General features: G+C 41.5%; 2 protein-coding genes across 4 annotated transcripts; both read left to right on the top strand.

The window, feature by feature from the left end:
* Positions 1 to 25,142: 25,142 nt before the first annotated feature.
* Positions 25,143 to 51,093, top strand: jak2b (Janus kinase 2b). The gene is made up of 24 exons (XM_053870434.1): positions 25,143 to 25,587; positions 30,402 to 30,629; positions 30,750 to 30,873; positions 30,956 to 31,073; positions 32,860 to 33,005; positions 35,970 to 36,261; positions 37,770 to 37,889; positions 37,967 to 38,124; positions 39,558 to 39,669; positions 40,890 to 41,076; positions 41,221 to 41,345; positions 41,430 to 41,564; positions 42,319 to 42,406; positions 43,263 to 43,390; positions 43,511 to 43,649; positions 44,399 to 44,550; positions 44,935 to 45,085; positions 45,262 to 45,398; positions 45,540 to 45,729; positions 46,242 to 46,366; positions 46,430 to 46,602; positions 46,677 to 46,794; positions 49,555 to 49,668; positions 49,863 to 51,093. Exons 2-24 carry the CDS (start codon positions 30,425 to 30,427, stop codon positions 49,968 to 49,970), a joined length of 3,345 nt encoding a protein of 1,114 aa, XP_053726409.1. The 5' UTR covers positions 25,143 to 25,587; positions 30,402 to 30,424; the 3' UTR covers positions 49,971 to 51,093.
* A 448-nt stretch (positions 51,094 to 51,541) lies between these two features.
* zgc:114041 (uncharacterized protein LOC574425 homolog) lies at positions 51,542 to 58,527 on the top strand. Of its 3 annotated transcripts, XM_053871202.1 has the most exons (6): positions 51,542 to 52,830; positions 53,007 to 53,071; positions 53,437 to 53,685; positions 53,744 to 53,887; positions 55,602 to 56,375; positions 57,248 to 58,527. In XM_053871202.1, exons 3-6 carry the CDS (start codon positions 53,481 to 53,483, stop codon positions 57,412 to 57,414), a joined length of 1,290 nt encoding a protein of 429 aa, XP_053727177.1. In that variant the 5' UTR covers positions 51,542 to 52,830; positions 53,007 to 53,071; positions 53,437 to 53,480; the 3' UTR covers positions 57,415 to 58,527. The 3 variants fall into 3 exon arrangements, with proteins under 3 accessions (XP_053727177.1, XP_053727178.1, XP_053727179.1); XM_053871203.1 differs by lacking the exon at positions 53,007 to 53,071; XM_053871204.1 differs by lacking the exons at positions 51,542 to 52,830; positions 53,007 to 53,071 and having other exon boundaries at positions 53,628 to 53,685; positions 53,772 to 53,887.
* Positions 58,528 to 72,089: the final 13,562 nt, after the last annotated feature.

The following is a 72,089-nucleotide window of genomic DNA, read 5'->3' as shown; positions in this document are numbered from 1 at the left end:
AACATCCAGGGATTTCAGATACTCCGGACGGATCTCATCCACTCCCGGGGCCCTACCACCGAGGAGCTTACGAACAACCTCGGTGACTTCGGCCCGGGTGATGAGAGAGCCATCCGAGTCCTCAGTCCCCGCTTCCTGAGTGGAAGACGTGACGACGGGATTGAGGAGACCCTCGAAGTATTCTTTCCACCGCCCGACAACATCACCAGTCGAGGTCAGCAGTCTCCCACCCTCGCTGTAAACAGCACTGGTGAGGCACTGCTTCCCCCTTCTGAGTCGACGGACGGTTTGCCAGAACTTCTTCGAGGCCGACCAATAGTCCTCCTCCATGGCCTCTCCGAACTCCTCCCAGACCCGAGTTTTTGCCTCCAAGACTGCACGGGAAGCGGCACGCCTGGCCTGCCGGTACACGTCAGCTGCCTCAGGAGTCCCACAGGCCATCAAGACCCGATAGGACTCCTTCTTCAGCCTGACGGCATCCCTTACTTTCGGTGTCCACCACCGGGTTCGGGGATTGCCGCCGCGACAGGCACCGGAGACCTTGCGACCACAACTGCGTGCAGCCGCACTGACAATGGAGGAGGAGAACATGGACCACTCAGACTCCATGTCACCTACCTCCCTCGGGATCTGGGAGAAACTCTCCCGAAGGTGGGAGTTAAAGACCCCACTGACAGTGGGTTCCGCCAGGCGTTCCCAGCAGACCCTCACAATACGTTTGGGCCTGCCCGGTCTGACCGGCTTCCTCCCCTGCCAGCGGATCGCACTCACCACCAGGTGGTGATCGGTTGACAGCTCTGCCCCTCTCTTCACCCGAGTGTCCGAGACACGTGGCCGAAGGTCAGATGACACGATCACAAAGTCTATCATAGACCTCCGGCCAAGGGTGTCCTGGTGCCATGAGCACTTATGGACACCCTTGTGCTCAAACATGGTGTTCGTTATGGACAAACTGTGGGTGGCACAGAAGTCCAGTAATAGAACACCGCTCGGGTTCAGATCGGGTAGGCCGTTCTTCCCAATCACGCCCCTCCAGGTCTTGCTGTCATTGCCCACGTGGGCGTTGAAGTCTCCCAGTAGAACAATGGAGTCCCCGGTTGGGGCACTGTCGAGTACCCCTCCCAGTGACTCCAAGAAAGCCGGGTAGTCTACACTGCTGTTCGGCCCGTAAGCCGCAACCGCTGTGAGACACCTGTCCCCAACCCGTAGGCGTAGGGACGCGACCCTCTCGTTCACCGGGGTAAACCCCAACACGAAGCTGCAGAGCTGCGGGGCTATGAGCAAGCCTACGCCAGCCCGCCGCCTCTCCCCGCGGACAACTCCAGAAAAGTAGAGGGTCCAGCCTTTCTCAAGGAGTTGGGTTCCAGAGCCCAGGCTGTGCGTGGAGGAGAGCCCGACTATATCTAGCCGGTACCTCTCAACCTCCTGCACAAGCTCAGGCTCTTTCCCCCCCAGCGAAGTGACATTCCATGTCCCAAGAGCCAGAGAATGTCCACACGAACCAGGTCGTCGGGCCCCCCGGCCTCGACTGCTACCTAGTTCTCTATGCACCCGACCCCTATGACTCCCTCTGTGGGTGGTGGGTCCGCAGGAGGGACGGCCCATGTCATTCGTTCGGGCTTGGCCCGGCCGGGCCCCATGGGCAGAGGCCCGGCCACCAGGCGCTCGCATTCGAGCCCCAACCCCAGGCCTGGCTCCAGGGTGGGGCCCCGGCTGCGCCATGCCGGGCGACGTCACGGTCCTTGATGTTGGCCCTTGTGTAGATAATCTCTGAGTACATTTTCCTTATCCTCATTTTAGGCTTTGTTTGACCCTCGCCTGTTTTCTGTTCCAAATTATTCCACTTCCCTGTGTGTTGTCTCCTGGCTTCGTTTTTGACGGTGTATTAAAAACTTTTAACTTAATCTTGTAAGTCCGAGTCTTCAGTAGCTCAGTGGCAGTTTGCATTTGGATCCAGCACTTTGTGCCGCACTCGTGACAAATTAGGAACAGTGGCAAACAATAAATCAAATGCGCCAAAATTGAAGCCACATTTTGTCCACCATCCTCACAAACAGCTGCAAAAACCTTTCTGGCTTTGCCTCACTCCCTTCATGCCGCTTCTCTTGTTTGGATTTCTCTTTGAGGTAATCTAAGATGGCATTCAATTTCCTTTTCTGTTTGGCTGGGTCATGGGCACTGTGGCAAGCTGGCTTGTGTGGCTCTTGCTGTGGCAGTTTTTAGGCACAGGTGGTATTATGGAGTGGGTGGCATGGGCAAAAAAAAAAATCCAGTAGTCACACGAAGCTGTTTATATGCATTTTAAAAGACCGATTGTGGTCGGACTAATGCAATAATTCAGTTTTCAGCTCATGGTGTTCAGAGGTCCTGACACACAGAGACACATACAGGCCTGGTCTCTGTTTTATTCCGGTAATTTTTTGTGAGCAACATGGGACTCTGTCTGTCTGTTTCACTATTACAGTTGCGGATCAGAGGTTGTCCATTGACACTGCAAAGACAAGGTCACCATGATAGATTTTCTTGCTGTGCTTTTATGCTCTCTTCAGGCTGTTTCAAATATTGTTACTGTCACTTATGACACATTTCCATCCGTTTCTTACGTTGGTATTGCTGTTGACCAATATATCCACCAGGGCAAGCAGCGCACAGTCAAAAGTTAATGACAATGACAAACTCCAAAACAAACATGGCGGCTGTGGAAGAGGTACTGATAGTGTACCTCTTGCTCAAAAGAGGCAGCGTTTCGGAGGTGGTGGTCGGTGTGGCAGTTGAATTAATTGCGACTGGTGACTCTTTGTGTCTGCATTAGCACTACCTATAAGGTAGTAACAGCAACACTGCCGACATGGTTTCCGGCAGTACTGCTCCGTTTGGTCCATATCTGCAGGTTTTGTGGAAATGTGCAGGAATACGGACAAAATAAACATGGAGCACGGAGACAAGGCTCCATCTGGGTCCGGATCCATTCATAACGTTGACCATAAATGGGCATTTAGAAAAAAAATTGCTTCTTTGCATGTAGGTGAAGCAGTGGAACTCTCACTAAAAACGAGAAAATGACAAACATCAGGAAGAAAGAATATCCAAATGAATGTTTGGCCTGATGCATAGAAAAAAATATCTGCTCAATTCAGTGAGCATTGATCATGCCCGGACTGTAAACTATTATTGAAGCTTTTATTTGACATTTTATTATCATTATTTCAAGACAATGGACATTTGTCTTACTAGTTTGACATTGAGCTTGTCAGTGTGTTGGCTCAAGAGAAAAAGCACCTGGATCAATTTCATTTTTTTTTTCTTCTACAAAATACAAAATACAGGGGGACCACTGAAACAGAAAACCGAAAATGAGTTAACCAAGGATGAAGACTGAAACACAAATAGAGCCATTATGTCAACTACAAGTACCAGTGTATTTATAACTGATATAGTGACTGAGTGCTTAACTCACAAACGTCAATGTCAACGTTTTATGCAATTGCATAAAAGCATTTTCCCGCATTAGTACGAAAAAATAGTAGTGAACTGTGGGCATAACAGACAACTAAGGGTGCAGAGAGAGAAGCCATTTTTTTTCTCCAGCCCAGTCCAGTACTGATCTTTACAAATCGGATCAGGTACAGTTGTGATGACGTTCAGAGGATCCAAATAAATATCATGGAAACGTGTGTTGACCAAGTAGTGATCCGATACTGAGTAATATTCAGGCTGGTATCGGCGATACTGACACCGATATGTAAGGGACGACACCTAATCATAGCTTCCTTAAGAATACAAGGATTAGTAACTTGTTTATTGTGTTTATTTATTTACTCTGAAAAAAAAATAAAACATTACAATAAATTAGTCTTTAATTATTAACCACTATAAATGTAACTCAACATGAACATGTTAACATGAAAACACTGAATATAGACCCACAGCATCCAACAATGTCACTTCTGTTCCCTGGCTCAGAGTTTTGTTCAGGAACAACACCATGTTGACTGTCTCCCTCCTTAGTCTGCTCCCCTTTAGAACTCCTGCCTTTGAAAAAAAAACTTTCTCAGTCGGTACAGATATTGCAGTAATCCCCAGGTATCTAACTGAGAGTTTGCTCAGGGTTGGATGGCTTGATTTGTGTTCCTGCCACCAAACCAGTGCCTCTTTATCTTGGGGTATGACTTTTTCTTGTGTATAACGGCGTAGCTCAATGAGCACATCACTGACAGCTGACCGGTGATGTTGTCCTGACAAAACGTGCCTGTCAAAATGAATCCATATCCCTGCTTTTGATATTTCTGAACCTGGGAAGGCAGGACTGTGGTTTGGCCCTGAAGTAAAAAGCTCTGAAGTAGAAGAGCCTGAAGCAGCAGGCTCTGAAGCAGGGCTGTTGAGCTCAGGGGGCAGAGTAGGAGCTGCCAGCCTGACTGATAGACTTCCTGCATTTCGGAGAGGAGACGTTTTTTCATTACTTCCACATTATCTTTGTCTCGGAAACCAACAGGTTTAAACCTAACATCCAGAAATGTACTGGCAGCTAGACATTGAATACTCTCAATACCCCTGAATCTGCGCTGACATCGCCGTGTCAGTTGTGTGGCAAGGGGGCTGCCTTGACGTTCACAGTCTTCTACAGCCCTGTGAATGACTGACACGAGCGAAATGACTTGGAGACTGAAACATGCTTTTCAGAAGAACCTTCCTGTGTCACTTCTTCAAATGGTTGTACTGCATCAATTGTTTGCTTGATGAGAGATAATTTTCCCTCCCTCACTCTCCCCCATATCTAAAATCACAGGGAAAAACAAATCATGGTACTACTCAGCACTGAATACTTAATCTTATTAGGTTCAACTGTGTGCCAACAAAAAGCAATTATACTGGCAACTCAAAACTGAAATTGCGAATAAAATATTCAAACAAATTATGCCACTTCAACAACTGCACTGTTAAATTATTAATTCAAATTATATATATTAATTTAACAGTTTAAGTTTGATTGAAAATAATAATTCGTTAGCTAAACTTATGTTTTATTCATCTTTTGTAGTACATTTTTCACCAAGGCTGTTCTATTGTGATTGCACTGTCTAGTTTAAAAGACCTACTTCAAATGCTAAACTACCTAGGAAACCTTACATGAATTAATCTAAGAAAAAGTTGGGATGGGTGAGATTATTTCAGCGATACACATAGTATCACTTTATTATTATATTATTATTTAACACTACTTTACCTGGATATTGCTGCATGCAGAATCAGTTTGCCAGAGACGTCTGTCTCGCACTGGCAGTCGCACCTGAAGTGGATGCTGAAGTGCCGTCCTCCCTCGACCTCATCGATGAGTATGCGTCATACTGAACTGGGTGGTTCAATCTCAGGTGTTTGACCATGTTTGTTGTGTTGCCACAACATCTTATTGTCTACCGACAGACGTCACACACAACTTCTTGACTGTTTGTGGCACTGAATAAGCTCAACACATGACTCCATTTACGGTCTGCCATTCTGATACTGCAGCACCAAGTCCTGATGATTGTGACTGACGCAGCACTGCATGCTGAAGAAAAGTAGTTCCCACAAACCGCGTGTCCAAATATGATCACAATAGTTAAGTTATTTTTAATCATGTTCCTGTTGAGGATTTACATTACTTCAAATCGATTTTAGAGAATCAAGATCCGATCAATCCACACATCACTACGACAAACTGCTTTTTATTGTTTTCACTCTGTGGTACGCTGCAATTAAAGGAATTACAGAATTATAATGCAAATGGCTCAACATCAGGGTTATGTGCAGCCAAGAACCGCATTTGTGCACAGAGAAATAAGTGCTGCCTAGAGAAAGATAAAGTGGAGGTCAGAACACACTCAGCTAGCAGTTATCCCATGGCAACCACCATACAACCTTGGGTTCATCAGTGCTCAATAGATCCAGGTACAAGTGCAAACCAATATCTGGCAATGTGAGCCAGGTGGTTCTTGTAGAAAGCAGAGCAACCTTCTTCAACACATTCTAGGAAGACAAATGAGATGTTTTTACACTGCAATAATCAGCACTTTATTGCCATCATGGACCACAGCTACAATAATGGATAACTGACTAGCTACAATGAGGAAACGCTGGTGAGTGATAGTCAGCAGCTATGCTCAAATGGTCAGGTTTTGGCTTTTGGGTTGGAAAAAAATAAAAATATTCAAGTCAATATGGAAAAAAGTGATTGCCAGCTTGAGGTAACTTGCCCGAAGACCGAAGTTGTCCATTTGTTTACTCAAAACCTCACCTAAGATCTAATGAACATCAAGGATTGATTGTGGGTGACAAAAGATCATCATTGGTCTTCTCATAATGTTGATGTAATCAACAGACATAACTTCATATAAGAACAGCAAGAAAATTAAATGAACATAACCAGCGGTCACAATTCTCCTCTCACTCAGAGTCAACTGCTCACAAATTATTTACTCGTCTGTGAGAAGCCTGAAGGCGACACATTTTAGGCATCACACCTGGATCTCAGTGTGCTTTTGCCCGATTGCTTCTTCTTCCCGATTACTCTTTCATGTTATTGTGGGAAGCATGAAATCCATAGAATGTGGAGGGGTGGAAAAGAGAAGACAGATCCTATATATATATATATATATAGTGGCAAGAGGATGCTAAGAGCTGATGAGCTGCTTGTATCAAGTGTGCGGTGCTGAGAAGGAGCAGCATTGTTCCTTGGATCCTCCGGCTTAGGAGTGAAGGCTTTCAGCTGTCTCAGGTGTGATATAGCATATAGATATTCATACACCTCGAGGGTTGTTTGCTCATGAGTGTTCAGGGCAAACATCTGTGGAACAATCAAGCATGATAAGTATATCATCCCAAGACAATTTAACTTTGAAAAAATAGCCAAAATAGTTACTTTGGAAAATGTTTGTTTGTGCCTGAGAAGATTTTAACTGCATCTATTTGTCTGAAATAAAAATTAGATAGACAGAAAGTATCATCAGTCTTGTTCAATATCACAGGCTCCTGGCTGGCTTATGTAAATTATTATTTTAGGTGAATTGACATGTCAAGACGAGAATAAGACAGCCTTACTGTCAGGAACCAAAGTATTGCACTTCAACAATGACAACAAAACAGATATTCAACCAAGTGCATTAGAAAACAACATATTTGAAAAGTGTGCACTTTAAAGGAATGGCAAAGGGAAAAAACGTCCATGTAGTTTTGGGTTTTTTCTGGTGCTACCTCATTTTTTCTGAAAGTTAGGGGTTTACTTGCATTTGTTGTCACCAAGTGTAAAATGGTGCTGCTCACTTTGACATGACAATTACAACAATTAAAATAATAGACATCCGGCATAGGTGATTGCTATTGGCTTGGTTGGCAGCAAACTGGTCAGCTCACAGCCTTATGTTTTCATTGGTTGGCTCACATGTCAATGTGAAGGGACGGTCACACCGCCAGCCCCTTCCGGTTTACATACAAAGTCAATGAAGTTGTGCCGTATGATGACAATTTGCGGTTACTAACATGACCATGACACTACTGCCGTACTGAGATGTGATTTGAGCTTACATACGGTGATTCCAGCAATTCACGACACAACTGGCCTACTGCAATTGTGGCAATAGTTCACTTTTTTTAAAAATTTGCAGCCAATCCGAGACCCGATCTCCGGCTGATGTGTACCTGAGGATAAGAATGTAATCGTTGAGAAGCTAATGTGCTTTCCCCGTCATTATATTACATAAATGTCTGTTTTGTAATTTTTATCAGGACTTAAATCGGAAGAATCTTGCCCGGAGATGTCATGGAAAAGTGTAAGGGTGAGGGGAGGAAGTTGACCAAGGAGCGGAGGGATCAGCGTTGTGATGTGAAGTAACCTCTCTGCTCTCGAGCACATCATCTCCAAGTGAGATGTTGGGGAACATGAAGTGAGATGCAGTAGCAGCAACAGATGAGTCAGGAGATAGGTTTGTACGTTAGTTCATTGGTGTCAATCTGAATGCTAGCTAAATATATACAAAAAAAAAAAACATTATGTAGCGACTGAGAGGTGGACTGCTGTATTCAGAAGTGATGTGGACTACCCATGATGCATTTGGTAGTTTTCAGATGTTGGGGCACCATAATTCAAGTGGCTGTTGCGTTTTATGCCTTCGCTGTGTTCAGTGTTTGCTGCAGTTCGGTTGCTTTCAATAAAGAGCATCTGAGAGTTCCTTTGGATGCAGAAAGACAACCCATTGTGTCATCTCTGACCACTGCTTGCTACATTGGTGTCAGAAGTGGGATCTCCGTCTTCAAAACAATGGAAGAGGAAATCCTCAAACTCGAGCAAGCAATTGAGCAGAGCTTCATTGAGCTTCGCCCTTATCTGAAGAAGAGGACTGCAGAAGCTCACCATCTATGCGAAGGAGGAGCCAGTAAACATCGCCGTCTACAGGAAGGAGGAGCCAGTGGACATCGCCATCTACAGGAAGGAGGAGCCAGTGGACATCGCCATCTACGGGAAGGAGGTGCCAGTGGACAGATGGCTACAGCTTGCCACCCAGTGGAGAAGAAGAGACGGTCCGCGGAAGGTGATGGCCACCTGCTGGAAGGAAGGACCAGTGCACGAAGGATGACTGCTGCTCGCCACCTAGTGGAAAGGAGGACCGTTGAACCGCGGATGTCAGCAGGTCGCCTGCTGTTGGGGGAGACCAGTGGAGTACACAGGCTGACCGAAGATCACCATCAGCTGGATGGGAGGACCAGAGATGGGCAGAGGTGTCGGCCCTTGGAGCTGAGGTGAAAGCATATCACTCCCAATGGGGCAACTTTGAGGTCCACAATGGTGTGCTGTATCGGAGATGGCAGGCGTCAGGGAGAGGGAAGGACCTCCTTCAGTTGTTGGTGCCCCGAGCTTTACGTCCCAACGTTCTTCAAGGTGTCCATGGCTTGGTGGGGGCAGGACACTATGGGAATGCGAAGACTCTCCAGCGACTGCGGGACCGGTTTTACTGGCCAGGCTGTAGACAGGATGTTGAACTGTATGTACACTGCTGTGACGCCTGCACTGCCCAGAAGGGGCCAACACAGCGCTCTCATGCCCCACTGCAGCAGTACTTGGTGGGGGCACCGATGGAGAGGATAGGAGTGGACATCCTCGGACCCTTCCCAATCACTGACTCTGGCAACCGCTACATTTTGGTCGCTATGGATTATTTTACCAAATGGCCAGAAGCGTATGCAATTCCAGATCAGAGTGCTGGCACCACAGCAGAAAAGTTGGTGGAGGAGATGTTTTCTCGGTTTGGAGTTCCTGAGGAGCTTCACAGCGACCAGGGACGGAACTTCGAGTCACAGGTCTTTGGAGAGGTCTGCCGGCGGCTTGGGGTGAGGAAGACGAGAACAACCCCACTTCACCCCCAGAGTGACGGCCTAGTAGAGCGCTTCAACCGTACCCTGGCTACACAGCTTGCTATTCTGACCAGTCAGCATCAGAGGGACTGGGATCATCACCTGCCGTTCGTCCTGTGGTCCTACAGATCTGCTGTGCAGGAGTCCAGTCGGTGTACACCTGCTGCTCTTATGTTTGGGAGGGAGCTTCGGACGCCAGTCGACTTAATTTTTGGTGCCCCCCCTGAACCTGAAATAGCTGGGGGGAGAGAGATGGACTATCTCCGCAGATTGAAGGAGCGCCTGCAGGTAGTACATGACTACACCCGTCAAGCCCAAGACAACTCAGGCGCTCGACAGAAAAGGGCTTATGACACCCGCTGCAGAGAACGAGCCTTCCAACCGGGAGAAAAGGTGTGGGTGTATTGCCCTGTTCGAAAGAAGGGAATGTCCCCCAAACTGCACAGCCACTGGCAGGGTCCTGGTGAAGTCATAGGGCGCTTATCTGAAGTGGTGTACCGGGTGCGGATGCCAGGAAAAGGGCGAATGGTGGTGTTACACCAGGACAGACTGTCGCCATACCGGCCCCTTTGCACTCCTGCTGGTGAGCAAAGCAGTGACACCAGTACCCCTGGGCCCTGTCAACGTGACGCACCATCTGCTACGGTCAATGTCGGTCTGAGGCGACCGAACCGCCAACGACGACGGCCTGGACATCTAAAAGATTTTGTGTTGGATGATGGGGTCGCCGAGGACGTCTGACCCCTCAGGTGGGGGCTATGTAGCGACTGAGAGGTGGACTGCTGTATTCAGAAGTGATGTGGACTACCCATGATGCATTTGGTAGTTTTCAGATGTTGGGGCACCATAATTCAAGTGGCTGTTGCGTTTTATGCCTTCGCTGTGTTCACTGTTTGCTGCAGTTCGGTTGCTTTCAATAAAGAGCATCTGAGAGTTCCTTTGGATGCAGAAAGACAACCCATTGTGTCATCTCTGACCACTGCTTGCTACAATATATTGTGTTTTGTTTAGGTCCAGAGGAATAATAATAATATAATCACACTATGCCATCCTTCTGCCTCTCCTGATGTTGCTGATGCATCTCCTCCACCTGATCATCCACTGCTGATCCCAAAATAGGAAATAAAAATATGAAATATGAAAATATGAAAGCAGAGCTGAAGTCCACAAACAGGATCCTGGCATAGATTCCTGGGGAGTCCAGATGCTCCAGAACGAAATGGGCCTGCATCATCTAAAGATCTGTTGGTTCTGTCGGCAAACTGCATTGAGTCCAGTAGGGGAGTAGTGATGGATTTCAGGTGGGATAGAACCAGGCGCTCAAAGGACTTTATGATCACAGACGTCAGTGACACCGGCCTGTAGTCATTCAGTCCTGTAATCCTTGGTTTCTTTGGAACAGGAACAACAGTGGAGGATTTAAAGCAGGCTGGAACATGACAGGACACCAAAGATGCATTGAAGATGTCCGTGAACACTGGAGCCAGCTCAGTGGCACAATGCTTCCTGAACTGAGTGAGCACAGCCTTGTCTAATTATTGGTAGCAGCCCTGAACACCTCCCAGTCTGTGGTCTCCATACAAGCCTGCAGCTCCTCTCTAGCTTCACTTGTCCAGATCCTCATGTTCCCCACAACAGACTTTGCATTCTTCAATCTCTGTTTGTATGTGGGAACAAGATGAACCATCAAGTGGTCAGAGAGTCCCAGTGCTGCTCTTGGGAGAGCGCTATAAGCATTGTGCAGCGATGTGTAGCAGTGGTCCAACACGCTTTGCTCTCTCGTGGAGCATTTTTCCATCTGCTTGTACCTGGCTCAGATTCGCCTTGTTGAAGTCACCAAGCACAATAACAGGAGAGTCCGGAAAAGTTTGCTCCAAATGCAGGGCCCGGTCCGCTAAGACAAGCTGAGCTGAGTTTTGCCACTAAGTGGATTTTCTGTTCTTTGTGTGTTGTGTTTGATTGGATATTATTTCTACGAGTGTGTTTTATTCTCCTTTATTCAGTTTGTTGCCACCCTCCATTTTGTGTATTTTTAGGTATGTGAATTATAAAAGTTCATTGAACTTCATTGAAAAAAAAAGTATAAAATGTAAAACTAGTTCAATGATACCCAGAAAACATGTGTCTTCAGAATTATGACCAGGCCAGATTTTGGTATGGGCAATGTGGACGATCACCAAGGGCCCAATCTAAGTCTGGGTGCACAAGGACCTCAAAATAAAGGCAGTTTTCCAGACTACTTGTCATTTCAGGGTTTCCGCTTCATGTAAAAAATTGTGGCGCACCGACGCAGCTTAAATATGATCCTCCATGCCTTCTTGGCAGCTCTCAATATTGATCTCTTTTCTGAAAATGAAATGCCATGCAATCAAACATATAAACGAAGTGGAAACAGCAAAGCATGCAGAAAGCACTAGGCATCATGGAGGTGGACGTGAACATAGTGGTGTTTGCCGTCGCATCCAAAAGAGAGATTTGTACCCCGTTTTTGGAAACTAGTGTTTTTATTGTTGGCAATGGACACAAATCTAGCCAGCCCCCCTCTGCTTATGACTGTGAATATGCTGTGTACAGCCATTTAACTCCTGTACTTTAGTTAATTGTTGATTCTGCAACCATCGCAGAGTCAGCAAGACACGTTGGTGAAATAATCTCACTAATGTGAGACTTCTTTATCAACCACTGTGCCAGTGGGCCTGAATTTCTGCATACATTTCCACATTACCATCTTGGAATGCAACCCTCAGCTTTGAAAGACAATGCATGTAATCGTCTTCATTTCCCAGAACTTCTTTCTCATTGCCACTTGCTTGCTTTTTTTTTTTTAGGCTTGCTTACCATCCTGCTTTGCCTCCGCTCAGCTTCAATTTGGCCACGGTTCTAATTGACATGCTCTCTGGGGGCAAAATTTTCATTGAAGGGCCACAAACATTTGGTTAATTTAAAGTTCTCTTGGATCTTGGAGCTACTTTATTGCAAAATACATTTAACTTACCTTGTTTAGAAACATTTTGTTCAGTTCCTGTTTCATTTTAATCGATTAAAATTTCTCACTGTCAAGAGACAACTGTGAGAGGGAATGTTTCTTCCTCACATTTTTCTCTATTCTCCTTTTTGTTTGCTCTGCACTTTTTCTTTCTGTTAATGTCATGCTGACAATCAGCATGCTACTGGACTGCCATCCAAATGTAATCACAGACAATTATACTCCTCGCTGAGTGTCTGTGAGCAGATCCTTGTGTGCGCTGGAGAAATGTTTCCTATTAGGAAGTGGTGCTCTGATTAGGAGCCGACTTCAGCGCTGCATTCTGCCAATGAGCAACAAATAAAAACGCACAGCGAACACACCTATTTTTTGTTACCACTGCTCTCCTCAATCAGTAGTAATTGCAGAAATAGGAGATCCCACAGTGACATGAAGAATATATCACAATTTGCTTGACAAGTGCAGAAAGAAAGTTTTATCACAGTGTCAACTTTTTACTACACTTATTAGTCAGCAATTAAATCAGTGTGCCAAGAATGTGAAACTAAACGTCCACTGTATGCTATGTGCAGTTTTACTGTTAATTTTGTAGACACTCTCAGTGTTTACAAGCAGAGAGTAAGAAATATATTCGAAACCAGTGCTATGTAGCGAGCTGATTATTGTTCACTTGGAGAATAAGAATGTACACTGTGACAGGTGGACACCCATCACTTAAGGAATGACCACTCAACACAATGGATTCTCGAAATCATTATATTTTCAAATTTTCCTTTCGAAGTAGTTTCACAAATGACAATGTTGTAAACAATTGCACATTGCAATAACTTGACCTGACATAAAATTTGGTTTAAATGGGTGCAAAATTGTGCAAAACAAAAAGTGTACACTTTTTGGAACATGTTTCATATGAACACACGTGCTGGCTACATGTACACTTTTGCTCATCCAAAACCGCTGAAGTCTGACGTATAAGAAGGTGTTAAAAAATTGCTTTTCGTTTCATTAATAAAAAGGTATTCTGGTATTTTTGTGGTTTTACTGGTGTAAATCCTGAAGATTTGGAAGATATTCATATTATCCTGACTTATTCTATCCAGTATATACTTACTGTATATGTAGACAGTTGTATTAAGTTACACAATTGGATGTTGGACAATTTAAAATACCTTGATCTTCACTGTTCCTTTCTTTCCACTTGGTGGTGGTGGCAGGAAGAAGACCAGTAGTAGAAGTGAGGCTATGTCATTATCCCAACCTGAGAAGGCAGGGCACTGGTTATGAGCTTTTGAAATATATGTGACAAAAGGCCATGACACAATTTTAAGATTGTTAACGCAGCCATTGATTCTACTCCATAAAATTAACAGGCAGCCAAACAGAAACAAGTTCATATTTTATTGTTTAAATACAATTTACCTGGACCGCTTCATCCTCATCAGGGTTCTCCTCTGCACACTGAATGACATGAAATAGTCAAGCAGAGGTGTCTTACTGAGGTTTTTGGCATGCTCTATCACTTTAGCCTTTATGTATCTATATCAAATATCAATAATATGTAAAAAATAAATAAATAAATAAATAAAACATAATTACAACATATGGTGAAATGCTTTACAAAAAAACACCACCTCTTAGGCCCACCAATAACTGTCATCAATATTCTGACTTTTGGAGGGCTTTGGATTGTATCATCAGTCTTTTAGGGGACATCAGAAATGAATCACTCTGTGAAGAGCGTGAAGGCATCTGTGCAGGAGGATGGGATGGAATAGACAGGTGGGGAAAAGGTGTTTTCATTTTTTTTTTTCATTGATGATTTAATACATGGAACCACAGGTTCAGTTGTGCGTAGAAACTGTGCTTCATTTTATTTTTGACACTAGTTGGCAAGCAAGTATTTAGGCTGGTACGCTTAATAGTTGAAACAGGATATTGGTCAGAACCTATCTCTCTGTCTCAGTGGGGGATGTTGAACGTCGCTTTAGCTTACAATATAGGAAAAGATGATTATGAAAGTAAAAAACAATACAGAATCCATTTTATACCAGATTAAAATAGCTGTAGTTTCCAAAAGTGCAGTAGGAATGTAAAATGTCTCCATGGTTCCTTGAAAAATTTGGAAAAATTGTTTGTCACGGGGTTCATGTCCACATTCAAAAAAATGATGGCGTAGCCAAAAAAAATCAGAAAAAAGGTGCAATTTATTGTGGTCGTCTCCCAAAAAGTGCAGTGACCTTTCGATATTTACAAGAAATGGAAAAATGCAGCAAAGAGGGTACTTACAAAATGTACAGGGAAAACTGGACGGAGTTCCACAAAAATATCAGACTCAGCTTCCAAAAAACAGAAAAAGAAATAGCTCACAATTTAGTTCTCCAACTCACGGGTTTCCGTTGTCCGCCACCATCACACACATTCCCCAAACAATACAAAATGGCTTCCTTAAATACCCCTTTTCACCTCCCCTGAACGAATCACACGTCATCACAGTCCATTTTAAAATTAAACACAGTTTCAGTCTTTTCATTTAGTTTGTTAGTTTATTTTTATGAGGCCATTCCTCCGAGAATATGTCTAAATTACAGTAAATATCATTTCCAGATGTCTGACACAGACCGGGGGCGAAAGTGCGCACATAAACAGCAGAACTGCTCCTGTTTGGAACAGGCGTGTTTTGCTTGACATGTCTCGCTGGCTCCGGTGAGTATCATGTGTTTGGGTGTGATTCTAGTATGAGCGGGCGAAAGTCGGACAACGGAGTGTGAATTAAGTTTTGTGAGCGCTAACCGGACTAGGCGTAAAAGCAGGTGTGTGCGTGCCTTCCTGCGTGCGTCTGCGTGCAGCCACTGAGCGGGAGGGGAAAATCGAGAGTGTGCAGGAGCTCTCGGTGACGGACTGTCGGAGCTGCTCCGTCACATTGTTCTTGGCAGTTGGTTGTTGGTTACACTTTACACAGTACACATTATTTCACACACTAGATGGCAGGAGATGCCATGCCAAAACCGAAGCCACAGGGCTAAGACCTCAGGAACCATGGCCACTTTCGCCAATGAGCCATACAAAATGTGTTAAATAAAGTAGACTTTCCTGCACTCAGAAATCCTGAATATGAAGCATAATTACGGAGCCCCAATTTCGAAAATGAAATTGAAGCTTAGATGCTGACGGTAAAGTCTCAAACAGCAGATGTACTCTCGGGGAGTTCATCATCCCTCAATACACACTTCAATAATTCTACACCGGCATTATACACATGAGAACACCCAGGAGGGCTGGTGCACCCCGACTGGTGTAATTAGGGCCAATTCAAATCCGCAGTGTATAAATTTTACTCCGGTCATCAAAATTGTGAGATTGTAACATTTTAGCATTTGCTGTGTGGAATGAAGCTGCCGCAGACTGAGACAGGCTCTAACACCCACCCAAAGTGAAGCATCTGAATGTGTGCACACGAAACAACCAAAGACAAAAGATTGTGAATATACATGTCTAATGATGGATTAACAGCAAATCAGTGGGGGATGTATTAGACAGCACCCTGTCTAAGTCTTCTTTTGTTCAAAATACATTCTAATCACATAACACTCGTGTTAAGAAGATGTTTCTCAGTCTATCTGTCATGGATTTAAGACGACCTTGGACTGTCCTCTGTAGCCTCACTCCGTCTGCCTTGCATCTATCATACAAGATGAAAAAGCAGTACTTCAGCAGGATCTCAATGGATGAGCAGCATAGGATCAGCAGCAGCTTCCTCTGCTCACCGTGCAGTGGTGAGGGTCACGTACCACAATTGTTGATCAAGGAACATTTGAGAGGAGGGACGGCCAGGATGTCTGTGTTCATGATCAGAATGTTCATGTTAATTGTATTAAATGATTAGTAGTAATCCATAAAAAACATCCTGGCATAGTTTTGCTGTTGTTCCAGGTGGCTAAGCACTGCGCAATGGCCTGTCCCCCGGATCTGTTTGAGTGGCATGCAAACTGGTGAGTTTCAATTGTGTGCGTGAGGTAGTCTCAGATTTGATGGAGAACCAGTCTCTTGACGCACATCTTAATTGCGACAATAAGGGCAACAAGGTGATATGAGCCATGGTTGAGCCTAGTTCTGTGTGATTTCTTGCAGCGATTATTGGAGCAGAACAGGCAAGTGCCAGTGACGGCTTGGGCCAAGGAGAGAAAAAATCCTGCAGAAAATGTGGGACTGTGGGAGGTCTTTGTTTATTGCCATGAGTACACAGCTCAACATTATGCTCTTCCACAGTGAATGTTGGTGTGCTGGTAGATGCACGGCTGGGGTAGGTGAATGTTGCTGCAGTGTTTTGACAACTCACTCTATTCTACAGGTGTCATATGTCAGCCTCTGAAGTTGTGATGTACTCTTCACCCTGCCATACATTGCTATACATTCATCGGGGCAGTCAACAAGAACATGTGTATTTGTAGCTTTCATAAAATTATATTTTCTTCTAACTTATCTTATCTTTTATTTAAATGTGTTTATACATGCTGCACATTAACATGTGTGTTTCCTCAAAAATGAAATGAGTGAACTTTTTATGATTGTTTTGGATTAGATTGGATCTCTTTTATTTGTCCCTCAGACAACAGAGATGTACATAATGCAACAGTACACTGTAAACACAAAGCTACACAACATTGCATATTTGAACAAATTAAATAAATAAATAAATAAATGTTGACAATGAACTATGTGTCCCATCAGAATTCGCTATTGTCGAACCAAACTGGGCAGGGAAGAATAACAAATTTTCGCCTTTGTGCAGCAAGGCTGGATCAGTCTGCCACTGAATGTCCTGCAAGAGTGTCCTGGAGAGGATGAGACAGATATCCATCATGAATGACAGCTTCCCCAGGATCTCCTGGCCACCATCACAAAGCAGGCAGACAATTACAGAATCATCAGCGTGCACAACCTTGAGGCGAACCAGGTGATCAAACATGGCCACCAAATAGATTAATAAATGTCAAAATTCTGACGATTGAAATGTTTAATAGACAGGACTATAATGCGGAACTCATTAGCACAGCACACAGTCACTGGGACGCTATATAAGGAAGACGTAGACAAACATGGCTGACAGCAAGCTTCATCTCTGTCTATGTTATTTCTGACACTCTACATTCCAACCCTGTATAACAAGTTATATTGTCAGTTACTGTTTCAATTGGCTGTATTAATGAACTGCTGAACAACTTCAGTCACCCACACACAAACATTCTCCACATTTAACACTCAGACTCAAACAAACAAAATAACGAGCACTTACTACTCGCTGTCATACTAAAAAGGATTATAAAATAAAGACTGATTTTGTAATTCTTTTTTTCCTCTAATTCAGCATGTACATGTATTTAATAATTGTGTGTGTGCTTTTTTTGGCACCTCAAATACTCAAATAAAGCTTCTTTTTTTATCTTTGCTGCCTTAACCTTTTATAATTTTATTTTAATGCACAGTAGCTTTATTCCAGTTAATTTACAAAGGTCTTTATTTCCTGTTATGTTGTTCCACATCCATAAATGATTGCAACTTGTAAATCTACACAACATGTCTTTCAGTGAAATCACAATAGTTTTTATGCAATCCCAGACAGAACCAACTAGGTTGTTTTTAATCTGAGTTTCAATTTCCTTCTCTTTTGCATGCCCTGATCTTCTATTACAATGATCTTCTTTGAAGGTCCTTTTTTAAACCTGGAAACCTGTGGCTTACTTTGATATCTGGTAGGGCATGTATGTGACATACCAGTGGAAGTCTTTCAGCATGGTTTTGGAGCACAGCTGTTCACGTCACCAAGAATTATATGAAGAGCCTATGATCAAGTGGTGCAGTTGAATGACCTGATGGATAAGACGTCTTTTTTTTAAACTAGCCCTCCTTGATGTAAGGACCCGATAACACAGACCGCACTATGCCTAAGTGCGGTATATAGTCTGCTGATTTCAGAACTGTAATGAAGGCTGTTCAGTTAGATACACCGCATAAAACATGCTTGGTGTTTAGTAAAAGTTAGAGGACGTTAACATCTCTATTTACTAAATTTCCTTCTCAGGCTTCTGATTGAGGCTGTTTTTCGTGGCAGTTTCAAAATGAGCGCTTTTACACACACCAACGATCCTTGAGTCTGTGCTTGAATAAGTGATGGCAGATCAGCTCCTCTAGTGTATCATCACGCCTGAATTACTGCAATTCATTACGAATAAGCATTTGCATTTGTCGCCTCCATGAAACATTTTCTCTGCTGTATCACACCCTGCATCACATGAAAAGACTGAAGATGTCTCGTTCATTCTATTCACACGGATATGAGATCAGCTAAATGAATGGTTGGAGATGGCGGGGAAAGGAAGTTGGAGGAAAATGGGGGCAGGCGGCATGAAGATGATTGTGAGGATTGGAGGCAGGAGAAGATAGAAAGAGCAGAGAGGAACTGACTGCTCTAATGTGTCAGCATGAATGTCAGCTGTATGTATGAATTGCGCATGACTGATTAAGGACAAGATGATGGGTTGTTGGACACGCCCGCAAAATAACGCAGACAGGCAGGATGGAATTGTGAGGTGAAAAAGTCAGGAGGTGGAAAAGATGAGAAGGAAAGTGAATTAAAGGAACACTTGTGCTCTGAAGCACCTTTAACATACAGTGTGAAAAGAGAGTGACAGATCTGGATCTCAAACTTACGGTTTAGATGTGAGAAACTCTGAATCAATCTTCCCTGAAGTTTTATTTGCTGAAGTGAAGATATGATTTAGTAGTAATAGAAGTAAAACATCAATAAACACCTGGTGGATGAATAAACCAGTGAACTTCATGTTATCTATGACAAGAATGAGCACAAGCTTGAACAGAGGGAGGGAGACAACATTTCGACACATAAACTACGACTAATCAGAGTGTCATTTGGGATTATTTTTTAGTAACTAACAGGTTCATTTAAGCTGCTTTATGGTATGTGATTCGGTGATTGATATTTTTGAGCATTTGAAACTGCGGGACTCACAGATACGGCACAGTCCCTGTGTCTGTCATTCTTTGACTGTCATTCAATGTAAATAAATTGAGCAAGGTGGCCATTTTGTTAACTTGTGATAACTTTGACATTACAAATATTTAAAATGTATTTTGACGTGAAGCAACTGTATTAGTATGTGAGATGTGATTACTGAATAAGAAAGGTTGCACAATTATTCCCATTGAAGTTGGTTTATCATCACTAGGAAGTTATCCTCATGACTCCGCTGAGTCCCAACTTAGATATCCTTGTTCATCTTGAAAATGATTATGTTGGTGGCAGTCAAGTTTACAATTTTCATGCCAGTTGCTTCTGTGTGTTCAGCTAGCATGAGCAATGCTCAATTCAGTTTTTATTTATTTATTTATTAAACGTATATATGTATTAAAAGTACAGTGGTACCTCGGTTTTCGAACGTCTCAAAAATTTTGAGATTTTTTTGCTTCTGATTTCGAATGAAAATCCAGAACTTGAACGCCCCTGAAAAAAGACGGAAAAAACATAACAGCTGACCCACGACACGCTTTGTTATTGTGTATAACGCAGCCTGTGTATGCAGACATGTCCCATTAGCTAAATTTACTGACTGTTTTTTCTTCATATTGAGGTGTAAAACCTTTCCTGTCTCCGCACTGGACCGTGGTAGAGTGTCACAGGGGAGGTGCTCACTCTCGACACCTCAGAGGCTGGAGCGCGCACTCCAGGGTTTTATGTCCTGTTGTCGGTCTCGGACACAGCGTTACTTGTTTTATTACTTTGTCACAGCCAAACTGCACAGAAGCGCACATTCAGAGTTGGACACGAACCGGGCACCTCTTCACTTCTTGAGAGACGTCACTCACTCGGCAATCCCTCCAACATGCAGCGGCCACACAATACACGAACAGCGCACCTGCAGCAGACACTCTATATTCACTCCTACAAAAGCCAATTTTAAAGCTTGGAACACATTCTTTCTTTTTCCATTAATTGTCATGGGAAAAATTGATTCAGATTTCGAACAAATCGCTTCTCGAACGGATTGTGGTTGAGAACCGAGGTTCCACTGTACATTAAGCAGAGATGAGGTTTTTATTTTGCATATAAAACTTGTTTTGGAAAGGTATTTTTTCTCTCTCCACCAGTTTCTGGTGGCACAGAAACTGTGATTGGGTGGTGAGGGAGTTTGCTAATCGAAAGTGGCTGAATGCCCATTTTGGCACCGTGTCATTTATCGACAGAGCAGAGGACACTTTCTCAACTCCAAATTCCTGCTGCAGGACATTTTTGGCAGAAGAAATTAGCTGTAGGAGCCAGACAAGCACACTAATTGACACACAGTTGCAGCCGAAACACATTTGCGGAGACAAAAGTGAAAGCAAATGTGTTGTGAGAAGACAAATGGCACGACGTCATAGCGGGTTCTACGGTTTTAGTGCGAACATGCAAATGACAGGCGTATGAACAGGAATAACCCGCCGACAATGCCTTGAACCACTATAGCACTTTCAGTGGTTGTAAGTGCGCCCTTTTATCTGCACTCACCTTGTATCAAGATCACACTCCCATTACTGCCCTCATCAGAAGTCCGAACTGACTTTGGTGACCTCATTGTTGTCATAGATGTTAACAAAATGTGGAATTGGTCACTTTAAACACTATTTGATTTTGCACATACCTGGTTTTAATGCATCTAATCCAAGTTGCAGTGGAGAGGGTGAGCAGAACCGACCTCACCTGGACCAGAAACACCTCATCACTGGTTAAGAAAGCACACCAGCACCTCTACTGTCTCTGCATGCTGAGAAGAACCAGTGCACTGACTCTATCATATGCTCGTTATACAGAGGGGCTATAGAGAGCATCCTGACCAGCTACATCACTGTGTGGACATCCCCAGCACCCAGGAAGCACATCAGGAAGCCCTCGGTAAAATACACCTGGAAGCTGTCAGGATAATGCAAGACGCTACACGCCCCTTGCACAGCCTCTTCAATCTATTACCATCGGGAAGAAGGCTGCAAATCTGGGGGCCCAAAGCAGCCAACTGAAAGACAGCTTCATCCACCAGGCCATCAGGCAGTTGAACTCTCTACCCATGGTGTCTCCTCTACCTACCTGTGCCACAGTATGGACAGTGAGACGTTAGAATCTCAGGGACCTATGTGTTCATTCATTCACACTTCTAGTTGCACTTTAATTGTTTGTACTTTTATTGTTAATTCGACACTTATGTTTTTGTTGTTGTTTATATTGTTTTTGTTCTGAATGTTGTACTATATACATAGTTCAATGTATTATAGATAGATAGATAGGTAGATAAGATAAATAACAGGGACGTTATGGTCTTACAGATGCTGGTGCCAGCAAAACCACTTCCTGGTTGAGGACTTTAGTTACATCTCAACCAAAAGCCGGATGGCATGGTCTGTTGAGGGAGCAGCATCACAGGAGCTGACAGGAAGAAGGTGACAAACAACAAACTTGAAAAAATGGCCACTTCTGTCTTGTTATACTGTGTGGAGAAAAGGACGGCCTTCGTGATGACCAACACCTCACCCACTCCAACAGACACTCACTCAACTGAAGAACTTTAGTGAACTTGAGGACTTGGGTGAAAGGCCAATCCAAGTGTATTGACAGGTATCCTGCTGCTGTTAGAGTCACAAAAGAATTTGTACAAATGTAATCTATGGAGACCAAACAAACACCAAGTAACTGCAAATATAACTTGTAGCTTGCACATAAGTTATCTATTTGTTACAAAATGTTTGTATTTTTAAATGTGTCATTTGTTATGCTATTTGTTCAGTATGTACTGTCGTCCTCCAATTGTGTTCTGTCTTCTTCTTCTGTGGTAATCTTGAAATTTCCCCTTGGTATCTTTTTTTTTTTCCAGGACATGTACACTGCTCATTCTTCATATTTTGCGTCAGCATACAAAGTTCTTTTTGGTCACTTGTTAACTTGTTATAACAGGAATCATAATTATTTGGATTGTGCCACTGAATATATCCTCCCAGGGATATAATGTACAGTCGTGCGTGTTTGGCTGCAAGGGGAGACGCAGATGGCAAGTTTTGGGCACAAAAAGACTTTGGAGATGACTCAAACCACCAGAGACGGGAAGAACATTTTTACCTTACTCGTCTTTATTTCCATCCTTATCACTCCATTTGCCACTTCCCACCTTCCTCAAATTTTATACCTACTTGCACAGCAATTACTCTGTGACGTGAATAGACAACGCCATCTAATGGTGAAGTCTTAAAACTGAATTTGTGTTTCGTTGTATGATTTTGATTTGGCAAATATATATATATATATATATATATATATATATATATATATATATATATATATATATATATATATATATATATATATATATATATATATATTCACACACACACACTATGGAGTAATTTACCATAAGATATGCTAATATTTAAACTTTGCAATTTTGTCAATGATTTAAAATATCAATATAAAGACACTACGATTCAGGGGTATAGAAGATTGTCTGTTTCTGGATAAAAATGTGACTTTAAACATGGCAAACATAATAAAGCAAATCAGAGGATTTTATTGCAAACGTCTCTTCTTTCTTACCATTGCTGTCAGAGACAGGGTGCACAAGTGGCTCAAGTCAAAGTGGTAACCAGCCGCAAGGAGACTCGATGAAGAGGATGAAATTACACAATTTATTAATTCACAAACATAAGAGGGAAAGTCCATCGCCGTTGTCCCGACAATTCCTGGCATGGGTCATGTTGGAGTGATGGGTAGAACAGGTTTCATAAGGTTGTCATGACACAGTGTCCCGAGTTTCAAAGGCAAGTGCGCCATCTAGTGGCCTCTGAAAATGAGGACGCTGTTCAAATCAAACCTGCAATGCCGTGTCGTCGTACAAAAGACAAGTTTGTCTTGATCCCATTAGAGTTTTGAAAGGGGCAGAAGCGTATTCCAGATCCTTCGAACAAGAGGCAATGCAGTCTCGTAAAAAAATGGACCTGTATTTTTTTGTGTGCTGAGACTGGAAATTTCTATTGACTAACTCCAGACAAAAACAGACAAATCACTTTCCTTCGGTGTGAATGATTTTCTGTGCACCAATTCCAGAAGCATCACATCACATGATGTAATGTCATAAGCAAAACATTCATGATGAAGAAGTCTCAATCAAATTGAAGGCAAGATGGAAAATGTAAGCTTAAAATTTCAGGATAGAAGCACAAGAAATGTTGTTCTGTCCACTTATCACAGCAACAATTTTGCACATCTCTGAAGCTCTTCCACCCTGAAAAGTTAAAACTTTTGTGACCAGAGTAAACTTATATTTGATCATTCTGGTGTCAAATATCAAAATGTGGGTAATCATGATTCATTAATTATACAATGGCTACAAACTGACTGTTAACAAAATAACTTGAAACTCAGAAAATGTTGATAACACAGGTGCAGGTGTTATGGATTATATCTGCATCCTTTAGTTGCCGTACTAACGTGCCAGCCCGACTGACTTCAAAGATCAGTGTCTTCCTCATTGTGTAAGCAAGTTTCCTGCACCTCGTGTTAGGATATTTTCAATTTCACCATTAATAAAATCAATTATCATTTATATATTAAAATGGCAGAGGTCCTTTTCAAGATAGAACCTCTGGTCTTCTAATCAGGTGGGATGGGTTATTGAGGAGAATAAACAGTTCACAGAAGTGATATGTGAAATATAAAAATATTTACCCTTACTATTTACTATTAAAATTAATCTCTACTATTTAATTAAACTTAGGATAGGAAAATTGCAATTTCCATAATAATATATCTCCCATACGTTATTGGTCCAACTGACAAGAAATTGATGACACAAATCTGAAAAAGGCTATTACAATAATGTACAAGGCAGATTACAGACCACAGCAATGAACTGCTTGCTAAAGCAAGAGTTGTGAAGTTACCCGAGATAGTAGAGAGACAAACACTGTTAGACCTGTTCAGAGTTTAGACATGGACTGCTACCGGATCATCTACAAAGACAGTTTCAACTAATCTGATAAGGAGGAGCAGAGAAGAGGGTTCATGAAATGAATTCAGACAAATGTACACTGAAATATTTAGAATAGATGGCCTTCATTAGTCCCATAGTGGGGAAATTCAACAAAATGTCGAACTCACTGACAAAGGAAATGCAATACCAGTACAATATTGAGGGTTTTGAAAAAAAATGTATCTCATGTATCTTTCATGCTTTCCCCAGCCTCTTACCCTAAACCTAACCAACCAAATTTCATTAACTATCATAGTTATTTTGAAGTTTTAATCCTCAAAGTGAGACTGAACCTCATGGGGCCCAACAAATGGTTCCCACTAACAGCAAAAGTCCCCATAAAGAGGCGTGTCTCCAGGAATTGAGCCTACACTAGTTCACGTACGCACACAATGTTACTGTTTTAAGAAATAGTGGAAAATAAAATGAGAATAAAGGGCAGAAATTATATGAACTGTTCTTCACTCTGCTCCTTTTCATTCTCATAATTATTCAAGAAAAAAAAGACTGGTTTGTATTTGTTGTAACAATTAATGTGTGATATAATAGTTGTACAGTTGTCATATAACTCGTCTTGTAATGATTACAATGTACTACAGGAGAGTGAAATAAACATACATTCATTCAAATGTCACCCTGACTTCATGCCTTCAGGACGAATGACTTCCTCTAACCCGTGCTCCGACCGTTCAAACCCGGAAGACAGTAATTCAGTGGGTGAGCTCAGCCTGCGAACCAGCTACCGACCTTGACACCCTCGCAGCCTCTTGCTGGATATATTCACTGGAACTTTACTAGTAGCGGTCAGGACCCTTGGCCAATTATCTGCCGATTACAGACATTTTTTTCTGACTTACTTGCGACCGAGTCGCTTTGAGCTTGTTAACTTTAAATGTTGACAAGATAAAGTTGCTCCAGAGGCAAATATGTGACGTCCAGTTTAACGGAGCTAGCATGTGTAACCATGTGCGCGAAAGCACTCAGCGATGATTTGCAACCATAGCTGTTTAGGTGCGTATCAGACAAGTATATTTCATTTCTGAAAAGCAGAAAACAAAGCGGCGGTGACCGACTGTTCAGACTCGGTCGCCCTGGCGGATCCACCGGCCTAGGAGGCTAGCATGCTAGCTGCATGACTGGCTCTGTTTAAAAGTAAGTATTGTCACATTTGTATGTGTCATCTGGTCATCTTTTAGCGCTTCACTATTCCACTGGCGTCTCGCATGGTTATGGAGTTATTGGTAGTCTGTCTATGCTTTACTTATTCTGTCAACCGTACCGTTGTCCGGGTGGGTGGGTGTGTGAGGCTGCTACTTCGTATATCAGAGGTTTACAACGGAAAGACGGTAACGTCCACATCTTAATTTCCCTAGCGCCCTCTTATCCCCTTGTATGTGTCATTATTTAAAAACAATGTGGCCAAATCAAAGCGACGTAGAATGATGTATGTTAAATAGGTGGATATATTTGCAAATTGGATTCTGAGAGTTTGCTGGTGTGATGGTCTTGTAGTGGCTACTGTTGATCACTGAGCTTTTGTTCTTCAGTAAGAGTACGTTCTTAAATGTAGACAAAAGCCACAACTCCTTGTTGAATGAAAAATAAGATGTTGTTTAATCTCACATTTCTGAATAGAATAAGTTCAAATCCTGAAACTACTTTGACTATCTATTATAGCACCAGACAAACTTATAAAAATCATTGTCAGGGGAAAACTATAGAAGAATTACTTGTTACAACAGCATAAATTACCATCTATATGAAATTTTATTTTCACAACCAAACATTGCCTCAGGCATAACAAAAAGGATGCCTGCAATTTTCATTAACTTATTCCAGTAACGCAAGTAATCGGTAGCCCTATCACTCACCCATTTCCTTCCTGGTCAGATGAACCGGGCATGTCTATGTCATAGTAGGTCCAGGGCTGACTTACATGGAGTTGTTTGACTCTCACTTGAGGTTGATGTAAATTTTGTGTAAGAAAAACCGACTCTGGTACCCCTTCTATTCTTTAACTTAAATAATCTGAATCATCATTACTCTGGAGACACACAATAAACCTTGCAGCACAGGCTTGGATCACGTTTTTATTTGTATTGTATCCATTTATTGTTTATGTTATAAAGCTAAATGCAAGTCAAAGTCTTTGAACAATATTTTGACATTTCACCGAAATAGCTCTTATTTCCTGGAGTAATGATCATCTCAACAGCAACTTGACCAAAGTTGGAGCCAGTTCAGCAGCTCATTTGTTGAAGAGCCACATGAAACTGAGGAGAACATTGTCGCATTTGTTTCATGAGTCAGTCTCAATGCTGGACCCCGTTTTCAAAACTCGTGTTTTACTATCTCCACACTGGACCGTGGTCAAGTGTCACAAGGGAGGTGCTCAGTCTCAACACCTGGCTCTAGCGCGCACTCCAGGATTTAATGCCCCGTTGTTGGTTGGAGCTCAGACAAAAATGAGACAATTTGTGAACACAGCGTTACTTAGGCTTATTTTCTGTCACAGCCAAACTGTACAGGACCTCACATTTGGAGCAGGACACACACCAGGGAAACTTCTTCATTCTCCGAGAGACATCACTCATCCTGTAACCCCTCCCACATGCAATTGGCTACACACACATACATGAACAGCACACCTACAGCTGACACACAACATTCACTCTTACAACACAGTTTTTAACAGAGTTTTTAAACCGGGTGCACCTCTGAGCTTTCTACGGGACAGACAGCACCCGCGGCTTATAGACCGGTGTGCCTTTTGTATGAGCAAGATCTGTTTTCCTTCTTATATTTAGTGGGTGCGGCTAATATTCCGGTGCGCTATATAGTCTGGAAATTAATAATTATTATCTGTTCATAAGAAAGGATCTCTGAGGTAACCCAAAACAAAAGTGTCCTTGACTTGGTGTGACCTCAGACATGCTAATATTTATCTGAGGGAGGTCGAGCAGCACACAACCCCTTTTGGAATTGTAAATGACCTCATATCACGCAATATGCACACCCATCCAGACAATTTAGCACATGAACATACCTGTCCATCAAGTCCTGGATTATCCTTTATTTACACTGCACAAAGACAGCCATTCGCCGCAGTTAAGAGTGCCGACATGGGTGTTTGCCTGGTTCACCCATACTATCACCCGCCAAGTGTTGGTCATCTTAGCATAAAAAGTAGTTATTTACAGTTACAAATTACTCCTCTCTCTCCAGTCACCCTGCACAGAAACACTGTTCTTCACAATCCTGGAATCTCATCAACATCATCCAAAAATCAGCATGTGAATAGTGAGTTTGTTGGGACAGATAGCAGTGAAAGGCCCAGAACAAAAGAGCTCCCCAACCCACGCTTCACACCTGAGCCTCAAGAAAGACCAGAACTTTCACCCAAAAGTTTAGATCATCTGTCTGCCTACTGCTCTCTCAGTCTGTAACTGTCTAATTCGCCAAGCTAAAAGTTTACCAGGTTTTCTCCTTGGTCATAGGAAGTTTGTTTTAGTCTCAATAAGTTGGCGAGAGCTTTAGAGGAAGATATTTCCATGTATTCTGCTCTCAGGACCCTAAGTTCCTGCTCGTGAAATTGAGCAGTTTCAAAGGTTTTCAAAGAGTTTCTTTTCGTACGCTTTTATCATGGATACTAATGACAATAATTTTCGCTGTGATATCCTTGATTTGGAAGAAGTGAAGCTAATGAGCTGACCTCTGGTAAAAGCTTTAAAGGCCTCCCATCTGATATCACTGAATATCACTGAAATCACATTCTTTTTACCATCTGGATTCACCTCTCTCCAAAGCTCCCTGAGGCCTAAATCTTTCATAAAGTTTTGTGTTACTGCTCAACTTCTTGAATGTGATTTGTCCTTCGGTTCCTTCCTCAGTACACAGTTAAAATCACCTGATATAATGACGTTGAAAGAGTGTGTGTGTGTATATATATATATATATCTCTTCAAGCTCAAAAAGCTTAAACCAAATTCAAGCATTGTGTTAGGAGTGACCCCTGAATAACTAAATATCTCCCAGAATTGTTTTTATTGTATTTGTAACACGATAAGGCACAAAATCAGAACTCCTTGTGCACAAGTAGAAAAAAATGATGAATTTACAGACCCTCTGCACCTCCTTCGTATCCTAATCTCACTCTCATCTTGCATATGTGTTCCCTGCAGAAAAGCAATCTTCAATTTAAAGATTTTAAATCTATTCATAATTTTTAAAAAATTTGCAGTTCCACGATGAAAATTATACCTCCACCCCTTGGATCATTAATGTTGGTGTTCTTCAATGTAAATAGACAGACATATGTTTTGTTATGAAAGGAAATTTCAAACAAATTGAATATGGATGCTTCACACTGCAACAGAAAAGAAAACTGAACACAAAAACCCCCCAACGAACCACCCAGAATAGTATCCCCACCCCTTATTAAAAAAAACTCCCCTTCAAGTGTCACGTCAAGTGTTCGTCATCGAGCATGACAATTTATATGTCGTGTGTGTTTGTCACAATGTTTAGCCAAAACATTAGCTTTTTCAGTCGCATCGCTTTCATCTTGAGATTTGGGCATCTTTATTTTTGTCTTTGGTATGATTAGATTCCTTACCCCCTTACTCCCGATTTGATGCTGATACAAGTTGGTTGGAGGGAAAGAAGTGAAATTGAGTCAGCGATCCGAATAAGCGTCTATAACTCTGCCATCATCACGGCCGGAAGTCACATCTGAAGATATTTTAATTAATTTGCCAGGGGAAAATGTGCTGCCATGAATGCCATACAATATTATTTTCATGAACCTGACTTAATTGTTAATAATAATAACAATAAGATGTGAAATTATGCAGTTCCAACCAAGAGAATAGAAAATGTATTATTAGTATGGAACACTTCACAAATACGGCAGCATGTATTTATGTATTAACTCTCTATACAGCCAACTTAAAGCTAAGCTATCAATAGCACTCAATCAAGTATCTCTGTGTGTCTCATGAATTATTGCTGATAAACAACATTGCCAACATTTTTGAACTATGTTATATCAATTACAACACAAAGGTAAATAAGTAAGTATCTTTAAAAATTATAATTATTACTATACAATTTTACATTTCCTTTGTTAACAAACTGCTTGGCAGGCATGCGTGTTTGTCTTTTTATTTGTTGTCACCACATCAGAACAAATTTGACAATCAAGCTTGTCTATGTTATTGGGCTAACATTGCGCAGTAGGTTTGACGGCAAAACATTCCCACACCAGGGCTCTGGCTTTTACCTCTCGTGTCATGTGTCTCTCCTCTCGAGTCTTGCTGGTTCACTTTGTTCATTCCAAATACAAATGTGCCCGGACATGTGTTTAAGGCCAATGTAGTGTGAACTCTCCTGTCAGTGGGCATTGATAGGCGGTTGCAGTAGTTGAGGATGGAACACGAGGAAATCAAACAAGCAGACATGGACATGGCAATTAATCAAGGCCAACAAAGTTAATTTTGTATTATTGTTCGTTTAATTGACTTATTGATTTATTGTGACCTACGTGAGAGCTGCCGGAAACACTCAACATAAAAAGTAAATGTGTCCTCAGACAGTCTCTCTTGTCTCTGTTTTGTCGTTCCATTTTGACTCACAATAAAAGCTCAACCACATTGTCAGTCCCTGCTGTCACTTTGTTGTGCTCTTATGCTAATGTTAGCATATAATTTTGATGTCAGAAATTCAGGCGTGTGTAGCTTGGACTGAAGTCTGTTTTTACTAAATAATCAAAAGTGTGTTCGATAACCACAGAGAGGATCCTTTTTAATGTCAGGGTTTTATAACCTTCAACAGACAATGGTTCGTCTTTGCCCCAGCTAACAGTTTATGCAATGTCATCTAGCTTCTTTATTGAGAATCCATTATACATCATACAGAGATGAAACTGTAGTACTAATCTGTGACGTTAACTGTCTTTGCCACTTCAGGATTACAAGCCTGTCTGTCAGATATGGCCACGGTGACCAACACATGTACTCTGGTACAACAAAATGGGACCACACATCACGAATCTGCAGCTGCGAGACCAGCTCCTGCTGTTTTGAGGCTGCATTTCTACCAAAGCAGTGAGCGAACAACTGACTGCACTTACCTCAGTTACCCACCCGGGGACTACACCGCAGAGGAGCTGTGCGTAGAGGCAGCCAAGGCTTGCAGTGAGTATTATAGCACTGTTGTAGAACTGGTTTTGATTGTACACAATTCCTCCTGTGTGCATTGAAAAGACTTAATTGCCCTAATATTTTCTTACACTTCTTTCCTGTCGCCCCCACCAGGTATTGCACCTCTATATTTTAGTCTTTTTGGGCTTTTTAGAGAGAAAGACCACTTGTGGTTTTCACCTAACCACATATTCCACCTTGACAATTCAGCGTCTGAAGATATCTTCTTCAGAATACGGTAACAGACACTATTTTGTCTTGACATTTCTGGTTTCCTATTTAATGATAAATTTTTTTCTTTGTCTTTGCTTTCCTTGCAGACACTACTACCCTTGCTGGTACAGTGGTGGAGTGTCTCGAGCCTATCGCTACGGCGTTTCTAAAGGAATGGAATCTCCTGTAATTGATGATTTTGTCATGTCATATCTATTTTTTCAGGTGAGCATTGAAGTATCTAGATTTTATTTCGAAGATGGAAGACTTCATCAGAGAGGTCGAGGTGGGCATGTATGAGGGCAGTGAGGTGTACTTTTCAAGTGACAGTCTCAGTCTCTTGTTTGCTATGAACAGACCTGCATATGATTCTCACGAGGTTTCTGCTTGGATTATATTTGCTCGTTATTCCATGATTTGTAATGGGAGTAAGGGTAAGGCGAAAGCGAGCCTGAAGAGGTGAAGGTACAGCAAGAGAGAAAGGGAAGCTGCTGTGACACAGAGGTTGAGACTCAAGAAAGAAGAGTTAAGAGTGTTATCGTTTATTTTGCAAGAATATAGCTATAAGAAAACATGCTGTGTAACGTCCGTTACACCGTCTTCATTTGTCCACGCTACTCTCACTAGAAGTTGAACAATGTGATAGAAATTACTGACTTTCAAGAAGATTTGTATTAGTGAAGTTCAGATCTAGATGTCAAAAATGTTCAGTGAATAGTCTGCTAATCTTCAAAATTCAGCGTCTTTCCTCCTTCTGCTGTGCAGCTGCAGGATCACAGAAGTGAAAACTGTTAGAGCCCACCATTATTCTTTTAACTAAATGTGCCTGTTAATAAACTCAGATGTTTATCAGCCTAATAAATGTGAAAACATGTGAGTCCCGGACTGCTGCTCAGTTCAATGACTCCCGTTCCCCAAGCATCAGTCTCCTGCTGCTACGTATGCAGACAATGTGTTCTTAGAGTTTGCAAAGTTGTTTTTGGATGATGTTATCCGCCCAGGCAATGATCAGATATATTTACTACTCTGCATTTATCATGTGTTTCATGTGGCGTCATGCTGTACACATAGTTTCTGGCATCTAGCTGATCTCACCCCCCACAGAGAGCTCAAAAGTCTGACATGGCGGGATCAAGCCCGCGACCAAAACCCGGTTCGCATATGTTCACGTCGGAAAAACCTTTTAGTTAGATAACTCAGAATTACTGAGGTTGTCATTGACAGTCACCCCAAAGGACATCATCACAAGTCTGTCAGAGGGACATGTCATGGATACATTTGGGTCAAAGTTAGGGATAGCAAATGGCTTGGACTCGTAGTGAGACGAAAACGAGTTCTAGATTGCAGGGAATTTACAAGGTGTACTACGGAGGCTGCACACTTACTTGAATCTTTGCTGGTTTATCTGGCTAGACATTTGTCCAACCAGAGTTGTTTTTAATTTAAATTCACCTGTGTAAAAGTGGAGCTGCAAAAAACTGTCTTTTTTCTTTGTAACTGTTGCTTTCACTCTTTCACAAATGTGTCCACCTAAGTTAATTATAACATTGTTTACTTACTTTAGTTTCTTGCTTGATTCTGCCATTATTGTTAATAGCCATATTCTATTATTTCTTTTTTTATTTCAGGGATATATTCAGCTAGGTTTTAAAATGTGTTGAATGAAGGACAAGTTTGATATAGTTGTTCAATCAGTTTATTTGGTTATTTGGCTGCAGCGTCACAACAAGTTGTGTTTTGCTGAGAAATGCCTGCTCCTTTTATGATTTTTACATTGTGATGTAAAATTTTAAAGAGTAATCACATTTCCATCATGTATGAATATAAAAAAGCATCTTATGACAATAAATACATAAATAATGAAAAATATTATATTTGATTTTGTCATTTGATGATGCCCCGAAATAATATCGGCATATCAGCTGGCCAATCAAGCAGTGCTGCCCAACATACATTCTTGGACTTATTTTAGGTCACATTTGTGCCTTTGTTCCATTCTCTTTTTGTCCAGTGGAGAAATGACTTCATCAACGGCGTTGTGAAAATTCCAAATTCCCACGAAGCACAGGAAGAGTGTCTTGGCATGGCAGTGTTGGACATGACCCGGACCGCCAAAGAGAGACAGATGTCCCCTTTGGATGTTTATCACACAATAAGGTACTGTTTACTAAAATTATGTGACTACATAAAACATTGTTACAGAAGTGACCTAAGATTCGCATTGGAACACACACACGACAACACGCATGTCATTTGTATGTGCTGACATTGTATATATGAGTCATCTGCTTAACATGCTAACATGCATTCTTCATTCATTTGATTTCCATGGAAATAATCCCCTTTGTCTTTGTGACTGAAAGAGTCAACTCAAAGAAACATTGCTGATCTGTTTTAGGTTATTCCCTTGTTTAATATATGATTTGGTCTACTGGTCCTCTATGGGCACCAGGAGACTTTTTTTGACTATCCTATTTAATCAAAATAGAGTTTGGTCTTCTTTTTTGCATTAACACATGATGCTCTGCAAAGATGAAGATTGAAAACAAGCTCTTTAATTTTCACTGAAAAAATAAGTTCTTGACAGTACAGTCACAATTTTATTAAAGCAGCTGTGTGTAGTTTGAGAATATTTGCTTTTGCCGGCACAGGATGTAAATAAGTGTAATTGCAACCTGTTGTAAAGCTGGGTCTCCGGACCCGCTCCCCATCCCCCAAGACTGTGGCGAAACAACAAAAAATGTATTCACAGATGGCACTATGCACAAACACTGTCAAGCTTATACTTCCAAAGGTAACTCTAGAGGCACCTATCATTCAACGTCAGACATCAAACTGGAGAGGCAGGATCCAGCGATAGGCGGAAGCAGCTGCAAGACTGACTGAACAAGATGATAAAACTTAGAAGTGATCAACTATCGCTACTTATTAAATGAAAACATGGGAAAAGAGACGTCTCTCGTTTCGTAGCATTCCAGCACCACCTTCTCCAGCAGCGTCAAGAGTCAGCCACCTATTTTAATAATGTATAGTTCCTTGCATATATAATTCATCTCTGCAATAAAACAACGCTGTGTTCACCTAAATTTTTTGACATTTTGCAAAGTGCTTTTGATTTTATTTTTTTCTGTGAAGCCAAAAAGAAATGTTCATTGTCAAACTCTTTATTTGCAAAAATAAAACAACTCATTCATTTATACTCAATAAATAAACGCAGAATCATACTCAAACTTGAAGTGAACTACGTAGCTGTGTTTTGAAGGATCTTCCCTGGAGGGACGAGGGTCAAGAGAGGTGGAGGAAGTGGGGCGGTGTCCGGTTCTTTAATGAGACTGTGGCTGCAAAGAAAATAAATGAAGGGTCCAAATTATCCAAGTTTCAGTCAGCTGTTGTGTTGCTTGGTAAAGTAACGTGCATTTTAAATTTATGTGGAACCTGGAAGGAACGAGGACCTTGAAAACTATCTCATCTTCTGTGCTGGGTTTGTGGAGGAAGTTCATTAGTAGATGTTTGAGCTCAGCTTCAGCATAAGGGGACACCTTCCTCTGTGGGTCTCTTTCTTCGGTGTCCTGCACATAATGGAAGTTGAGTTCAATTACATCCCGTAATGATGAATAGTAATAATAATCTGTATAGGACAGCAGAGTTAAACTGAAGCAAGTTATGTCACTATGACAGTGCTTAAATTGCATAGTACAAAAACATTTAATAAAAAAAATAGAATAATGCTACAAAATGCTATTTCTACATACATCAGGATCAGCATTGGATGAGGAGGGGCCAGCAGGTGGAGGAGATGCAGCAGCACCAGGTGAGGCAGGAGGAAGGTCCATCCTCCTCATCATCGTCACTAACATCATGAGTGGATCCGTCCGCCTCCTCTCATTAATGACAGCATAGCGTGATTACATTATTGGACTGGCCATACAGAAAAAAGCAATGCAGAAAGCTCAAAAGTTTTTTTCGCTACTGTTCAGATTGTCACCAATGAACTAACGTACAAACCTACCTGCTACCTTGCTGCTGCTGCATCTCCAGTCATGTTCGCCGAGGTCTCTCTTGGAAATGAAGGGCTCCAGCAGAGAGAGGACGGTGAAGAACGCTCACTTCACGACACTACAGTAGATGCTGCTGACCACTCCGCTCCTTGGTCACCATCCTCCCCTCATATAAACAGACCCTTCAGGACGTCTCATCTGAATTAAATTAAATCAGAAACAGTAATTATGCATCCCGTCGCCATACATACGTAGTATCTTTCACAGCAGTACATTCCACTCGTAAACTAGGTGGACTTTGCGTTTAGGCGAATATAACTTAAGTAAACTTAAGTAAATAAAGGTCTCAACTCACCAGGCCACCGTTGTGGCGAACTTTCCCTCCAGACAAGATTCTTCCTATTTATGTTCCGGTGGAAATAAAAAAATGCACAGTTTGTGTCACTCACAACAGGATGGCGGAAAATCTGCATGTAAACAACTGCAGCCATTAGCTTCTCCTCCCCCGGGCCATGTCAATCGCGGATCTGGTATCTGATTGGTCAACGTACCGCGACTGGTGTGGTAGCCCAGTTGTGTCGTCTTGAGTAGCTGGAATCGCCGTATGTAGCGTAGCGTCGCACACGGCAGTAGCGTCACGGCCATGTTGGTCGCCGCTGATGGCCGTCAATCGCCCCAACTCCATTGACTTTGTATGTAAGTCAGTCGTGTAGCTCGCGGAAGTCGCGTTCGGTGTGAACGTACCTTTACACTTGTCCAAATGAGATCGACCATAAACACTGCAAATGGCAATGAATCAACTATTTTTCTGTCTGATAAATGCTACCAGACGTTAGCCGCTAATGGCGTTTTGCAGGCTATATCATGTATCGTGTGATGTCATGGTTTTAATCGCCATGGTTAAAAAGTTGATCTCTGAAGTCTGTAAGCACCGTTTACAGCGTGAGGGCCGTGATCAGTCCCATGATCCTTTTCTGTCTACATGAACGAGCTTGGTGACGCCAATCCATTTGACTGTACATGTTGGCGTGTAAATGTGACTGCCCATGTGAAATGCCCAAAAGTTGTTGCTGAAAAGTCAAGCTTCAGCTAATAAGTGCTTTTTGTCTTTTTTGTTTTTCAGCTACAAATCTTTATTACCAAAAGTAATAAGGGCTCATATCCAGAACTGCAACTTTGTTACTCGGAAACGAATACGCTTCCGTTTCAAGCGCTTCATTCAACAGTTTAGCCAGTGCCGTGCAACGGTTCGCGACCTCAAGCTCAAGTACCTCATCAGTATGGAGTCATTAGACAAAGCTTTCTACACGGAGACTTTCCAAGTGAGAGAGCCATCCCATGGACAGCTAACCATTCATGTGGCTGCAGACACTGGCATCCAGTGGTGTCGGGAGCGATTAAAAGATCATGAACAGGTTGGTGAAGTGATTTTTGTTATGTGTATAAGAAAAAGTTAATCGTTCAATCGGAGTTTAGTGTTAGCCTTATCTTCTGTTCCCATTGCCCTGTCTCATGAAAGAAGTTCTTTTACGTTGACCTTTACAACTATAAAGTGGTCTTGGAAGTGTTTCTGCAAGGTGAAATCAGGCATGACCTAAATTAATTGGCAAGTCAGTTTTCTGCAATAAAAGAGGTGATGCCCTCCTCAGGTTAAGTTACCACACAAGGTTGCTGGTGGGTTGTGTATGGGACAATAGTGTGCTAAATGCTTCACCAGGGATAATCAACATTGATGGCGGTTTCAGAGAATGGTTTTCTGAGATCAAGCCCTATACTTCCAATAAGCATGGATGAGGCATGTTGAGTATCGCTAATTTAAAGTTGTGAGTGAACGAGACTGGGACATCAGTTAGGCTCCACTTAGTCTTACATACTAGTAGTACTGTAACAGACAATGTAACAGTTACAAACCACTCTGAATCCATGCATTTAGACCGCAGATGGAAGCCAGAGTGTCTGGGGAACTGCTCAGCAAGCACAAGGATAGTAGTCAAACCTTGGGGCTAGAGTTAGGTTCAACCCAATTTCAACCGTTGACCAGTCTTTTGTGCTATTGTTGTAGTTTATAAATGTGTTATTAGTGATGTAACGTTCAAGAGTGGTGAGTTGACATCCAGCCACCAGCCAACAATTTTCTACTGAGAAACATCTTCAAAAGTTCAAAACAAATACATTTCCCACATGCATGAAACAAACCCTATGAAATACAGTGGAACCTCGGTTCTCGACCACAATCTGTTCCAGAAGGCGGTTTGAGAAGTGATTTGTTCATAATCTGAATCGATTTTTCCCATTACAATTAATGGAAAAAGAAATAATGCATTCCAAACCTTAAAATAGGCTTTTGTAGGAGTGAATGTAGAGTGTGTGCTGCAGGTGCGCTGTTCGTGTATGTGTGTGGCCGCTGCATGTGGGAGAAAGTAATAAACCAAGTAACGCTCTGTCCGAGACCGACTCGAAGGTGTGGAGAGCGAGCACCTCCCCTGTGACACTCTACCACGGTCCAGTGTAGAGGCAGGAAAGGTTTTACACCTCAATATGGAGAAAAAACAGCCAAGAAATGTAGCTAACGGCACACTTCTGCATACAGAGGTGGCGTGATACACAATAACAAGGCACGTCGTGGGTCAGCTGATCAGTCCGCGCACGTTATATTTTATCCGGCTTTTTCAGGGGCGTTCGAGTTCTGGATTTTCGTTCAAAACCAGAAGCAAAAAAATCTTCAAATTTTCGTTCGAACTCCAATTTGTTCAAAGTCTGGGACGTTCAAAAACCAAGGTTCTACTGTATTATTTGCCTTTGATTTCATTTTTCCTGTTGACCAGATCATTATGTCTTGTTCCACTGCTGTCTGCTTTGTTAAAGTGAATAGAAAATATAATTTTACCTTCGATTCCATTCTGTTTTGCTTTTTGTAATCAAGGAGTTGCAGATGCTATGTGACTTCTCTGACATCACTTACATTCACATCAAACAAGTCCACAAGGATGGAGCTGCCGACAGTCGAGTGGTTACGATCAACAAGCAAGACGGGAAAAACCTGGTAAATTCTCCATGTTTAGCAAATGTGCCATTAAATTAAAATAATGCAGAAGCCCTGAATTGCCCTTTATATTTCAGGAGCTGGAATTCTCGTGTCTCCTGGAAGCTCTGTCGTTTGCAGCGCTGGTAGACGGTTACTACAGAATGACAACAGATGCTCATCATTACCTTTGCAAGGAAGTGGCACCCCCAAGACTGGTGGAGGCCATTGCCGCACACTGTCACGGCCCCATATCGTGAGTGAGACTGAGCAGTTGTAGTTTGGTGGTGCCCGTTTCAGCGGTACACCAATATGTGCTTGCGAGGTTGTAACTAAAACATGCACCCACTTCAGCCCTTTTGTGGATCAGATCTACAGTGCTGTGAAACGTATTTGCCCCCTTCTTTATCTGTTTTTTTTCTTTTTGCATATATATCACACACAATGGTTTCAAATCATCACACCAGTTTTAATGTCACTCAGAAACATCCCAAGGAAATACAAAATGCAGTTTAAAAATGATGATTTTATTTATTAAAAGCACAAAAAAATACCAACCTATCTGACCTCATGTGAGAAAGTAATTGCCCTCTGGGCCTAGCAACAGGTCGGAGTCAAAAGTCATCAAGATGTTTTTTGGCAAAAGTGAGTAAGTGCTATTTTTGGCTAGTATCTTTCTTATGGTAGAGTCATGAACACTGGTCTTAACTGAGGCCAGCACGGCCTGCAGTTCTTTTGATGTTGTCTGCGGTTCTTGCGGTTGTGACCTCCTGGATGAGTTGTCGTCACACTTATGGAGATATTTTAGTCAACCTCTCCTGGGAAGGTTTGCCTCTGTTCCTAGCTTCTCCAATTGTGGATTATAACGCTGACAATGGTTCGCTGGAGCCTCAAAGCCTTGAAAATTGCATTGTAACCTCTGGTAGACTGGTGGATTTCAATCCATTTTTTTCTTATTTCTTCTTGAATATTTTTGGATCATGGCATGATGTGATGGTTCTTGAGATCTTGTAGCCTACTTCACTTCCTGACAGATTCTGTTTTAGAGATTTCATGATTGAACAAGTATGATGGTATTCAGGTTTGGGTGTGGCTTGTGAAATTGACCTTGTATGTCCCAAATTTGTAAGTAGTCACAGTTATTTTGTGGTTTAACAGGCAGGGCCAATTAACTTTTTCACACGGAGCAAGATAGGATTGGGATTCCCCCTCTTGGTAAATGAAATCATCATTTAGAAACTCTATATATATATATATATATATACACACACACATACACACACACACACACACATTTAGACCAGGGCTGTACAGTGCCGTGAAAAAGTATGTAAATCTACAGTACATATACAGGTTTTGAACCTATTCAGCATGATTTGAATATATTACATTATTATTCAGTTAAACGTGGATTGAACGCATTTTCCTTTCCTCAATGTGAATCATTTAAATTGCTAAATTCCATTCATTGCAGTACATTGGTTGCCACAGCAGGCATCTTGAACCAATAAAACCATGTCATTATTTTGGAAAGGATGTGCATTATTTTGACCTCTCCAAAATTCCACCGTGTTTAACTTAATCAGTGCCCGCCATCAGTGACTTTATGTCACTTTTTTTGTCTTTGTAGGATTTATCTCATTATCATCATTGATAATTTTATTTTATTTTATTTATTTACTTTTACAGAATGGAGTTTGCCATCAAGCGACTACAAAAATGTGGAAACAAATGTGGGTTGTACATTTTGAGATGCAGCCCCAAGGACTTCAACAAGTATTTTCTAACCTTCCCTGTTACGGTAGGTATTGCCTCATTGTGGTTGATGTTGATGGTGACATCAGGGCTGCAACAAACAATAATTTTCCAAATTGATTATTGATCTTTTTTTTTTTTCAATTAGTCGATGAATCACCTAATGAATATATTATTGAACAAAATCCATTAATATCCTATTCTGTGTTAAAAAAAATACACACACACACACATATATATATATATATATATTTTTTTTTTTTTTTTTTAAGAAAGGTGCGTGTTTTAGTAAAATGGGATATGAGCTGTCAGAACAATGACTAATTTATTTTTTTTAAATTAAATACATTTTTATTTCATTAATTTTGACATTCGTTTGATTTGAACATGTCTTAATGAGGGGAGTCAGACGTGTCATGAAACTATCACTCAAACTATATTAGGATTTAATAATGACAACAATGTCAGTGTAATTGTCATGTTCAGAACGGCAGCTCTTACCAACTGTACTTGGATAGCACCACAAAAAATTTATTTATATATAATATATATATATATATATATATATATATATATATATATATATATATATATATACTATCTAAACTTGGAAACGGTGGTCCCAGCTCTTTTCAGGTCATTGACCAGCTCCTCTTGTGTAGTTCTTGGCTGATTCCTCACCTTTCTCAGGATCATTGAGACCCCTCAAGTTGAGATCTTGCATGGAGCCAAAGTCCGAGGAAGATTGACAGTCAAGTTTAACTTCCTCCATTTTCTAATAATTGCGCCAACAGTGGATCCTTTTTCACTAAACTGCTTGGCAATTGCCCCGTAACCCTTTCCAGCCTTTTGGAGATCTACAATTCTGTGTATGGTGTCTTTGGACAGCTCTTTGGTCTGGGCCATGTTAGTAGTTTGGAGTCCTACTGATTGTATGGGGGTGGACAGGAGTTTTTATGCAGCTGTCAACCTCAAATGGGTGCTTCTAATTTAGGTGACTAACAGGTCTTTAAGGCCTGACATTCTAGCTTACAGCAGTATCATACAAATAAATCTTTAAAAAAATCATACACTGTGATTTCTGGATTTTTTTTCTTACATTATATCTCTCTCTGTGGACATGCACCAATGACGAAAAATTCAGTCCCCTCCATTTCTAAGTGGGAGAATTGGCAAAATTGCATGCTGTTCAAATACTTATTTTCCTCACTGTATATACAGTGTGTGTGTGTGTGCGTGTGTGTTTTATTTGTTTCTCTTGTTCAGGTGCATGATTGCGTGGAGTACAAACATTGTCAAATAACAAGATCTGACAGCGGAGACTTCAACCTCAGTGGAACCAGCAGAAACTTCAGCACAATGCTGGAGCTACTCAGCTGTTACCAAAAGGAAGCAGTCCGCTCCGACTGCGCCATATTCCGATTCAACAAGTGCTGTCCACCAAAATTGAAAGGTCAGACGAGGAGACCCACCTCGTGAGAGTTTTCATAGTCTATGAATGCATGTTAAATCTAATTTTTGCAAGGTGTACGCACCTTTTGTCACTCAAGTGAGCCATTTCACTTTTTTGAGACGTTGTTCTTTTTTGAACTGACAGAAAAGACCTGTCTGTTGGTGTGCAGGAGCAACCAGAGCTCAGAAGTTCCCGTCTCACCCTCATTGAACCGACAAAACTTCAACCAAATGGTGTTTCACAAGATTAAAAAAGAGGATCTTGAATTCGTATGTGAAACATTTCTGTCTAAGTCAAGCGCCTGACCACCACCATTGTGTTGCTCATTCGAAATGTGGGTCTTTCAATTCTAGAACGAAAGTCTTGGTCAAGGGACATTCTCCACGATATTGAAGGGAGTCCGTAAAGAGCTTGGAGATTATGGACAAGTTCATAAAACTGAAGTTGTTATGAAAGTCTTGGACCCAAGCTACAGGAGTTATTCTGAGGTGAGCTGATAGAAGCTTTTGTGGAAATACTTCGAATTAATAATAGAATTCATAAATAAGTGAACATTGACCTTATTGAACCTGCTGCTTTGTCCTGTTGCCACTTATTTTTACGTTATGTGATGAAAAACCTTTTCACAATTCTCTCTCCTAAAATGGTTGTTTTTCATTGACTTATTGAAGATTTCACAATACATTGACCGTGAGATGCAGAATTGTCATCACAGAGATAGTATTTGGCGGTATATTGTGTACGATAAACTGTCGTCCATCCCTACTGTTTTGTTATGTCATTTCATTTCATTTGTGATGTGATAATTGATTTGTGATAATTCTCCATATGTTTCTCATTTTGATCAGCCTATCATGGTGACGCCTATTATGGTGATTGATTGGCCAGCCAATATTATACTCAGCCAAAATTATACTCAGACATACTGAGTATAATTTAAAACAAATATGCTGTTCTAATTTTAGCCAATGTATTGCTCAATTGTGTTTCAGTCACATTTCCTCACTGGTCTTCTGCTCAGTAGTGCTTCTCTGTTAGCTTTTGCTGAGACTCCATCCTCCCTTCATGGTTCAATTCATCACTGTCTTATTTTGCTATTATACCAAACTTTAAAGCACAAAAAATGGTCATTGTTATTTTACAATTGGGAGTCCATGTATACTGCTAGTATTTGTATTTTGTTTCATATATATTGAATTTTGTTTACTAACTCATTTCTTTGTGATTTTCCTTTTCCTGCAGTCGTTCTTTGAAGCTGCTAGCATGATGAGTCAGTTGTCACACAAGCACCTGATCCTAATCTATGGTGTTTGCGTTTGCGGAGAAGAAAGTAAGTCTCTGAAGGTCATCCCCCCATATTGCGTTACAGCGTCTGAAATCATTTACTGGAGTGCATTGAAAGACTTGGAGCACAGTTCATTTTATTGAATGTCAAACACCACCGGAGTAACATTGATGAACTATTCCAAGGTGCATTACATGATTGCTAAACTGCCAGCCTCCCTCTGCACCTCGTGCTATTCCAAGACGGTATATGGCGCAACGAAAGAAGATTGGATGAAAGTTTCTTTTAATTGACTACAGTATTTTAAAGCTTAATTTATGACTCTTGACTCATAAACAATAGGTGCGCTCCACTTCACCAACTTGGCCTTCATATTAAACTGTTGTGCCTTGAAAATGTATTTTGACTGTTGATAAAAGAAAAACAGCAAGGAGGGCAGGATATTTCAGAATTTAATTCTTGAATACAAAATGGGGACAATGAATGAAGTTCCCATAAAGTTAAATTATGATGTTAATTATTTGGTATGAATAAAAAAATCCCAAATTTGACATTAAAGTTATATAATGAATAAATGTTGTTGCCATTCAATATACAGACTGTTGCAAAAAGGGCTGGTATGTTCAATTGTGTAATAAACCAAAAAACTTTTCAAACATTGTATTCAATAAAAGTAATTTAAAATGTCTATTTAAGTAATTAAGTAATTACTTATAATAATATAATAATTATAATTAAGTAATTCTGTGTTGCCATATCACTCACAAGTTCACCATTTTGTACTGACTCGTCAGTCTCGATACCATTTATTTGATCTGATCACTGTTTCCACTAGTTATGCCTATGTATAGTCATTTTGCTGAATCACTGGTAATCGGTCCCTACTTTGGTCTTCTTCCAGACCTCATGGTGCAGGAGTTCGTCAAGTTTGGATCATTGGATACATACTTGAAGAAAAATAAAAACTCTATAAACATCATGTGGAAGCTGGAAGTGGCCAAGCAGCTGGCTTGGGCCTTGAACTTCCTGGTATGAATGCAAACTTTAACATGAAAATATCTACTTTTGTTCAGTTTTAATTATTGTCCTCAAAATCAGACCTCGCCTCTCAAGCCCTTTTACATATTAGAATATGTTTTGCTCACACAGGAGGAAAAGCATCTTGTACATGGGAATGTGTGTGCCAAAAATGTCCTTCTCATAAGAGAGGAGGACCTTAGAAGTGGGTATCCCCCTTTCATCAAACTGAGTGACCCTGGAATCAGGATAACAGTGCTACCCAAAGAAGGTAATTGCTATCGATATGAATGTATGCATGCAGTGCCAGGTTTAGGGTTTGTCCTGACGTCTTTCACAAGTGTTTAAGCTGTGCAAATTCTCCATACTTAATTTTCATCTTTTTTATTTTTTGGTTTTTCTTAATGGTTTCACTTTATATAAAACCAAGGTTTTAGAAATGTTACAAGGAAAATGGGAGTACTGATGTTTTTGTAGTGTTGTTGAACAACCAGCAGGTGGTACTGGATGACCTGTGTTAAATTTACACTGCAGTCGCTATATATAAATGTTGCTTGTATTGACTTTGCAATTAAACTTGCGTCAGTTTTTATAGTTGTTGCAAAAGAGAGAGCATGTATTTGTGAACACATGTATGCCTTTGTGTTGTTGAACCCGTGAGACGGCCTCTGTACCAATTGTGGAATTAACTCAGAAAAATCAAAGGACCAGATCTTTTTTTATCAGTCAGGCACAGGATACTTTGACGTGTTCCCCAGCAAATGCAGCAATTTGATCATATTGAAATGGACATCTTACTCTTGCATGTTGAAACGGGTGCAAATGCATCTTTTGATCAGATGTCAGTTACACATTGATCTGCATTTTGAATTGAATGACTCCAATTTGGCTTAAAATATTGACTTTCCACCTGTTTGGGTGAAATACCTTGTACTAATGATCGTATCTTGCAATAGACACCAGATTAAATCTAAAGACACACAGTGCAGTGTGTGTTAATTGTATTTTCTGTGTGATTAGTGCTTATTGAGAGAATCCCATGGGTGCCTCCTGAGTGTATAGATGACCCTGCCAACCTCAGTTTGGCAGCTGACAAGTGGAGTTTTGGCACAGCGCTTTGGGAGATATTCAGTGGTGGAGACAGGCCTTTGGCAACACTGGAGAACTCAAAGGTAGAACATCACTCTCGTAGATTACTTTGTTACTCAGGCCTCACATCTAGTCACACCAGTTCAGAAAATGACCACCTCATTTACTTTTTCTATCTGTACAAAACTTTGTTCTTCTAACCGTTCTTGTAAATGTATTGTGACAATATTTTCTCACCAGTTAGAATAAATGAAGTCTTTCATAAAAGAGTCAAAAAGTCTAAATGACTGTTGCCTAGTGGCTGTTGCTCAGGTACATCATAGCAGTACCCTTCTTCCAAAATAATTCTATGCAAAATTCTGTTTTGCAGTTGAATCGTATACTTCTGTAGTCTTTGTTGATTCTCTAGTTGGTTCTCATAAAAAAGAAAGACGTTTTATTATGAAGTAATGCCTATTGAATTCCAGAAAAGACTGTTCTATGAGGACCACCATCAGCTACCTTCGCCAAAGTGGTCTGAACTGGCTGATTTGATAATCAGTTGCATGGACTACGAGCCGACCTTCAGACCCACATTTCGCGCTGTGATCCGGGACCTGCACAGTCTCTTTGCTCCAGGTATGTTCCAAACGTCATTGTTGCCATGTCATACAATTTTTTATGCTTGTTTCTGTCTAGGTCAAAACAGTAGAATTCCAAAAGTTGCATCAGCAGTCTGCAAAGGATCAGAGGAAAATGCTTTGTTGAAAATAAAGGTAATAATATAAATAAATAAAAACATCTGTTTGCTTCAGACTACGAGTTGATTGTGGATAGCGACATCCTTCCAAACAGAAATGTCACTTCGAGTTGGACAGCCGGAGCCTTTGAAAGTCAAGAACCGACTCAGTTCGAGGAGAGACACCTCATATTTTTGCAGCAGCTTGGAGAGGTACAGTGTACTTTTCACCTGAAATAGAGTAATGTTGCGGTGAGATTTGACAGAAAGTTGAATGTTGACTGAACATATTGTTGGAAGCTAGAATATGCACAATTACACAAAAACCTCCATTTCATTGCCTGTCCACTTCAGGGTAACTTTGGAAGTGTGGAGATGTGTCGGTACGACCCGCTACAGGACAACACTGGGGAGGTGGTGGCTGTGAAAAAGCTCCAGCACAGCACTGCTGAGCACATTCGGGAATTTGAGCGAGAGATCGAAATTCTAAAATCACTGCAGCATGAGAACATTGTCAAGTACAAAGGCGTCTGCTACAGTGCAGGTATGAATATTGGTGTGTTAACTTGAATGACCTGTGTTCTCAGTCAGGTTTAAATCATGTCATGATCTCGCAATGAGCTGGGTGCAGTTAAGGTTGTATCTTCTGTGTCATGAATGATTTCATTTCAACGCAGCAGATTTCATGCAGTGACATGTTTGTTCATGCTCTTTAGTAGCTGTTAAATGTAATGGAAGCCTTTCTGATATAAAAAACAACAGCGCAAAGAGTTTAGGTCCACTCCTGACTGCTCAACCTAGTACAACTTCATTCTCCCAATATACCAGTAATCTTGTCATTAACTGGCCACAAGTAATTGATCTGAAAAGAGAGACTGCAGGCTGTAGGAAAGCTAATCACACAGATAAATACACACAGACATAAACAAAAAAAGAGTAAAACACAGGTGTGCAAACACATGCGCATTTACAGGAAACTGATTTTCTTGGATCCTCAGACATGAGGGTCAGCAATGTAATGTGTTTACTGCATCTTTGTGTTCAATGCTTGTTTAGGGCGACGTAACCTTCGTCTGATCATGGAATACGTGCCTTTCGGAAGTCTACGGGATTACCTCAGCAAAAACAAAGAAAGGATTGATCACACCAGGCTCCTGCACTACACATCTCAGATCGGCAAGGTACTTGTTTGCCTTGTTTTTACAGATTTCAAAAAGTTCACAAATTTCTTTGGATTCGATTAGGGGATGGAGTACCTATCGGATAAACGCTACATCCACCGAGACCTGGCGACACGTAACATTCTTGTGGAAAGTGAGCACAGGGTCAAAATTGGAGATTTTGGCCTCACAAAAGTTCTGCCCCAGGATAAAGAGTACTACATGGTCAATGAGCCAGGGGAGAGTCCGATTTTCTGGTGCGATGATGTCAATGTGTATTTACATGTTAAAGATCCATTTGTGTCATTCATCACCAGATTATGTCCCGCAGGTACGCCCCAGAGTCACTGACAGACAGCAAGTTCTCTGTGGCGTCTGATGTCTGGAGCTTTGGAGTGGTTCTCTATGAGCTCTACACCTACAGTGACAAGAACTGCAGTCCCCCTACTGTGAGTGGTACCAAAGCAACAGAGAAAACAATTACGGCTTTTCTCACAGTGGGATCTTTTTAAATTATCGGAATGGTTTGCAGGTTTTGTTTGAAAAACATTTCACTCAACTGAGTATGCATTCGCAGGGATAGTTGATGCGGGATCACCACCACCCTCGCTCAGACACAAAAAAACATAGTGACAGAGGAGGAATCAGCGTTTATGCTGTCTTCATCATTGGAATCCATCTCAATCAACTAAGGATCATTATGTGTTCGCTCAGTTCCTTGTGTGATGTTAGCAGACAGTTCTCTCTGGAGTAAACCTTTAATTTACATGAATTACAACAGCTTCATAATAAGTTTATTAGTTAATAGTCAGTCACAGGTTATGGTCTCACTGGTGTTTGCGAGTCGAACTTGACTCTCAACTCCGCTGAATTAAAATGCTGAGTTAACTTGGCTCTCATATGATTGATTGATTTTTTTTTTTAAATCTATTAACTGCCCTAATTATATGCACATTTTATGCAAATGAATCACATGAGACAGCTACTTGTGTTTTGTTTTAAAGAATTCCATTACTTTCACAGTTACTTCCACATTTATGTATCATCAGTTGCTCCCTGAAAGATGTTTTTCCTACAGCGATAGTGGCTTCTCCTCTAAGTGGTGGTTTGGCCAGTCAGGATATTTTGCAGGTCAATCAATTATCCCATAAATAATTGTCAATATTTTAGATTAAAGTGTCCACTAACATCACGGTAATGTAGTGTTTGTAACACAAACACACCCTTTAAATGTCAATTGTTTCATTCATATTTCACTTTTCATTTGTTATTACCACAGTTAACAAAATGTATGTTGAAAATTTAGAAATTTCTAAAACTGCTCTTGGGCATGCATGTTTGATCTATTGCCTTATTTGTTGTGGCCACATGAAAACAAATTAGACAAACTAGCTCGCCCACATCGTTGGGCTCACCTTGCTCATTAGGTTTGTAGCCAAAAGCTTTCCACACCTGGACTGTGACTACTGGCTTTGTAATGTCTTGTTTTTTTCTTGCCTTTATTCCTACAACCTGGTCATGTGTGACTGCTTTTTCTCCATGCTAAAAGACTTCAAAGACTAAGAAAGATTAATTTCGTCCATGTGAAACACTATTCTCAAGTTATCCATGAGAAGAAAAAGGAAGGAAAAAAAACAAAAGATCACTCAGCAGAGACTCACATGCCGTTAATCCCAGAAGAGACTCACGTGCTGTTAATCCTATTTTCTCTTCCATTTAGTTCGGACCAAAGGTCCAGGTCAACATCATTCTCATGATTTACTGAGCGTTTTGTTGTTGGAGTTATCATCTGTTATGCAATCAGGTTGTCGTTCTGTGGTGAAAGTTCATGACAAAACCTTTTGGGACATCAATCATGAAATGTCTCTCATGAACTTTCACCTATGGTACGTAAACAAGTCGGTCTTTATCATGATGGATGCATGAAGGACTTTGACAAGTTGCAGTTATCATCTATGTGCTGATAGGGGTATGTCAGTCCGATGGGATCATAGGTTGATGATTACATGACCAGAGACTACAGATATGCGGTGCCTCAACTTTTATTGTTGGAAATGTTGTAGATCATTGGTCTGCCATTTGCCAAATTCACAATGAAAAATAGGTGTGCCTTTACCAGTAACCTGTGACAAATATAACATTTTTATTTACCAACTTTTCACTCTCATCTGTAGTTATAATTTATAGTCATGAAGTATGCTATGTTATTGATATATTTAAAGATAATGATCAAAGACTATGAGGAACAATGACAAAATGTGTGAGCAGAGAAAGTGTTGATTAAAAAATACTAATGTTTGGAGATAGATGATAATTTAGATAATGGGTTTTTATTATTTAATATTCAAAGTTTTTATTTGTGGTTTTTTTTTTTTTTTTTTTTGGCTCCCTGGTCTGTTTCGACATCTTCATCTTGCACCTTCAATAGTCGGAAAGGGAACAGAGGGTTGAGGTGTTTCCACTCACAGTTATTAAGTATTACATTAATAGCTCTCCTACTGGCGTATGAGGGCGTGGTCTGGAGCAAATGTTGAAAAATAAATGATTAAATGAAGCATTTTACTATGTGAGACACACATCCACCTTGCGTATTAAATGTCACACACTGTGTTTTCTTCAGGCTGTATATATGTGTATACTGCATTCTATTTGCCATCTATTTGTTTTTGTTTGTTTTAACAAACTTTTATAACTTATTTGGCTTATTTGTAGGAAATGTACATGTTCTGGTTGGATGTGCCTGCTGTCAGTCGGAAAATGAGGCCATGAGCTGCTTTTTGGAGTGAATTGGACTGCATCAACAAAATGTGCAGCGGCATACTGGGCAATGCCTTAGTTATTACCAGTCTAGCCCTGGCAGATAGGCAAATTGCGGCGCATTTTTTGAAATAATGCCAAGAAGGCAAAAAATATTTTAAAAGATTTACTGAACGTTCATTTGGAAAGTCATCTGTTTAACCTGTCATGGTAGAGGTCCTCATCTGATTGTGTCAGAGTGAAGGTATCTTGCCTCTTAAGTTTATAGGCACAGTAATTTGATGATGTTTGGCTGCAGATAGTCCCCTGAGGACGTTTCCAGGTGCATTTTGCTGCTAGAATGTCCTCAAACTGGATATTCTGCCCTGTGGCTGTACAGTTACTGACAGATCCTTAAATGACCTCTGCTGTGTGTGGGTAATGTTTTTTTCTTTGCGTTTGTCTCTCTGTAGATATTCATGTCTATGATGGGGAATGATAAGCAGGGTCTGATGATTGTCTACCACCTCGTTCAACTCCTCAAATCAGGCAGCAGGCTGCCAAAACCACTGAAGTGTCCAACACAAGTATGTAGAACATCTGTTTCAGTTCTGTTTGTGTGAGCATTAGTGTGGTGTTCCAAGTCAACTACTTCAGAAATATCTGAACTCATCTGAACTTGAGTTCAGATATTTCAAGGATAGTAGAAATGACAACATTTACATTCTCAGTTATCTTTTTGTTTTGGAGCTAATTGAAATTGTCTTGAAACTTCCTCCAGATTCATGACGTGATGGAGGAGTGCTGGGACAATGATCCCGTTCAGCGACCATCTTTTAAGGAGTTGACTCTGCGCATCGACTTGCTCAGGCACAGTGAGGAGTTCTGATTAAATGGCAGTGCTATGCAAAGTTCTGCAGAAGTAGAGGGCTGAGTGACCTTGTGACTACTGGGCGGATTGCCAAAGTACTTTTGTGCAAGGAAACACATGGCTCATTTGGACGATGCTGATCAGTAATAAAGCTGAATAACTTTGTGTTAAAGATGTAAAGTGGTGATGTCGAGCATGAAGAGACCGAGGTCAATGAGGAGGGTGAGACCTAGACCAAACTGAATACAGCCCAGACTACTAGTTTGTACCAATGGTAGCATTTCCCTTCCAATTTATTTTGGGGAAAAAAAAAAGACTCTCTTTTGTAGTGTAAAATGAATGTGTGTCTGTATGACTGATAGACTTTTGCTTCTGCATCAGTTTGGCCTTGGTCCCTTTAAGCTCTCGCCTTGACTACAACGCTATAGTGAAGACTGCGTATCTGGTGTCACCACAGCTAGCAGGACTGGCCCTCCCGACAGAAATGATTGTTTTGTGGACAGAGCTTGATATATGGATGGTTTTATACATAAATGAGTGAATTGACGTGTGTGTGCGCGTGCACACGTGTCTGTGAACTGTATGTATGTATCAAGATTTTTGTTATCATTTTGTAAATTTTAATGATTTGTGATGCAGTCGTGAGCTCCGCCATTAAATTAATTTTGATACAAACGTAATTCCCAAGAGTTGGGTCGGTGTTCTGTTTAACGAACTGTTGGTCGCACTATTATTATAGTGCTGTGAGTACCGGCCTCACTACATCAATGGGGGCCACACACTCAACAACAATTGGGCTGTATTTGTCCCAATTGGCTTCATCCCAACCGAGGACCGTCGGCGCCTGATTATCCTAAAGCATCCCAGACATGTCCGTACAGGATTGACAAAAACTACAGGTTTAACGTGTGCACCAGCAGGCTGCATTCTGCCATGTATTTCATCTATTATATTTCGCTGAGAAGTCATTCTAACCCACCGGTGCTGTTACATCAGAATCTCCAGTCTGAAACAACATGCTGTCACAAGGCAATGCTGACAGGCACTCAGATATTGCTCTAAATTCGTCCTCCAGAATGAGCTGTCTGCTGACGTCTCATACACACACAGAACGGAGTGATCTCCCTCCCTGCCTTTATTTAAGCACGCCGATTTTCACAGTGAGTGAAATATCTGAAGTCATATTTTTTCTATCTAATCAGTAGTAACCATGCCAAAAGTTGTCAGAAATGGGTGCTTGAGGTTAGAAAATATAAACCAGATTTGACTAGGCAAGAATTGAGCTCGCATTTATTGTTCCTATTTCTTTTCAGGTAAGTGGAATGTTGGTCACAGCATTTCTTAACTGATTTGTCTGCCATGATGATGACAATTCATATATAAAATGACTGCATGTGTTATTATCAACTCAAAAGTCAGATTCTGACATATTCAGCCTGCAATGCTAGCAAGAGTGCTTATAAATGAGCTAAAAGTGCTGTATTTCTCACTCTATTCCAGGTGAAGGTCTGACCTTCATCAGAGGCAGTGATGAGTAAATGAGTGTCTGTGTGTGTGTGTGACAAACTTGTATTGACACAGCACTGATAAACAGTTGCTCTTCCATAATGGCGCCACCAGATGGAATAAATTCAATCATGAATTTAAATAGACATCTCTGCATTTCAGGAACACCATGTCAAAACCAGGTACGCCATCAAATTGTCTGAATTCTGTCTGTTTGCCAAGTTCACGTGTCCTGAATCTGCCTTTGGCCTTCCTCCGCCCAAGAGACATTCTGACGAGATGCTCACCTTTCCTGACTTACGGCTTTGCTCAAGGTGCCACTTTTAATATTTCACGGACGGATGACTCTTAAATACTGGCTGCTTAGATGCTCAAACCTGTTGTCCGAACCACAACTCATGACGACGGTGCAGAGGTCAGCTGGTTGACTTTCCATCACTGTGGCTAGAAACAATACATTTAGGTAACCCATGAGCTTGGCAGCCGTGCCAGTGAGTTGATGAAGGTGATGGTACACAGCTGTGCAAACATTTTCAACCATGTGCAACTCATTGGCTGATGACGTGTAGTTTAAACACAAGACCATCATTGTTTATATAGCAGCGCGTTCTAGCTTAAAGGCCTGACTGCTTCACAGACTGAGCTTTCACTGGTGTTTTGAGTCATGTCATTACTTAATGAACGCTAAAGCCATAGGCTGTTCTTGGCCTTCATTTAGACTTTATGGTTAAAATTCATTTGTCGTCAGAATAACTGTAAAAATGGAACTTGACATTTAAGACAGTAATTAAATAAAGGTTCATATGTTGTGAGCGCATGCAAGTGTGAGTGTTCCTCGTTTAGCTATACTTGTGGGGACCTTTTGCTTGACCCCACAAGTTCAAGCCTCAATTTGAGCACATGAAGGAGATGGGTTTATGTTTGAAGTCACGGCGAAGGAGTAGGTAAAACCCCCACCACCATTTTTTTATGTTGTTTCTATTTGCACTATACGTGTGCAATGGCGCGGCCATTATGCCACACCTGATATATGAAATACGTGTTTGAAATAAAACATTGTCCATGTATTTAGGCAGAATATGGAATTTGCTCAAGTTAGTTTTGTGGTCACAGTGGCGTGTTTATGATTTGATTTCCATATTGACTGTGAACATTGTGGCACTTGCATGACGCCATACACGGTTCTTGCTAAAATTTGGAGGCGTGTTCACAAACCGTCTTGAGCGACTCCTACTGTCGCGTTCAGCAGTCGGAGATCGGACTGCACTGCCTTGTCACTTCTTTGACGGGCTTTCGTCAAGGGAACATTTGATTCGTCATCTTTTTATGTTTGTACGCGGGAAAAGGGACACGATTTGAACACGACGACGTGGTTGGTGTCACATCGAGAGAAAAAAACTGTTTCTTTTTGTATGATTTTGTTATTTTTTGAGCGATTGAGACGTTATGCGTGACTTTTCAATGATGTTTTGGCGTTTTACGAAGTTCCTAATGTGAAGCTTAAAGTTAAGATGCACAAACGTATTTCAATCACATCGGTGTAGATAGATTCCAACATCATGATGTCTGAAAACTACCACTGATTCTGTGCTGATTAATGAGGTGAACTACAGGTGTGAAAAAGATGACTTGAGGGGTGAGGTGAAATTAGATTATGACGGGGAGTAGTAATGTGTGTTTTGCGTGTTTGTTGTGTGTGTTCAGTGCTATGGTTAGGTTGAGTTCATGTTTCACAGGGTGGTTGATGATTAGTATTTTACATGAGTCTGCATGTTCCGTCACCGTTGTTCTAAATAAGACGTCAGGAAAATGGAACGCACTGGTTATAAAGGGATCTGTTTGTTGTCCAAAAAGATCATTTTCAGGTCTGTCTGAGAGCTGTACTCGACCTGATGTCGAGCTTTTGCAGTAAAGTGCTGCCCACCTCCTAAAATGTGGTGCGCCATCTGACTCCTGCCTTTCTTCTCATGTCCCCAAGATAATGCTGAGTTGAGGCAGACTAGGAGGTCATTTAACCCATAGATGATGCCATCCAGCAGAGCGCAGCCCCCTGATGGAGGGTATAGCTGGGTGGTGGTGGTGTCTGCCTTCTTCACTATGGGCCTGACGGCAGCTGTGCTGAAGAATGTTGGCCTCTTCTTCCAAGAGATCCAGAACCACTTTGGAGTCCTGACTAGCACCACATCCTGGGTGGCCTCCACCTGCATTGCCATGTTTCACATTGGAGGTAAGGACCAAATCATCTTTTCTTCAACACTCACTAACTGTTTTTGATGTTGTTCTAGGTCCTATTGCCAGTGCTCTAACTCTTAGGTTCTCTCAGAGAGTGGTCATCATGTCTGGAGGTCTGTTGGCTGCATCTGGGATGATCCTGGCATCTCTGGCCTTCAATTTGCCCTGGCTGTACCTCACTATGGGCGTTCTGCAAGGTACTACGACTATTCTACCACGACCAAAGATGTAATTCTAGCCTCGTCTGCAGCAACTGAAGGGCCTTGTAACGTCAGATTCCGGAAATAAATACATCAAGAAATACAATAGAAATTTGAAGTCTGTCACTCTCTGTGACACAGAGCATCACATGAAACTGAACCACGATCAGTAAGACAAAACGGAAGTGAAGAAAAGCACTGAAGTGAGAACATTTTCGTCCAACTTTCCATTGCATCAGTTTCTCTCATCACCTTTTATTGACTTTTATATGCACACAGCATTGAGTACTGTCTCCCTTTGAAGTGACTGCCGGGCGGCCAAATCAGAACTGGTCAAGCTAGGACCGCAATGGATGTCCAGAGTGGGCCATGCATTTCACCCCTAGGCCTTCAGTGATGTCCTACCTAGCCCGACTTAAAAAAATTTATAACACCTCTTCTGGAGAAATAGTATTCACATGCTCACTACTGGGCATTGCATTTCATACAGCCTGTCAGAACAAGCTAGCTGAATCCTAATTGGATACAAACTGTAACCTAACAACACTTGACATAAAGATAATGTGAAGAATGGTTTTATATATAGGGGACTTAAATTAAAAATTAAATTAACTTTTATAATAATTATGACCATAATTTATGGTTATGTTAGGCAAGCAGAGAAGGCCTTGCAGGCCCTGACCGCCCAACACTGTGGATGTCTATGGAGGATATACATGTTTGAACTATTAAAGTGATGATCGATCTCTCTAATGTGAACATTTTCAAGTGAGTTTTGGTAACTCGGACGGGAGGCAGACTTTGTGAACCCACTCTCACTCCAAAACAGTCAAATTGCGACTATCTTCAAGTGACTTTTGCATCCTCTGTTGACATGTAGGTGCTTCAGTGGAGTGAAAATGTTCCCTTCAAGTATGACTTGACGTGAGCTTGTACAGTATCTGATCGCATCCGGGATACCTTCAAGAAACACACTTAAGCCTTGAAACCTTCTGTTTACCCTGAATAGAATACCATTTCATTGCTTCTGTCAAAATGTGATGAAAGAATAATCTTTTCTGAGGATATATTTTGATATTTAATATATTCCTGAAAAAATGGATTGTATAGGTTTTGTTTTTTTGTTGAGTCTGTCCACCTCCCCTGTGTCTGCTGACCACAGCTAAGACCTCACAGGAACGGGTCAACAAACTGTCTTGATGTAGATGATGATTAGTATCAACATGAACTCCCATTTGCGTTTGACTGTGAAACACGCATTCTCCTAAAGCCGTGTCAGAAATCTCGTCATAACTTACAGCATGTCTCTCTTTATAGTGACATTCTTTACATCATAATAAAAATGGTATCATTGGAGTTTGGACGCTCTAAGCAAATTTTTAGGTTGCTGAACCAGCCCGGTTCAAAATTACATTTGTAGCAGATTTTTGACAAGAGAAACCATCAGGCTCCAGTCAAATATTCAGTACATAAATCTTTTTTGATAATTCCAGGTTCCTCTTTCCTCCATAGACATCTATGGACTCCAGCTTCAGCTTAAACTGCACCAAGATCATGGTCCCGCCACAGACAATGTGACGTCTGTATATGACTGACACATGCTGACTTTACATAGGAAGCGTGGTTGGAGTGATTAGAATTAATGAATGTTTTTGAAGCCTGAATATGTGTCACTCACCCTCTGACCAGATGATCTCTCACTGTGTTTCAGGGACCGGTATCAGCTTTTCATGGATTCCGGCCAACAGCATGGTGAATCACTACTTTGTCCGTTGGCGTCCCATTGCCTATGCCATTGCCAGCTCTGGGGAATGTGTCTTTTCTGTGGCCTTCAGTCCGTTCTTCCAGTGGCTCATCGACTCGTATGGCTGGCGAGATGCCCTACTCCTCATTGGAGGTCTCCAGCTAAACTTGTGCATCTGCGGGGCCCTCATGAGGCCACTGGAGACAAAAAAGACACCTATCATGGAATGTAAAGATGCCCCGGCAGGAAAGTCAACCTATCAGATGAATAATCGCTTCCAGTGTTCCCTGTTGAGGATGCCGGAGCTCTTCCTCTACATTGTGTTTGCCATCTTCGCCGCAGCTGGGTTTTTCGTCCTGCCCCTGTTTTTGGTGCCGTTCTCCAACAGCCTTGGCATAGACAAGTATTGGCCTGCCTCGATCCTCTCAGTACTGGCACTGACGGATCTAGTGGGCAGACTGTTTTGTGGCTGGCTGGCAAACATGCGGATGTTGAGGAACCTGCAGCTTCTTGCAATGGCGACAGTCATGCTGGGAGTCACACTGCTGTTACTGCCGCTCAGCCAAGACTACTGGGGCATCCTCGTCTTCTCCGGGCTTTATGGCTTTCTGTTTGGGTGTGTGGTGGCAATGCACGTCATCTCCATCGTGGACATCGTGACTCTGGATGGGTTTGACATTGGACTTGGACTTTTCATGCTCTTCAGGAGCGTGGGAGGCTTCATCGGTCCCCCCTCTGCAGGTAAATTCAAAGAGATGTTATCTGTGCATAAATCATTTAACCTTGCTCAAAATGAATTGATTACTGGAACAAGTGCTGAGTTGCGTTTTTAAACGTTTAACATTATCAGCAGCGATGTTTTTAGATTTCAAAGCCATAAGTGTTCATTTTCGAAGTCACATTTTTGTTACACACATACGTCAGTTAACCATCGTTGCCCAGAGTGCTGGAGCTTATCCCAGCAGTCACTGGGTGAGGAGTAGACCCTGGACAGGTTGGGCAGGGCACACACGCACTCCTGGGAGAACTTTAAGACTGTGAATGTCTTTGGATTATGGGAGGCAGCCAAAGAAAACCCACATGCAATACATGCAAGTGACATGCAACTATTAGGTTGCCATGTTACCCCCATTCTTGTGACTAAATGTACAAATGAAAGATCACCTTGTATGGCTAGCATTGATTGACTTCACTAATTTAACAAAATTTTGTCTGCTTTCGATGTACCACGTCATAAATGAACTTGTGAAGTGGCGATTTGGTGCGAGTTTAGCAGTGACAGGACAGTATGACAGAAGGAAAGTAGTGACATATCAGCAAGATAATTGACTGATGCACTGCATCATGCAAAGGAACGGGACGGCACGACAATGTGCCAGGTCACGTGTCACTTCAAATGAATGGGAGATGACACTTCTCAGCAACACGTAGGCGTACCAGAACAGATGCAAGGATAGTGTGGCAACCAGGGTGATACTAATTATGCCATCTAAGTTGTTCTGCTGTGGAATTTGTCTTGAACCTTGCAATTATTAATTTTATTTTATTCAAGATCACTTAAGCTCTATCATGATGAGTAATTCTAGCTTATCTCTGTCTCTTCTTCCTGGCAGGCTGGCTAGTGGACCAAACCTCCAATTTCAGCAACGCCTTTTACTTCTCTGGCCTTTGCCTCATCACTTCGTCTGTGTTCGTGGTTCTCGTCGACCGCCTTGTCCAGAAGAGAAAGCTTGCTCTTCCAGACTGTAAAGTATCTGAGGACGGGGAAAGGATGCTGTGAGAGTGACGCCACCAGCAGGGTGGTGCGAGAGCAGCGACCCGATGTGCAGTTTAGCCTTTGTCTTTGAACACATTTGTTTTATTGATTTTTTTGCATTTAAATTGTACTGTACCTGTGGCTGTGCACAGATACAATTTTAGCAGTGATTCAGTGATTTTGATCAACCACTGAACATTTTCCTGTTCACATTTTTTATTTTTGCTTGTTAGCGATTTACGATGATTCAATCTGTGAATTAAATTTTTTCCATGAGCTCAAAAGTCAGACGCTGCACAGAAAGAGCACTTGAAGAGCCCAGACCTCTACTAAGCAACTCATGCTACCATTTTGAGCCACAGTTATTTTCTTTAAATAATAGCTCATCATTGAGTAACTGGGATGCTCAAGGGGACTTTTACAACAGGAACTGAAGGAAAAATCTGTTTGACTTGAAAGTCTGAGGTGCAAATACAAACAACCCAGGATTTGTACTATGACTTGCTGGAGGAGGGAAGGGACTTGCCTCAGGAGACTAACCGATCCCAGAAAACTGGGGGTGAAGCAGAGGAAAGACTGCTGCTGTATAACTCAAATTAATGCGTGGCGAGGACTGTTTTGTACTTTTGGCAGAGAAATAAGAGGAAAATCAGCTGATGTTCCACCTGTGACTGTGTTTGTCTTGCGACGATGGTGTTGTTGATGATTTTCTTGAGGCATGCTTTTTGTGGGTCACATTATTTTGCACCCGGCACCCACCACCAACTGATTATGAAAAAAGGACATTGCTTGAGATGTGAGGGATGCTCAGTAGGGGATTGGACTCAGGCCACCTGATTTTTTTTTTTTTTTTTTCCCCAGGTAGGAATGCCCATTACTTAAACGGTCTTAAAAGTATAAACTCAAACAGTATTTAATAAATGTTTGCTTTTTTTATATGAGAGATCAAAGAAATTCCTCAGTCATGTTTGTGACCCATTTCTCATGTTGCAGGATGCATACTGAGCTCTCAGGTTTTCACGCGTCGGGTCATTGCATTTAGCTGAGGTGAGTTGAAGAAGAGGCTTGCATTACCTTCTCAACATCTGAAAAATGTTGACTTGTTTGCTATTTTAAGTGTTTTCCAAACAATTTTAACCAAGCTTTAAGCAACTGTGGTGACTATTACAGAATTGCTTGTTGTTTTTTTTTTTTTGTTTTTTTTTTTTGTGACCTTAAAATACTTCTCCAGAAAAACCGGTTTAGTTTCCTCTGTGGTGTGTCAGTCGTTGGTATGTGCTTTTTAAATAGCAGTCCGGGTCGTTGGCTATGTAATAGGTGCTCCTCTAAATTTGTTTTGCTAAATTAGGAGTGTCATATTAGCAAGCAAATTTTTCAGTGCTGTTTCTTCAACACTTCTTGAGGTCCCCGACACTGCAGGTAGATATCGTTTTCTAGATGTAACCCCTGTTCTACAAGTACATTCAAATAGTGCTGTGCATATTATTTTTATTTTATTCCAATAATGTAGTACTGTGTAGAGCCGAAGCTGAGTAGAATCCGTGTGATCCAGCAGACAGAACGATCTCAGTGAGAAGACAACAAAAGGAGGGGGTTGTTAACCAGCATAATGATCTGTGTATTGGTCACTTTGTTGAACATTAGATCCAACAAGAGTGACAACATGTGCACATACACACACACACACACATATATATATATATATATATATATATATATATATATATATATATATATTGCTAGAACCTATCCCAGCAGTCATTGGGCAAAGGCAAGAATATTCTGGCCATGTCGCCAGTCCATCGAAGGGCATGTTTTTGAACTGTCGGAGAAAACCAGAGAACCCGGAGAAAATACGCACGCGAGGAGAACATGCAAACTCCATACATAAAAGGTCACCAGTCCAACTAGGGAGTCAGACCCACTACCTTCTTGCAAGAGTGCGAACCACCAGGCTGCTGTGTGTACCGTATCAGGTTGTAGATCTACAATATGCAAAAGCATTTGGAACTGGACATTAAAAAAATAATCTAAAATAGGTTGTTCATCACCTGATCAAAAGTTTAAGACCACAGACTATAAAAGCCAAAATCTGCTCAAAATTTTCTGTCATTTATTCACACAGTCATGTCCCCCTGCTGGCTAAAGCTAAGAAGCTTTCTCTTCTTGACCATGTTCGGATCGTCAAGCTGCATAAGCAAGGCCTCTCGCAGTGTGTCATCGCTGCTGAGGTTGGCTGCAGCAAGACAGTCATTCTGCATTTTTTTGAAAGATCCTGAGCAATAAGGAACAAAAAAGACCCCAAACCCCGCTTAACCAAGGACTTCTTCAGGGAGAATAATAGCACTCTTTTGGACCATCCTGCATGTTTCCCTGATTTAAATCCCACAGAGAACATTTGTGGATGGATGGCAAGGGAAGTTCATAAAAACGGCCATCAGTTCCAGGCAATTGATGCCCTTCATGAAGCCATCCTCACCACTTGAAGTAATGTGCCCAAAAGCCTCCTGGAAACACATCAAGCATGCCCAAACGAATTTTTGAAGTGATGACAAGGATGGATATATATACATACATACATACATAGTGTTATATATCTCGCCACTGAATCCTTATGGAAACGCACGGCACATTATCGCGGAGAGAAACGACACCACGGCTGTTGTTTGTGTCACACTTCAAGGCCTCTCTATCTGAGCATAATTTTGCTCTGCTTTGCTTAGAATTCGGAATGCATATGCTATGGGTCTTTCAGCACCACCAGGCATGATGTGTGAAAGCACTGCTCCGACCCCGTAGGGTGAAGCATCACATGCCAAACGAAGAGGAAGCCCTGAGTTGTAGTGGGCCAGCACTTCTTGTGACACTAGTAGTGTTTTTGCTTTCTGGAATGCTGACTCACAGGCAGGTGTCCACTGCCACTTCTTCTCTTTGTTCAGCAGTTCATTTAATGGTTGCAAGACAGTAGCTAGGTCAGGAATGAAACGACCATAATAGTTTAACATTGCATCCACTTTCACTACATACAAAGGCAGTTTAGCCTGTTGTTTATTTAACTTTACTTGCACTTTGATGACCCCTTCTGGTGCCAGTGGTTCTCCCGTGTATGTCTTTAATATGACATCTGTAGGTTGTCGGGGCAGCTTACTCAGAGTACTTTTGTATAATTTCAAGGGAATCAATGACACTGCAGCTCCTGTATCCAACTCCATCTCCATTTTCTTTCCATGAATTTCAGGCAACAGATATGCGTGAATATCTGCCTTTCTGAGGCAAAGAATATAGCCCCAACTCACAGTCTGTGTCAGATTTTGTGTCTTCACATTCACTATTGTCTTCTCTGGTCTCTACATGATATATTCTTTTCTTTTCATCTTTTGCACTGTGTTTCTCTGTATTACCTCTCTGTTCCAGTCTTTGTGGTTTCCTTTCTTTGGCTTGGTTACTTTTGTCTTTACTCCTGCACATGCGTTTGGTGTGGCCTTTCCTCCCACACTGATGGCAATCGCGATCCTTATACCAGCAGTCCTCTTCTGAGTGATTCATTTTCCCACAGCGGCGGCATCTTTCACCACTCTGTGCCAACATGCCGTCCACTTTGAGCGAGCTGCTTAATTGCTGGATGTCGTGCGCAGCCGTCTCAGCCGACACTGCGTAATCCACTGCGTTCTGAAAGGTGAGGTCTTTCTCCGTTAAAAGACGCTTCTGCGCGGTTTCACACTTTAATCCGCACACAAATCTGTCTCGTAGTGCCTCTTCCAGATAAGCACCAAACTCACAATGTTCTGACAATCCTTTTAGTACAGCCACATACTGTGCCACAGTTTCCTCTTCACCCTGGTTCCGCTTGTGGAATCGGAATCTTTCCGCTATAACGAGCGGTCTCGGAGCGAAATGAGTTTGCAAAACATCCACAACATTGTCATAGTCTCGTTCCCCCGGCTTGTCAGGAGCAACCAAACTGCAGAGAAGTCCATAAGTCTTTGCCCCCATCACACTAAACAGCACTGTCATTAGCCAGGATGTAATGTTCAAAACTTTCAATATACGTTGTCCACTGTTCTCTGGTTTCATCGAAAGGATCCATGTTTCCTTTCAGTGGGCTCCACGGACTCCTCAGATGAAGACTGGCTCATTAACTCGAAAAAGTTCACTCCGTAGCTCCGCTCAGTAGCTTGCCTTCATGCAGCGCGTGGTCGAACTTTTCACGTCCATCCACACTTGACTCTCATCCGCAGTTCAGATGATGAGAAAAGTTCAGGACTACACGACTCATGCCAATTTCTGTTATATATCTCGCACTGAATCCTTAGGGAAACACACGTCCCATTATCGCGGAGAGAAACGACACCACGGCTGTTGTTTGTGTCACACTTCTTCGGTCTTCTTTTATTATGCAGATAGAACACACACAATACTCAAACAATACAGACGCCACCTAATGTACAGTCTCAGCATGGCGTCCATTAATCCCATACACAACACATACATACAAAAAACCTAAAGAAAAATTTCAAACAATACACCATGTAATACATAAATGCATCCAATTGCAGCAGGGGTCAACCCCCCAATTTTCACACTAACTGTGTTGCCAGTCCCTTAGTGAGAAGAGTCACTGGGTGCGTTCGGGCACAGCAAGCCGGACTCAGCACCAATCGGTGCGCTATGCATGATGGGAAGTCTGGCTGTCCATGTCAGCCTGCCTGATGCGTTTTGCCGGAAATTCCGGGACTGGAACCGGAAATTTCGCATGTACCAACTGACGTTTAACTGGTGAGTGCATGCACCCATGGTTATATCACGTACAAGCGTAGTTTTTTTGAACTTTTAAAGTTTTTACTTTACTACAGTCTAGCTTAAGGGTTAGGTCTGTGCAGTTTGGCTGTGACAAAGAAATAAACCAAAGTGACGCTCGTTTACCGTAAACCGGTTAGTTCGTAACTTCCTGCTCCAGCAAATATAGACTATTTTGACAACTATTAAAAAAACACACAATATAACCAATAAACACAATTCGTAGACCTTGTGAATGCGTGTTTCTAACATTCGGTTCCAGTCCCGGAACTTCCGGCGGACCACATCAGGCAGGCGGACCACATCAGGCAGTGACAGTCCAGGCTCGCGCAGTTCGGCTCTGACGTCATCACAGATGCTGCCACCTAAATCTCGAGAGAGCGCAGGGGGTGGGAGGCAGGCGTGTCGTTGTCCAATCACCTACCCTCTCCTCGGGTCACGTAATTTGTGACATCACCGTATTTACTCACTCCACTTCTATACAAGGATGACGAGTTTCGCCCACCAGTAGTACTTTTAAGGGCGTATTTGATTTGAGCCTGGCAGTGAGCTGATCCGTGCGCAATGCATTGTGGGAAGTTTTTTTTTTTTGCAAAAAATCATGAACAAGCCCATTACAATGTCAAATCGCAGTACATTTATATATATATATATATAGAAGAGGTGCTAAAGGGTGTACGCGCATACGGATCATGTTCTACGAGTATGTGGAACTTATGCACCTGTTTTGGCAGTGGTTGAGGTGGAAAACTTAGCAATGTGTCACAATTGCATTTTCAAGAGCTCGTGTTTAGCCACTTGTATCTGTGCACTTAGAAAATGAAGGCGAAATTACTTATTGTGTTTGTATGAATGTAAATCTTCTTTTTATACGCATGTGCCACGGGGTTTACGGATGCAAATGTGCAGTTAAGCGTATGTGCCTCTGATGCATGGATGCAAGTCTTGTGTTACGGGTATGTGCCACTTTTGCACCCATTTTACCTTCATAGACCTCCTCCCAGAAAATGTTCACAACAGAGCACAGCCTAAAGAGATGCAAGGTGGATTCAGTGGAGGATTTACAAAAATGACAAGTGGTGCCTTCTGAAATCTTTTCTTAATGAATTCTTTTCTAGGATAGAGTCTGTGTAGAATTTTAAAAGAGATTTCTCACACTATTACGAATCAAAAACTTATGTGGAAGGAGCCACACCTTCTTCCACTCTACTTTCTCAAACTGGCTCCAATAAAAAAGGATGAGTGGTGCGATACAAACCTCTGAAATAACCGTCGTACTAGGTTGTTGTTCTTAGAGTCTTTTTTAAAACAAATCCGACCGACAAGTGTACTTACTGGGGACAACAAGGATATTAGCTGAGCATTCTTTCTTGGCTGATGTTTGTACAACATACATACCCTGAGAGATACAGCACCAAATACTTTGGCAAATTCACCAGCTGAAACAGGAAGGTTGAATTTTTCTAAGAATTCCTCATATGACAGAAGTAACCCTTTATCATTGAAAAGTTGATCAACAAGATATATATAAACCAGTTTTGCAGGAATATTGTTTTTCGTTTAAGTAAAATATCCTTGTTATTCCAAAAATAATGTTGTGACAAGTTGTGCTTAAAAATGAGAGACCAAAATAAGATGGCGATGAAAAGCACACAGTTTTACAGGGATTTTATCAATATTGTTATTACAGACCATACAGTACTGAGACTTGAAAATAGATGATGTTCCATACAGATTTTGGATGACGACGACATTGCTTTAGCCACTTAATTTTAAATGTGTGATTTAAAGTAGTGAAATCTGAGACATTAAGCCCACCACACTCATAAGGGTTCATGGGCAACGATGTTTTTCAAATAGTGTATACGGTTTCTCCAGACAAAATTGAAGATAATTTTATCGATTTCTTTTAACAATTTATTTTCAATGTTTAGAGCCAATGCAGCATAAATCAGTCTAGAAATACCCTCTGCCTTGGGTATCAGAACCCTTTCCCTGAGTGAGAGGTCGCTTCCAAGCCATCTGTTTAATTGAGTGCCTGTTTTTTTAATTATAGGTTCAAGGTTTGTGTAAGTCATCTTTGTTTGATCTCTAACAATGTGAATGCCTAAATTGTTTACTTCTTTTTTCACTGGGATATTACTAATACTTGGCATCAAATAATTTTTAATGGCCAAAAGATTGCATTTGTTAACATTAAGAACCAGACCTGAGGCTTGAGAGAAAACGTCAACTACCTGAATAGCAACCGGAATCTGTTGTCTTTCAAGAATAAAGTGGTATCATCTGCTAGTTGAGTTATAATCAGTTCCTTTCCATTAAGTGAGATACCTTTTACATGACTGCTTTTGTTATGACTTGCCATTATTTGTGCGACCAAAAGAAAAGATATTCCTCTAGACAAGTTAATACGTGGCAAAGTACCATTCATCAACTTAATACACCTATTTGCATTCTTATATAGTGTTTTGACAGCGGAGGATAAGTAACCTGCAAAGCCAAATTTGTTGAAAGATAAATTGACGCTCAACCGTGTCAAAAGCTTGATAAAAAATCAAGAAAGAGAATGTAACCATGACTGTCAGCCAGCTCCGGGTAATCAATGAAATCTAAAACCAATCTGATGTAATTTGTCTCTTAGAAAAAACGGACTGAGTCTCGTCAATGATTGACTCTACTGACAAACTTTATTCTTTTGGCAAATATTAAAGCGATTATTTTATAATGATTATTGGTCGCCAGTTATCAATCAATAATGTCTCTTTGCCCGTTTTTGGAATCAGGGTAGTCACGCCTCGACTTATAAAATTCAGAGGTAAGACCATATGTCCCAGATGATTTATTATTTTTCAGATCTAGAATATCATTCTGTACTTCACATAAGGTGATGGCTCTATCACATGCAGGGACCTGAGCCTCAGTAAGTGTTTTCACAGTAACCAAATTCAAAAGGCTGTTTGCTGCTGGGGGCAAAAGTTGGAGCGGTAAAGTTGGAGTAAAAATCACCACAGAACTGTACATCACAGCGAACCATCAATCTTCAGCTTACTGATAGATTTCTTTTTTGCTTGTTGCTTTTCTAAACTGAAAAAATAATGTGAATTTTGTTCTCCTCCCTCAAGCCATTTAGTCTGTGATCTAACAAATGCGCCCTTCGCTCTTTTGCTGTACAATATGTCAAGTTTACTCTGCAATCTTCTTACTTCTATTTTATCATCATTTGTTAAAAGGTTAGGACATTTTTGACACAAAATGTTTAAGTCTTTCACCAGATTCTCTTCTTCCACTCTCCTTATTTGAGCAGCTTTACTTCCACTTTTCCTTAAAAACATAGCTACTTCATACTGAGGGATGGGCCAAATGTCTACACTCACACCTTCCTTTTCAAGGTTGTCTGAGATGAACCAAAAGTCTATCCTTGACAGATTGGAGCCAGATACATTGCTCCATGTGGGCTGTTTTTTATCTGGTTACTTAAATCTCCAGATATCAACAAGATTGAAGGTGCTAATAAAAGTAACCAGATTTGCATTGGATTTATGGCTACTACTGGGAGGCCACCTGTCCATTGTATAATCTAAAACAGCATTGAAGTCGGCCCTTACTAATAAGACCGCTTCAGGATATTTAATTAATAAATTGGTTAGTATGGCCGTAATGGATGATATAAGTACATCATTCTCCTTTTTTGAATTATAACCATAGATGTTTGAAATGATTAAAATCAAAAATAAGTTCTCCGCATTTGATAACACACATAAGACCCGTAGTAAGCACAAAGAATGCCTTACAGGCCTTATTAGTTATCGTGGCTAATCGGTTCGACCAGCTAAATGTTCACTGTACGCTTCGACAGTGCAATATGACAAACAGCAGACAAACATAACTGTGTTAGAACGTGAGCAAGTCATTTTCACTGGCAAACATTTTATTGCTAAACTATTTTCACCATACACAAAGTATATCTATCCCATTTTAGCACTGCAGTTCACTTGTTTCGCTGCAAACATATATACACTGCACTTGTATACAAACAACAAGCATATAGACATTTGTGTAATGATTTGCCAACACAACAGAGACAGCAGTGACCACAAAACTGACTTACAAGTCGAATAGAAACATCGCCACTTCAGAATCAGAAGAAAATCCTTTGGTAGTTCTCAGTTCTCTCCAGGCTGTGAATGCATCTATATTGACTCTTGTCAAAGATCTTACTCTGTCGGTTTCACGCTTTCTCTTCTTGGACTCCTCACTATGAACTGTTGCTTCTGGTGTAAATTGAACTCAGCTTGCTGCCGAGGTAGCCCTGCCCCTTTGCCATAAAGTGTTATTTGTATTATTAGTGAGTGGTACAGATATCACCGAGATCAGCACTGTTAAAGGCGTCACATAAACTTAAACATCAATAAGTTCAAGTGACTTGTAGTATAAACAGAACTAAAAATATCCAACAATACCAGTATATATAAAGGGTAAATGAATGAACCCTGAGAAAATGAAAGCCGATATACCAATAACGTATTGTAAAACAACTGTACCATGGAGTTTCCTCAGCCGCAAAACGATAAAATAAATGTATATATATATATATATATATATATATATATATATATCAGTTGTTCAGAGGAGATAAAAAATAAAATAACAAAATAAACAAAAAATAGAACCTCTGCTGAACCATCATTATAACTATAAAGAACTTAATACCTCACCGCCTAAAAAGAGAACAACTTTTCATCAGCATCAGTGACTTATTGGCAAATTTCAGTTAATGTAACCTTTCCCTCCAACGTAGTACGTCATTTTCCCCCCCATTCGAGCCTTCTGGATGGTGGGCCACAACCTCTGTCTCTTCTCCCTATCCTCTCGAGTCAAGTCCTCCGCGAAGCGCAGTCCGTTACTTGTGAGAAACTGGTTGTTCTTGGCAGCTTTCCAAATGGTGTCTCTGTAGCGCTGTGACAGGAACCTAATGAAGATGCTCCGTGGTTTTGCCACTCCTTGAATCCTCTTTCCCACCCGATAGGTGATGTCGATCATATCATGTATCTTCTCCTTCTCAGATGGTAAAACTTCTTGGCACATTTTCAGTACCTCCTCCCGGACGTTCTCCTTCAGATCAGGCACTCCGTTGAGTGTCAGGTTGAAACGACTTGATCTTTCCAAGTCTGAAATTCGACTGGTACAGTTGACATCCGCTTCTTCATTGACTTTCACTTTACTATCAATGTTCATGATCCTTTCATTGATATCTATTAGCTCACAACGAATAGCGTCCACCATTTTCTCCAGCGAATCATTTCGTCGGTTAATGAGGTCTGAAAGTGCGCTTCGCTGCAGAGAGTTTACAAGGCATGATCGGCAGTGAAGGAAATTCACTGTCAGATGGTTCATCAGAGTCTGGGTTAGCCGTGTAGCTGCGGTCACTGGTCGAGGTCCTACTGTCGTCTGTGCTTTAGTTAGATGGTCTCTTTTGGACTGATCTTGGGAGTTTTCAGTGAAGTCTATCTAAACTTCTATCGGCTGTTTCTACTACTTGCAGTGAGACTAGCTTCCAAAATTATGTGATGTGCTTTGTGCGTCTGGTTCGGAGATTCAGTTAGCAGTGTGGCTAATGCTACGACTTCACACCCACAAGGCCGGGGGCATCGCAGCGGTGTTTTGGGTAAGAGATTTTCATCATCACGAGAAGAGGGGGGTCTCTAAATGTGTGACGAAGAAAGCTAGGCTAACTGGTTTGTTGTCGGGGGCCTGCCATTTTGGCTCCATCAGTGGATTGAGATTTTGAGCCTCTATCCTCTCAGCGAGCCTGCCGCCACCATCCGGGGAATTCTGGCGGCCATTTGTAGTGTCCAGTGATGCCTCGCCTCCCAGAATTCAGCAACAACGCAGTGTCGATGCTGTGTTTTTTCCCTCAGTAGAAGTGGGGAAAGCGACTGCTTCTGATGTCATGGTACCTCGATACCAGCCCTTTCGTCAGGGCCCCCCAAGTGTCTCGATTTAATACGGGCGGGCCGTCTCTGACTCAAACTGTCCCGCAATAAATGGAGTTTCACGTTGAGTGGTGAACGCGATGCGGTCCTCTGTCTCAGTGGATGGACAGAACTCTCAGAAAGGGTTACGCGCTTCAGTTCTTCCGTCAGCCTCCAAGCTTTGCGGGAGCCCTTCATGTTCCCAAATGACATTGAGACACACCCCATGATTGGACTTTAAAGTCTGCCCTCTTTCCAGCGTTGAGTAAAACTCTCCATACGGTCGGCCTCTTAAAGGACAGACTGCTATGGGGTCAACACACCGAGGCCATGGATGAAACAACCGTAAAATTCCTGGACTCATTTAACGCCATCAACTTCAACGTAACAAGCAGTTAAGGTAGCAACACCGAACGCTCCAGTGAAGTGTTTGCTCTGCCGAAAAGAGCTGCTATGGTTGTTGTATGTTACTGATATGACTGAAAACGATGTGCTCTGTTATGCTTTGTAAGAATGTGTGTGTTTTTACAAATAAATACACCTTATGTCGTGTATATTTTTAAAAAATCTTAATAAAAATAGATATGTTTTGTAATGACATTACATTTAAAAAATCTTATAAAAATACAAAAAGTGTAAAGAACTTAAACAGAAGACCCACATGCAGCAGACTGAGAGTGGAGATTGAATTCAGCAGTTTAATGTGTCTCACTAGGAGAAGTATACAGATAAGTAAACCGAGAGAAAAAACCAACAGAAAGAGAAAACAAAACCTACTCAACTTCCACTCAAGAAGGAGGATCAAAAATTACAGAAAAGATGGCGACAGAATCTAAACTAACAAACACAAAAACTACAGAATACGGTAAGCGTCCTTGAGCACGAGAGTCTTCAAAAGAGCCAGAAAATTAGTGAGCGTCCATGAACGTGCATTCAGTCCAGAGAAAGCGAGTCCACAGGATTGGGGGAAGAGGAACCAGGTAATCAGGCACAGACACACTGGATAAAACAAAAGAAACCAATCAGAAAAACTTACGAAAAGAAAGCGCATGGCAGAAGTGTCCATGGTCCACAGAAGAATCTTTTAGATGTCCAGACAAATCACGGAGGGTCATACCAAGGAAGTACAAGTGACGAACTGACGCCGACTGCCTCCTGAACGGCGTTTAAATGTCATGAAGGAAGATTGCGAGATTGGGTTCAGGTGTGTGTCTGTGGCAGGAAGATGAAACCCCCAATCCTGGAAGAGAATGAGAGCAAGGCAGGAGCAGACCAAAGTATTCTGAACAGACGGAGGGGGGTCTGTGACCAAAAGAGGTTAATGAAATCTTTCACTGGAGTCTTGGTGCCTAAAATCGCCCTATCCATATGAAAATACCATCATTCGCTGAATTACATTAGAACAATTTTATTAGTGATGATGCGTTGTATATATTAATATTCGTTTATTTATTTTTTTTAACTGTGCATCAATCAGAACACCATCCAATTCTGAACATTAGCATTTCATTACACACAGCCAGTGCATTTCCAAATTACTTGATTCCCAATCCCATTTTGGGGGATTTTTGCACATGTTGGATGGTACCACTCATCGCATTTGTGGTACCACACCATCAACTCTCTAGTTGAGCCCTCAGGTGGCTCTCGTTGAACTCCCAGAGTTCAGTTGCTGACCCTTACACAGAGCAAAAGCAATGGCAAAAAGCCCACCGTTGGATTGATTGCTTTGTTGTTGAGCATCTTGATGAAAACTGTCAAATTATTTTGTTGAGGTCTTGTCAGCCACGAAATTGCCTGCTGTGCTCTTTTATCAAGAAGCTACTGTCATATACTGCAACCTCATTTTCCTCACAAAATAAATTGCTCAGAGTTATCCAGTGACTCTCACACACATTCAATATCTGGGTGAACTTGTCTTGGGGAGATGCCGCTATCCCTCCGTGTGCTAGAGCCGCCAAAGGAAGTACAGACTGAAAGCTACTGATGTCATCATCCTCCTTAGCTAGAAGGTAGCTGGCCTGGGCAATTTCATCACTCGTCAGCCAGTAATCTGCGTGAAGTACTTGTGCTGTTGTGTTGTTGACCTTTGTGGGTCTGCACAGCCTATTGAGAGTCAAGGTTTCTGTGGGACAGCTACACCCCAGATGGGTCCTCCATTTATTCTTTTTTTCCTTGGTCTGGGTTTTGCTTTTTCCTGTGAACGCAGAGGTTTGCATTTATGTTTCAGTGAAGTACATATTGCATGTAAAACATGTGCATCGCATGATCAAAATATTCTGTGCTTGTCATGCTGTTTATATTCACGTAATATATCAATAGAGTTCTCACCTTATTATTGTTACAAATTACAAAATTCATATTTAAAAGACAAAACCTGTGCAGGGATTTTAACTGTACATGTTTCCCCTGTTGCAGCAGGTATCTCCTTTGGATACTTCTCCTGAACACATTAGAAGACAATATTGATTACCTGTGAGAAACACGATAAGCACTCTTTCTAGTACTAGTAGATTTACCAACTAACTCTGATTCTATTACAACTTCTTCTTCTTTTCCTTTGGGCTTCTCCCTTCAAGGGACACCACAGCGGATCATCTTCCTCCATCTCACCCTGTCCTCTGCTTCCTCTTCTCTCAAACCTACAGACCTCCTTCAGCACATCCGTAAATCTCCTCTTTGGCCTTCCTCTCAACGTTCTGCCTGGCAGATCCAACCTCAATATCTTCCTACCAATGTACTGGCTCTCTCTCCTCTGTACATGTCCAAAATATCTCAATGTAGCCTCTGTGACTTTGTCTCCTAAACACCTGACATGTGCTGTCCCTGGTTCCTGATCCTATCCATCCTGGTCACTCCCAGCCTCAGCATCTTCATCTCTGCTACCTCCAGCTCTGCTTCCTGTCTTTTACTCAGTGCCACTGTTTCCAAACCATACAACATTGCAGGCCTGATCATTGTTTTGTACACTTTCCCTTTCATCTTTGCAGACACCCTTTTGTCACACATCAGACATGACACTTTTCTCGAATTATTCCATCCTGCTTGCACCCGCTTCTTCACCTCTTTCTCACACTCACCATAGCCCTGGACAGTTGAGCCTATGTACTTAAAATCCCCCACCTTCTTTATCTCTACATCGTGTAACTTCACCTGTCCACTTGGGTCCCTCTCATTTACATGCATGTATTCCGTCTTACTTCGGCTAACCTTCATTCCTCCCCTTTCTAAGGCATACCAGCTCATCTTCCACTTGCTCCCTGCTCTCACCACAGATCACAATGTCATCTGCAAACATCATCGTCCAAGGGGCTTCTTGTCTGTCAACCTGTCCATCACCATGGCAAACAAGAAGGGACTCAGAGCTGAGCCTTGGCACAGTCTCACCTCCACCTTGAACTCCTCTGTTCCACCTGCAGCACACCTCGCCACTTTCTTACACCTGGCATAAATGTCCTGCACCACTCAAACATACTTCTCTGCCACTCCAGACTTCCTAATACAATACCACAACTCTTCTCTTGGCACTCTGTCGTACGCTTTCTCCAGGTCCACAAAGACACAATGGAGCTCCTTCTGACCTTCTCTGTACTTCTCCATGAACATCCTCGAAGCAAACACTGCATTTGTGGTGCTCGTTTTTGGCATGAAGCCAAATTGTTGCTCACGTATACTAACTTCTGCCCTTAGTCTTCTTTCCATTACTCTTTCCCACAACTTCATCGTATATAAGTATACAGGTATATCAGGTATATCATCAGGGCCCACTGCCTTTCCACACTCTTCATCCTCTTCAATGCCCTTCTCACTTCAGCCTTACTAATCTTTACCACATTCTGATCTACAATGGTCACTCCTTCTACTCATTGTTCTCTCTCATTTTCCTCATTCATCAGCTCCTCAAAGTACTTTTGTCATCTTCCCAATACA

The sequence above is a fragment of the Synchiropus splendidus genome, chromosome 7, assembly GCF_027744825.2.
Source record: "Synchiropus splendidus isolate RoL2022-P1 chromosome 7, RoL_Sspl_1.0, whole genome shotgun sequence".
NCBI classification, from domain to species: Eukaryota; Metazoa; Chordata; class Actinopteri; order Syngnathiformes; family Callionymidae; genus Synchiropus; species Synchiropus splendidus.
The sequence above is the reverse complement of the archived record's forward strand: the minus strand, read 5'-3'. Positions and strand labels throughout refer to the sequence as shown.

Excerpts from the sequence above, each read along its gene's own strand:
- jak2b (XM_053870434.1), top strand. The coding sequence starts at position 30,425 with ATGGCCACGGTGACCAACACATGTACTCTGGTACAACAAAATGGGACC. Across the intron at positions 30,874-30,955 it reads GATATCTTCTTCAGAATACG|ACACTACTACCCTTGCTGGT; the intron begins GTAACAGACACT and ends CTTTCCTTGCAG. Across the intron at positions 42,407-43,262 it reads TTGCGTTTGCGGAGAAGAAA|ACCTCATGGTGCAGGAGTTC; the intron begins GTAAGTCTCTGA and ends GTCTTCTTCCAG.
- zgc:114041 (XM_053871203.1), top strand. The coding sequence starts at position 53,481 with ATGATGCCATCCAGCAGAGCGCAGCCCCCTGATGGAGGGTATAGCTGG. Across the intron at positions 53,686-53,743 it reads TGCCATGTTTCACATTGGAG|GTCCTATTGCCAGTGCTCTA; the intron begins GTAAGGACCAAA and ends ATGTTGTTCTAG. Across the intron at positions 56,376-57,247 it reads CATCGGTCCCCCCTCTGCAG|GCTGGCTAGTGGACCAAACC; the intron begins GTAAATTCAAAG and ends TCTTCCTGGCAG.